At 39.3% G+C, this 72,089-nt stretch overlaps 1 protein-coding gene across 1 annotated transcript; it reads right to left on the minus strand.

The window, feature by feature from the left end:
- Positions 1-32,688: 32,688 nt before the first annotated feature.
- On the minus strand, positions 32,689-34,438 carry LOC127650941 (uncharacterized). Its single transcript, XM_052136606.1, has 5 exons — positions 33,904-34,438; positions 33,718-33,779; positions 33,541-33,632; positions 33,319-33,437; positions 32,689-33,214 (listed from the first exon to the last, which is right to left on the minus strand). Exons 1-5 carry the CDS (start codon positions 34,054-34,056, stop codon positions 32,903-32,905), a joined length of 738 nt encoding a protein of 245 aa, XP_051992566.1. The 5' UTR covers positions 34,057-34,438; the 3' UTR covers positions 32,689-32,902.
- Positions 34,439-72,089: the final 37,651 nt, after the last annotated feature.

Here is a 72,089-nt window from a genome sequence, read left to right on the forward strand (position 1 = left end):
TATGTAATCTTATTTGACCGCCCCTTTATTCCAACTTAGTTCTTGGCAGTTCACTTGATAGAGTGTTGGACTCTGGACTCAGTTTGTCACCAGCCTAGCGCAAGCTGACACGTGAGACAAGTGTGACACAGAAGCCACACAAAATGAATTGCTTGCATTTCATTTTGCTCTTTTTGCTTTTTTTTACATTATCAAATAGCTTCATGCATTAGTTTAGGGTAAGAATGTCTTGTTCACCTCTCATTTGATTTTAGATCACTATTAGTTACGTTTAGTTTAACATTTTTGGTTTGGCAGGTACGATTTACTCATAAAAACCTCTAATATTCACCTTAAAAGCCTCATTTGATTACGACGCCATTTCAGTCCCTTTTGGCGCCCCCCGCTGGACATTTAACTGGGAAACAGCATCTAAACGTGTAATAAGGCACATCATTTAATTGCAGAAATTTTACTATGGTCATATTCATGAGACCAGACTGTTTTTGTTTAATTTTAATACCCCACACGGCACCACCAGTTAGGTTGAAGTACCCCTTCATCGACACAAACCCAAAGATGTGAATTAAAGGCAAAGTATAATTTAATGTTATCATTAATATTTGTAATATCCAACAACAAAAAGCAATTCAGGCCACATGACCCGTGAAACTCTAAACAGACTAATGATGTTTATTATAAAGGAGACACGTTGTGGTAATTTTGTTTATACTATATATATATATATATATATATAGTATAAACAAAATTACCACAACAATATATATATATATATATAACTACAGTTAACCAAAATGACCACAACGATGAAAAACTAAATTGATTTTTAAATGTACAAAGTTTAAAAGTATACGAATACCCTCTGTAAAGAATCACGTACTATGTGACCTAATACAGGAAACAGGTGAAAAGTTTCAATTAAAATTTGTATTTGTATGTATTATAGAAAAAAATTATTCTCTAGGCTAAAATGTCTTTGAACAGAGGATAGCCATTGGTGGTCCTATGTGCCCTTGTGTTGTGGTCAGTCTAAACTTATTAGACTCAACATCAAAACCCATCACAGGTGACTCGAAAAAGTGATTTTAATTACAGTTGTGAGTCATAGCTATAATTCTCCATCCACAGAGCCACATACAGCCTCCTGCTCTCTCGCAGTTCATGCATTGTCAGGCAAGAACAATGTCCATCATTAGGTGATTGAGACAAAGAGCAACAGGAGTGCTCCAGTAGATCCATTACTGCACAGTCAGACGTCATCAGGTTTTGTCCAGACCCTGAATGCACATGTTTGTGTCATTCAGCTCCACCCCCTAGGCAGTTTGATTGGTCTGACTGGCTCGGCCCCTTGGTGGTCCCTTATTCTGTGGGCTGCTGGAATTGTGTGAGTTTGTGAGAAAGAAAACGAAAGTCAGAACTGAGAAGAAAGGCAAAGATGAATAGATTCGTTTTTGCATGCAAAGCCCCAGAATAAATCCATAAGCAGGACAAATCTTAATTATTCAAGGCAATCGAAAGCAAAGCTTAACTTTTCTCAAGACCAGCTTTACTTTTAGCTAACTTCTCATTTTAATAATGAATGCAGGACTGGTAATATGTTGTATCTTTCTGCCATGATACAGTGATTGTATATACTACAAATATGAATAGAAAAAACTCTGAATATATGTTTAGCAACACGGAAGCGATAGTTGTAAATCCAGAATATATCACTATAACTCTGAATACATTTACATTTATGCGTTTGGCAGACGCTTTTATCCAAAGCGACTTACAGTGCCCTTATTACAGGGACAATCCTCCCGGAGAAACCTGGAGTTAAGTGCCTTGCTCAAGGACACAATGGTGGTGGCTGTGGGGTTCAAACCAGCAACCTTCTGATTAACAGCCTTGTGCTTTAGCCACTACGCCACCACCATATATATAGCCATACGTCAGAATATATATAATTATAAATCTGCATATTTAGTCATAAATCCAAATATATGGTTGTAAATCGTGAAAGCATATTTTAAAATCCGAAAATATGGTTGAAAACAAAGTTGTAAATCCTGAATATACAGTTGTGAATCTGTAAATATAGTTATAAATCCTAAATATATTGTTTTAAGTCTGAATATGCAGTTATAAATTCTTAGTGTATATTTGTAAATCCAAATATATATTTATATATCTGAATATATAGTTATAAATCCTGAATATTTAATTATAACTCTGTTTTATAATTATATATAATTATAAAAATGTAGTTATATACCTGAATATATTATTGTAAATGCTGAATATATACAGACAATGTAATTCTATATGAACTTTTCATTTGTGACCTAGAAATAATGCAGAATTTTACACATTTATTTACACATAGCTTTTATTTTTTTTATTTTTTTCAGAACGTAGTAAAAGTAAAAACAAAATAAAAAATAATCACAGATATTCAATGTGGTCTAAGACTTTGTAACAGCATATGCATCAGCTAATAAAAAACATATGGGTTGACAACTAGTTTTACTATCATGGTATGCAAAATATAATTTGAACACCCTACTACTTTTTTATGAATATTTGTTGTAAACATATATCATTTAAACTTAATAGTTCTGCTTTTATTTGAAGTTGTCTAACACTTATATGCATATATATATGCACTAAACTGTGAATAAATAATATCAGGTGGCTGGCTGATAAACAGAAGCGAGTGCACTGTTTATGCGGGGATTCATCAAAGGCAGTAGTTTCATTAAGAAAAGTGCTCAAGCTCTTTAACAGGCTTTAATGTAATCTCGCAGAGACCAGACTCAGCTCCTCCGTGTGATCGTCCCATTAATCTTGTTACAGGTCCTCACTCCCTGCTATCTTTAAATATGCATTAAAAAGAATGGAGTCACTGCGCATATTTGGTATATTGGCTCATCATTAAAAAGCCATGTTAGCCCTTTAAAGTGAGGAGAGGTGATTTCATGCTCCAGTGGATTTGTGTGACCAGGTGTCGTGCCCACCCTGGGAATTGGCGTCCTTGGCAGTGCCGCCTGTGTGTAAGCGCAATGAGAGCTCTGCCAGAAAGTAATGGAGCCGATAGAGGGATGGTTGGTGAACAAAAGAAAAAGGCCAAAGTTCGAAATTTGGATGTAGATTCAGATCAAAGTTACTGTGCTAGGTTGATTCAATGAGAAATTCTGTCTGTCTGTCTGTCTCTTTGGCTGACTGTTGTTCTATCTATTGTTCTATCTATCCTTACCAAGTGTCCTATCTACCTGTCTGTCCGTCTGTCTGTCTGTCTGTCTGTCTGTCCGTCCGTCCGTCCGTCTATATATCTATAAGTCTGTAGTCCTATCTATTGTTTTATCTATTGTTCTATCCATCCTTACCAAGTACCCTATCTACCTGTCCATCCGTCCGTCCGTCCGTCTGTCTGTCTATTTATCTATCTTTAACCCTGTGGTGTACTTTTTGAAGTAAGTGAATTTACATATATTTTCTCCCAGTAGAGCAGTCAGTATGTTCCCTACATTCTGCCTTACCAAGATGCTACAGATCCTTATTTCACACGTCCTTTGTAAATTATTACCAGGAATACACTGTGCTTGGACTGACCCAGAAACAAGAGAGAGATTCTCCCATAGCCCACAAGTGTATCAGTTCCTCTGAGCAATCCTACCATTGTACGGATTGTACAGGCCAAGTGTTTGAAACGCTCAATCAACTATGCATGACTTGCCCTAAATAGGTTTCTTCACTGGAAATTTGGAATAGCTGTTAGTTGCTCGAATAGTATAGAACCGCTGTGGTCCCTTGAGAATGGAGCTATACTTTAACAGCCTGTGTAGAAATAACATCACATTGCCATCCATGTTAATAAAAGCAAGAAGGTCAGATGTGGGGAAAGAAGGTTGCTTATACTAATTTGGTATTCATGTAATGTGAAATATGTGTTGTTTATTATGCTGTTCTTTTGTTGAATGGATGAAATTAATTTGAAAGCAGACACAGATATTTGCTCTGCTTTTGAAGTCCACATTTGGAATTACATACATATATTGGCATATTTATTTGTTATTCAAACTTACAGCTATTTTTCAGCATATATGGAATGGAATCAAATAACTGAAGGATACAGGTTTTGTTTGAGGCTCTTATAGATGCAAGTATACTAGATATTCAAAAGTAAAATATATAGTCCTCCTTTGACTTTGTCTGAAGTATTTAATACTTGTTACTTTTGGGCAAACAGAAATTCTGATTATGAAGTCTATTCATATTTCCACTAATATCTTTGGTCATTTCTATTAAACCGATCAATGAATGACAATTATATTAACTATTTTATGTCTTGTCTGTGACTTATTGTGTTTATTGTGTTGCTATTTAAGATTTTAGTTTTTTGACTAAAAACAAACTAACAAACTTGAGCGGGAGGTCGCATCATATGTGGTCCGGGCATCATTTGCATAGGTCCATCCATTGGCGGCCGCATACCTGGACTGGGTCCTCCTGGGATCATGCTGTGAGGTGGTAGACCCATCATGGGCATCATCGGAGGGCCACCCATTGGTGGAGCTGATAACATGCTAGGTCTCAAAGGTCCAGTAATATTTGGAGGTTGCAGAGATGCTCCAGGTTAAGGGGCTCCAGGGAACAGGGTGGGGAGAATTGTATCCTGCAGGAAGGTGGTGGTTGTTTTGTCAGTGAGACTCTGACTGCTCTTCCATCCATTTCTAATAATAATCTTTACATTTTCATTATGTTTACACCCGCTTCAGTGCATCTTTCTGACCGATGGAGAGTCAGGTATGTGTCACAACAGTCACAATAAATTTCAGCATCTTCACAGAAGAGAGAATTTTTTATTTTTTTGGTAAAAACATTATTTTATTGTGCCTACACAGAAAAAGACAATTCAGCTTCACCTTTAAAACTATCTTTTATGTCTGTGTGTTTTCAAGTTGCCAGTCCTGTTTTGTGTTCTAGATTTGTTTTAAATACATTTTTAAACTCCCCCTGAAAATCAATCATCTGAACATATTGCGTGTTGAGTTCATTTATTTTTAGTCATCTGAATGTCATTGATGAATTGCCGTTGTGAAATTACAATGGGTGTCATTTTAAATGCTGTGGGTCAGACCTTGAATTCCCAGGATTTTAAACATCTTTTTCCCTCTCAAAGTCTGAGCGATTATTATCAACATCTTTACCTCTAACTGACTGCAATTTTCCTAGGAGGGCGGAAAAGCACCCACCATTCCACATTAAACACATAAATGCACAAGCTCTCATTACACAACAGCACGTGTGAAAATGCTGTGAGGCACTGTCATTATGACATTATAGATGGATTAGTCATTATAATTGAGTGGCATTACTGTATGACATCATTAGACTAAAATAATTGAACAAGAAATCTCTGGCACATTTTATGAGGTGTAGACAAGCTTCCCTGATTTAAAATGGTTTATGTTGCTCTTCATTTGAGCTTTATCAGGAATTAATTGCTCATTTATGCAGAAAACAAAGTTAAGCAGAATAGATTTGTGCTTGGGCATCTTTTTGAAAGCCTGTCTTTGGCTCCTCATGAAAATCGCTCATGTATGCTCATATTTTTCTATTTGTTTTCTTCTCTCAACCTCAGGATTCATGTTCCAAGGTTACCAGAGCCAGCCAGATCCAGCTCTGTTCCAGCTTGGTGTCCACAGCTACATGTAACAAAGTGATAATGACTAACTGCAGCCAGTGCCAGCCAGACATCACTTCAGTATATTAAGATGGACTACATAGGATGAACTGATGACAACTCCAACCGTAATACATGAAACTCTTCATATGACACTGTCTGAACCTTGGACCTAGGATGGACCTCACCGAACCTCACCGCAACGACCTGCCGGTTGAACTGCGATATACCTCATTGATCTCTGCCTGCATGACCTTGGTCAAATGATGGACTACACTCTTATAATGGAATGCATAGACTATCAATTAATTGACAACACTTCATAAACATTAGTCATTAATCTTACAGTTTGTACAAAATCTTTGTTTAAACACTGACCCTTGCACTATACACATTGTAAGAACATAAAAAGATTCAACAACTAAGACATAAACTGAACTAATCAAAAGTAACAGTCAGTATCTGGTGTCGCCACCAGCTGCATTAAGTACTGCAGTGAATCTCCTCTTCGTGGACTGCACCAGATTTGCCAGTTCTTGCTGTGAGATGTTATTCAACTCTTCCACCAAAGCACTATTAATTTCCCGGACATTTCTGGGGGGAATGGCCCTAGCCCTCACCCTCTGATCCAACATATACTAGAGATGCTGAATGGGATTGAGATCCGGGCTCTTCGCTGGACATTGCATAACACTGACATTCCTGTCTTGCAGGAAATCATGCACAGAACGAGCAATATGACTGGTGACATTGTCATGCTGGAGGGTAATATCTGGATGACATGTCTTCCCTGTAATGCACAGCGTTGAGATTGCCTGCAATGACAATAAGCTCAATCCGATGATGCTGTGACACACCGCCCCAGACCATGACGTTGATGTCTGGTAAGGACCTGCCTTACAACAGGCCTACAAGCCCTCAGTCCAGCCTCGCTCAGCCTTTTGTGGACAGTCTGAGCACTGATGAACGGATTGTGTGTTCCTGGTGTAACTCGGGCAGTTGTTGTTGCCATCCTGTACCTGTCCTGCAAGTGTGATATTCGGATGTACCAATCCTGAACAGGTGTTGTTACACGTGGTCTGCCACTACGAGAATGATCAGCTGTCCTTATTGTCTCCCTGTAGTGCTGTCTTAGGAGACCCACAGTACACAGTATTGCAATTAATTGCCCTGGCCACATCTGCAGTCCTCGTGCCTCCATGCAGCATGCCTAAGGCACATTCACGCAGTTGAGCAGGGACCCTGGACATCTTTATTTTGGTGTTTTTCAGACTCAGTAGAAGTCTGAAAACCAGAGGCACTGTTGTTGGCGCTGCACCCATAGTGGCGCTTCATGGAAATAAAAGGCATGCTGTTGTATCACGTGACGTGGTTCGGCAAAAGTTTGTAAGAGGACAGTCCGCTGGTCTGAATGCCGTTTTCCAGCTGGATGGTGAAGGAATGCAAGTGTTCATCTTATCAGGCATGCATTTGGATACGTTTTAAACTTTGGTTTAGTTTAGACCTGATCTGACTCCAATTATTAATAGATCTGACAATTATTAATAGATCTTGTCGACCTCAAATTTAGATGAAGGTTCCAATCAAAATCTGATCATCATCATAATTTAGTATTTGATTATTTGGTTCCCATTATTCATTCGTTAGGTGTCAATATCCCAAGTCTACGCTGGCCAGTAACATAGATCTCATGAAGGAGGTTGCCAGTTCTACTAATTCCATTTAATCGGGCTAGCTCACAATCAAATGATAGTTTGGTTTAGTCAAATACATACAACTTGCTCAGTATTGTGATAGTCATTGACTTGACGGTGCCAGAGGATTTGCTCTCATTCATGGCTTATTGTAATAATCTATCCTGGTCATAAACTCGCTCAATAGGAATCAAAGTTTAACTTTCTAAAAGCTGTTCAGTGCTCTCTGCATTCAACTGTCTGTGAGTGTGTGTGTGTGTGTGTGTGTGTGTGTGTTTAATGTAATGGTGTGGCATAAAAGAAAACAAATGGGGGCCAAAGACAAACACACACACACACAGTTATACACACCAAGGGTCTGTATTCAATTGAAAGATGGACAACTGTATTTAATGGATAGTAAGAGAAAACATTCTGCACAGTTTGTGTCCTGATGTTGCATCTAAAATACATGTTTCAGGCTTTTAATAGACCCATAATCCCCCTCTGGTCACTACCCATCCCACCTCTGGACTTTCTGTCTCATTGTTGAGAGCTATATATATATATCTATGTCATATACTTTTTTTTAAATATATATTTAAAGTGTAAACTAATATTTCTGTGTATTTTCACATATGCAGCCTGCTCTGTCATTAAAATGCTCTCATTATTTTGCATTACAAGCTATTATGATGTCATCTTTCCATAATTTCCTGAGACCCATTGAAAATTGTTTTACAATTTCCCTTTTTTAAATGCCAATATAGTGTTTGGTGTATAAAATAGCAAAACAAATGAGATTTTATTCATATTGTATTTGATGTGCTGAATTGAACTGATACAAATCAATACATATTTACAGACCAAGAAGAGGAAGGCCAAACTCTCAAACATATATCTCTGAAACGCAAAGAGAGTTCTCTGATAATACCCCAAGATTTACAACTGTAGCATATTTGGGCTAAAAAAAACTTAAATTACAACTGTCCTATATAAAAATGAATTGCTGGGCCCCTGGAGGAAAGTGACCTTTAAAGCCTAATGTATCAAATATGATGCATAAAAAAGTGCTTTTTTTAATTTATTTTTACTATTTCTTTTTATATATTTTTTTCTTATGGTATGAAAAATTTAATGTTTAAAAAAAAAAAAATATATATATATATTTTTGATATGTCAGGCTTTATAAGGTTAAGTTGTTTTGAATCTGGAAAATTCCTTTAATGCGCAATACATTTTAACATTAGACTTGCTGTGTAGCCGTACCATTCATAAAGATATTTCCACAGTCATCATGCCTCATTTTGCTGCAAATATGTCATGATTTCAACCATTCCCCTCTTTTTGTGAGCAAAACATTAGATCTGCAAAGTGTTTACAGGAGGGTGAAAAAATTATTTGGCACAGGGTCCCATTATTAAATGCTTCTCTGCCTGTGATATGTGTAACGTTTTAAGTAGCTTTCTAAAAATCACATCCAAAACTGCACAACATTGTTGGTCTTTGACCGGCTGTACAGAAAACTCCAAATGAAATGGTGAACGTGTGTGTAGACATTGATCTAAATTTACATCTGTCAAAAGTATACAGTAAGTACTAATCACTATGGATGATTTGTGTGGGGGTGCAATAAAACCTGCTAACTATAAATTACAAAATTTCCGTTACATGATCACAACCCTACAAACGTATAATTACAACAAGGACAGTGCCTTTGATCAACAAGCTGTAATGATTTTCAAGCCACTTTTGCAATGTGTGTTGAAGTAACAGATTCTGTAATTTTGTGAAACTTACCTGGCGTAGATACTATTATATAGCCTATCACTATCAGCACAAACAAAGTCTACAAAACTGCTTGTTATGATTAACAGCTGCTCCTACTGTCTCGACATCAGAGAGTGGTTTGCAATATACACACACTCATATTGCCACTTTCTTTACTCTTTCTCAGTACCGGTAACACAAATGGATAATATGCATTTTCTTCAAACATCCCTCAGTCTTAAACAGAAACACAACTTGTTGTTATTTATGAGAGTAATAACTGAATGCAATGTTTACAGTATTTGTTTCAGGATTTCATTCCGCATGGATGAATTACTGAGCAATATAGTCAGTGAGACAGATAAAAGAAAGACATGATTTTACTTTTGTTTTTATTTTACTTTAACATAAGTACATAAAGACCCCATGAAATGGCTTGATAAGCGCAGTTTTGTTTGCAGTGGCAATTCATTTCCTATTGAAACTGCTAGTTGTGAAGGGACACATAGAATGGCTTGTCCTTTTCAATAAATAACATTAATAACAGCAGAAAAGAAAAGTTGTTTCAAAAATAGGGAAAGATAGCACAGTATAATGAAAAATTCTGAACACAAACATTCCACCTCTCTATACCAATTCCCAGCAGTGGAGGGTCAAAGGTCATGTTCTTTGAGGCTCTATGATGGATGCCTCTAGACTTGCGAGTGGAAAGACAGACAACTCCACATGGAATCTTATCTCTTTATTTCATGACACGGTCGATCTGTTGGACACAGTCGCTCAGCCCATGCATCAGCATGTTTGTCTCTGTAGAAACAAATTCTGGGATGGTATTCCGTCGCCTAAACGGCACTCAAATGTTGCAAGAACCAGAGAGCTCAAGAGAGTCCAATCAAATCAGTGTCACCTTGGACAATCGCTGGATATGATATGCCTAGATTAGGCTTCAGGGGAAACAAAACAAGAGGGAATAAATAAGACAAGGAAGTTGGAGGGAGACGGAGAGATCAGGCTTCAAAGAAGGCAGGAAATCATGTTGGGTTTGATAGAGCGAGCTGGAGACGGGCATTATTATCGTATCTCCCCTTTGAGAGGATGTCACCATGTTTTTTTCTGTCCAGCATATTAGGATATTAATCATCTTGCATCAGTGATGTAGACAAAAAGTACACCTGTTCTGTACGTTTTATTATTGCTAAGGAAAACTAAAGGAAAAGTTTTAAGAAAACTCAAGTATAAAATTAAAGCTGCAAACACATACACCTTATCCACTTGTTGTTGTTAACGAAAACTAAAGCAAAAAGAAAACATTGACAAAAAAAAAAAAAAAAAAAAGAATTACAAAACGTACATAACCTTACCAGTATTACTGTTGCTTATGAACACCAGTGACGTGCGGTCTGGGTAGGCAAACTAGGCACTGCCTACCCTGCCAAAATTCAAAAATAAAATGTTTATTAAATAATAAACTTGTATTTGTATTTTTACTTTTTATTCTTGTGATTTTTATATATGCAATACGTGTGTTATTCCAATTGTTTAGACGTTATGATGACAAATGTAGCAGTTACGCATAATCAACTAAAAACATATGGTAGAATAAGCAGTGCTTTTACGGTCCATTCATTGCAGATGACAAGCGGAAAACCCATGTTGCGCATGCGCACTTCGATCCTGTATTCTTTAACGTATGCGTCAAAAAGCACAAATCTGCTGTGCCTTTTGACGTCAATATGTTATGCCCGTAATCATCTCCGTTACGTATCAGACATGGACCAATTCAAATCGAGATATTCCTGGACATTTGCGTAGCTAACGTCATTACACCACAGCTAGCGTACATGCCTAATCCCCGCCAAAATCAAAATCAAAATAACAGCACCGGCCGTAATCACGGAATTAAGACATTTTTCCAAACTCGATTTTAATTCAAAATATGAGTTAATTGCAAGAGGGAGGTCTACGGCAGCCTTAGATGGACTAGTACAGCAAATGGGCCCAAAAATTATCCGATCATTTCAAACTGATTGCCTGTAAAGACGAGTTTTACAAAGCTGTGATCGACGTCTTCCACGAGGAAAGAGCGGCGGATGGATTTTATGTACAAGTAATCTACCGATTGGTGAGTCAAAAACTATTTTGGGCTTAATATTGAATTGATAAATGTGGTTGAATTAATGCAAGCCATTTGCCTTCATATTCTATTGAGCAGTGTGTGATTTTACTTTTGCTGACTGACAAACATAATTGGCCGCTGTGATATTTCTATATAGCATTGCTTGTTCCACCACCACGCAATGACTGTTTTTAAGGTGACAATCTGTTACACATTTGAAGATTTACTGTATCTTGAAGATTGTTGTATTGTATCTTCTGTTATAAAGATGAAGATTGCACATAAAAAAAATAAGCACATAATGTTGTAAAAAATAAACAACTTATGTTCTGTTATATGTTCTGTGTTTTGACAACTGAATTTTGTATAATAATATCAAATGAAGATATATTAACAAAATCGTGTATATTATATATAAAACATATATAAAATACATATACATTTCTTGATATGTACACGATATACATCCTGATTTGTACATTTCTTGATATGCCGCACTTGTGCGTAATGTTCACTGTTATTACGTATTATTAGCTTAAACAATAAATCAGGTAATCTGGCTTTCATAACTCAGTGCCTAGCCTCTTTAAGACATCACCGCACGTCACTGATGAACACTAAAGCTAAAGAAAAACATTGTTACCTGAAAAAATAAAAGATAAAAAAAATAAAATAAATACACCTTATTCACACCAGTATTAATGTCCTATTAAGCTTAGTTATGAAACTCTACATGGTGAAGGCCGAAAGGTTCAGTTCCTGACAAATCAGGCAATTACACCCTTCTGTATAAAATAGTACTCACCTCAACGGCTTCGATTATAAGCAAGCTATAGCTAACACAGTCATAGTATAAATACAGACAATGTATTATGCAAATAAAAGTGATTACTTCAACTACAGTCTTGCATAAACTATATCCACACTTTGTTTTAGCCCTGTTCCAGCACTGGAGAGTCAAATATAATATACTGTCTCAAAGTTTGTAGTAAAACAATCACAACTGTGTCATTTTAATTATGCTCCTTCATCTGTCAGCATGATGCCGGTGGATCAGGTTCAGACTCTTTGTATGTTACGCCATTGTTTTGGATGCTCATTCGCTCGCGTTACTATGGAGTTTGTGCACGAGCAACAGGTAGCTGGATGCAGTTCACTTAACGGCCACAGGGGCCGGCTGCATAAACATAGCCATTAACTTAAGACTGCATCTAACAATTAGTTTGACTAGCTAAAGACGCCATAGAAAGCCTGTTGCATAAAACAAGCTCACAGTTGTCTTTCGTAAGGCAGTCTAATTTGCATTGCATTGTGGGAAAAATAAGACCGACAAAAATGGCCGACAGTGGACGCTCAATACATTTTTTATTCGCTGAGAATATTTGCTTATTAGAGGACTACAATGCTTCAAAATGTATTTTAATGAACACATTTAGTGATTTAACCCAAATAATTAAAAACACAAAATTTTGTTACCATTTTTGAGGTCAAAGTCTTCAACCAAGTCTCAACTCAAGCCCCTTTCAGCCCCCGCTGGCTCAGCTGACAGTTATTTTCAATGGCAAAATGGAATGTAAACAAAAGTTAGCCTGAGGTGTGCTGTCTTACATTTTGGTCTTTAATTAGACTGAAGTTTTTATGCAACTGACTGAAAAAATTAAGACCAACATTTTAGACGACTAACTAGTAGACTAGTCTAAAACAGTTTTATGCAACCTGCCCCTGGTGTCATTAATAGATTAGATTAGATTCAACTTTATTGTCATTGTGCAGAGTACAAGTACAAAGACAACGAAATGCAATAACAAAGGATATCTGAATCTTACATACTGCACCTTTAACTAATCTAAAAAAAATAAATGCTACAAAAATGTATCTTATCCGGAACAGTGCTATTGTTGTTAATAAATACTTTAATAAAAACTGTAAGTAATATATGTGTAGTCAAGAGGACTTTCTCGTATTAGAAACATGAAAATAAAAGTTGTGCAAAAGATCTCCAGGTTTTGTTCTTTAGGAAAATATAAAATTTTACACAAAATGCTCATAAATTACATTAAATATGTGTTCACAAGAGCCATATGCTAAAATTGAGAATTTCTTTTGGATTGTTTTTGATGGGATTACATATTTGGAGTTTGACCATGTTTTCTGCATACATGTGAGGACTGGGTATTTACATTTGGTATTAATCGTATCTTATTAGATGCTTTGTGGCCCAGAGTGTTTTCCAGTTTGCTGAATGAGTGTAATACAGTTATATGTGAAAATGTGTAATTCTATTATTTTACAGTTTCTCTCAGTTGCTTTGGTACATTTCTCAAATCACTCTTAACATTTGCAAACCATTAAGTCGATTTCTCAAAACAATTAGTACAATAAGCAACACACAATGGATTACCTGCAAAAGCCTGTAACTTACTTAGTTTCTTTGGTCCATTCCTCAAAAGTAAATCTTTATGTCAATGAACATATCAGTGCCATCAGAATGTCAACTCCTTGTGTCATTGTTCACAAACAAGACGCTTAGTTGTTTCAAAATGCTTACTCGTGTTGTCAATATAAAAATGTACTCTGTTGGTATTTTCTGATGTACACTATGGCTACATTTTTGATGACAATGATTGAAAATGCACAAGGCCGCACCTTTTCTGTATGGCATTTAGACATTTCAACAGTACAAAGTCACACATTCCTTTATGTGAGATTAGGATTGCAAGAGATTGGACAGGATTCACATTTCTGCTTTATTTTTGGTCTGTCAACAAATGACAGTGTCATTGCGATTCAAAAAGAAAAATCACAAAATATTAGCACAAAGGAAAAACATACTATGTAAACCTAGAAAAGATTACCATAGGAAACGCTTCTTAGATAGTTCTTTACAATCAGAATGGTATGGGGTCCTGACGTTCCAGTCTGTCGGGCCAAAGATTCTCATCTACATCACAGCGGATATCTTCTCTTGCGATGCAGTGAGGATAGAATCTTTTTGCATGGCTTATCAAGCCTCTGCAGGCGTCGGCTGTGATGTCCTCACATGCTGCATTCATGGCAGCTATAGCAGAGTATGTGGCGGCGATCGTAGACCTTCCACCTCCATGCTGAAAAGAACTCCTCAATTGGGTTAAGGTATGGGGAATAGGGTGGGAGGAATTCCATAATCATCCTGTGGTGGGACACAAACCATTGCCTGACGGTGTTTGAGCGATGGAAACTCACATTATACCAAAGTACCACATACTTTGGTAACTCATCATGAACCTGACCTGTCTCATCAGCAGGTATGAGATCCTTGTATAGGATGTCTAATAAGTTGAGGAGACGCTGTGTGTTGTACGGCCCTATAAGGGGGATATGCATTACCACACCATTCTCTGACAAAGCAGCACACATAGGGATGTTTCCTCCCTGTTGGCCTGGCACATTCACAGTAGCTCTGTGTCAAATAACATTTCAACCACGCCTTCTGGTTTTGGTCAGGTTGAAGTCAGCTTCATACAGGTGAAGTTGTGAGGTGGTTCACTTGATTCCAGTATATGTTATATCCCAGAAGATGCTAAAATAGATTTATGTGTTATATGCATTTTCATTTTGGACAACATAAAGTTACATCAGATATACACATAGTGCATGTTCTTTTCTACAGCCAAAGCAAATGTATACAGCTCATTCTTACTGTAAAGTAATTACTGTAAACACATATTTTAACTGTACATACTGGCACAGTAGCTCCTTCACTCTGTCACCATTCCTTTCAAATGGTACATGGTACATCTGTTTCATGCTCATATGGTTTCTTTTCAGCACCCTGTTGATGGTTGAGATGCTAACAGATTGGATGTGTACAAAGACATTGTTGTCTTCTATAAAAGCACTCTGAATATCCCTTAGTCTAATGGCATTATTTTCTCTGACCATGGTGCAAATAGCCTCCCGCTGTTGAGGTGTGAAAAGGGGCCCTCTCCCACCCCTGTGAGGTAGTCTTGCAGTCCTATTTGGGAAAATACAGTGATGCCAAACACAAGATTGAGGAAGATTTCAGCGTAAAAAAGTATGTAGTGTTACAGTACAGTGCACATTCTTGGATTACAAACCTGTTCTGTCTGCGAAACGTTAGAATGATTGAGGACACAGTTGTTCTCCCAACATTCAGCTGCACCCGTCGACTAGCCTCAGCCATTTTAAGGCTATGATTGAGAACATGGTCCACAAGAGTGGCCCTTATTTAATCGGAAACACACCTGTCTCCTCTGCCTCTTCTACCTCTTCCTCTGTTTTGCCTCCCTACCCTTCCACCATGCATCCTTAGTCCTCTTCTTCCCGGCTGTTGACCCTGTTCGTTTCCTTGTTGCCCTTCCATTGCCAGAAATTGTAACACTGTGTTGTGCTCTGTCTATATATGCTTGCCAATTGAAGGTTCATGAGATACACCTCTGAGCTATTTTAGAGAACTGGTTAATCATTGGTAGATCTAATGCTTCACACTTCCCCTTCATTAGTGAAAGTCAAGATTCACAAGAGAGAAATTCATCAATTCTGGATACATTTACAAAAACAAAGTCTAATAGAAATGTATAGAAAATATGCTTGACAGATTATGAAAACAGGTTCAACTATTTTGCCTTTAATGACTTTACTGAATTTACTAATGCCTAAATGTTTTGGGGGGTAAGTCTATTCAACAGTATACCAGTATAATATATTTTGATCAGCATGACATAAGCAATTGATGTAGTAATGTAGGAAACAGCAGACAATTGTACATAACCAGTGGCATGAATGTACCAAAGCATTGGCAGTTTGTTCAAAAGAATGAGAAATTGCTTTTATGGTGTGCACAAGTGATTAGATGATGTCAGGGCTGGACTGGGAAGATAAATTGGCCCGGGATTTTACATAGCAACTGACCCTAAACTTGTTGGGGGGTTCGCTGTCCTTTTCTGCATATCACGGCGGCGTTTTGTTGCCCGTTATGCATAACACGGCGGCTCGTGTTAGCTTATCGCGGTTCATTCGGCACATTTCACGCTCGGTTCTCCCGATGGCCTGTCCAAAGGGATCGGCCCAAAATGCCTTCTGCCCACCAGGAAAATGCCCGATATGCCAGATTACCAGTCCAGCCCTGGATGATGTGGATGTTGAACAAGTCGATTTGTGATTTTAAGTTGTGATCTTAGAAATGTACCAAAGCAACTGAGAAAAACTGTAAACTGCAATGCATGTCCTTAAAGCCTGGTAAATGCATAAAATACTGTGAGTGTGTAAGCATGTATTAAGATGATTTACTGGATGCTGAAGCATATGGGTAGGCTAATGCATTGTTTGTAGATTCTTTTGAAATTAGCCTCTACCGTATTTTGTTGAACCACGTTTAATTTCAGTATTTTCTTTTTTTTCCTTTTTTATAATAATAAAACAGAATAAAACCTCAAGATATATGTTTGTATCCTGTGTAGTTTCTTTGCAACCAACTGGCTTCATATAGAAAACTAAATATAAAAAAAAACTAAAATTAAACTGAAACTAACACTTCAAAAACTAAAACTTCAGTAAATTATGGAAAAACAACTAATAAAAACTAAACTGACAAGACAAACTGAACAAATTGAAAAACAAAAAACATAAACTATAATACCCTAATATTCACTGTCTCTGAAAAACACAATCTTGGGGCGGCAGTGGCTCAGGTGGTAGAGCAGGTCAGCTGCCAATCGCAGGGTTGGTGGTTTGATTCACGGCCCACACGACTCCACATGCCGAAGTGTCCTTGGGCAAGACACTGAACCCCAAGTTGCTCCCAATGGCAGGCTAGTGCCTTGCATGGCAGCTCTGCCACCATTGGTGTGTGAATGTGTGTGTGTGTGTGTGTGAATGTGTGTGTGACTGGGTGAATGAGTCACAGTGTAAAGCGCTTTGAATACTGTTAAGGTTAAAAAGGTGCATTATAAGTGCGGTCTGCCATTTACAATCTTAAGAAAACAACTCAAGGTGAAACAGTAACAGAGGACATTTCACTTTAAGAAATCCATCACTATTTTTCATCCACAAACCTAAATTACCACACAGATGTATTTTAATTTCATTCAGGCATTAAGAAAATGACTCTGGGAGGCAGCTGGATTTCTGGAGGGTCTCTAATGACTGAATAGCATCTGTCAGAGTCTTAGAAGAAAGTCTCGGTGTACAGGAAAGTCCCCATAGAAGCGGCTAATGTAGTCTGTGTTATTAGCTCTGTTCGGAGTAATACCCCTAATGGGTAATTATGTTCAACAGATGTGTAGGTCCCTGCTTTGTTTATTTAAGAAGCTGTCATGAAGCCATTCTAAGAGAGGAGCCAATTATTGCAGTTGAGGGCAAGGGAAAGAGATCTGTCATCATGTGAAACAAGAATAAATTTAAAACAAAAGTGAAGTCTGAACAAGTATGCTTGTGGCAGGGTGGAGGGCGGGGCCGGGTCGTGATCCTACACACCCAGTCCCGTAGTAGGCTAATCAAGCCTTCGAAAGGGACAAAGGTCAACTGCAGAGGATTGTGCGGGAGAGAGAGATCGTTTACGGAAATGTCCGTCATGTGTGTGTGTTGGTGTCCTTGTTTTAATTTGTTAATTAAAATTTTATTTACATTGTCAAGTCAGTTCTCGCCTCCTCATTTCCATTGATCCCTTTACAATGCTTAAACATCTTAAATTTAGCACTTGGTGTGGCATTTGTAGTGCATTCTAATCAGTCACATGTGAGGTTCCATTCTGTTAGGATGTTGCCTTTAGAAGGTTGCGTACCCTACAAAAACACAGCTTAAACTGAAGTTACATGCTGGTCTCCCCAGCCTGGTGTGTTTTGATGGTTTCAGAGAGCTTTTGGTCACTTGTAAGCAGGCCAAGCTGGAAGACCAACTGAAGACAAGCTTGGCCAGGCATGGAGACATAATAGACCAGCTTAGGCTGGTTTAAGATTTTTCTCAGCAGTATATTTATGAAGTAGACTGCAAATCAGCTCTGATGGGTTTACCAGACAGGAAGAGCGCTGTGTGAGTATAGTGTGTTGAGAAGGGTCTGCTGCGTTAATCTTCATAACCCAGCAAGACAGGAGCTGACCAAGCATGCACCTATTTCTTGAGTTATTTCCACCATTTTACAGACTGCTGGGACTTAACTGATAGTCTGTCACTGAAGCCTAGTACCTGCTATGGTTCTTGGTGGCTTGTCCTTCTGGAGGAGTGGAGCTGATCCAAATGAATCTGGAGACCAACTTACTGCAAGTTCCCAGTTTGTGCCACTATTGGACAGTGTGGGACATTGACATTGAGACACCTGTCTGCTGATTAACTCTTTCTTGTCACCAAGAGCATTGGACCAGTAGATGGGAAAGAAGAGTCACAATTGAAGCTAGGGGATGTTTTGATTTTTTTTATGCTTTCTTAAATGATAAATGTCTGTTTGAATTGGAAGATAAGGGAATGGCTGTTACTTGATTTTAGAGATAAAGTTACACAAAGTATCAATTCTGAGGGTAGAGTTACACAACAAGATGGAACTAATAACTAGACCCTCCTTACTTATTGTATTGCATATTGTGTATTCTATATTGTATTCTACATTGTGTGTATTGTATATAATTATTGTGTAAGTATGTGTACATTTGATATGTAAATTGTGTTGTGTAAGTATGTTGTTTATTGTAATTGGTATATGTCTCGTCACTGTCATGACTGCTATGTTGCTCAGAACTGCACACAAGAATTTCACCTACTGTTGCACTTGTGTACATGGTAGTGTGACAATAAAGTGATTTGATTTTATTTGATTAATATAAGTGTTTCCACACAATCTCAGGCTCATTCTGATCACACAACAGCCACCCACACAAATTCCAGCCACATGCATTCATTACTGACATTGAATACCAACAGATGCTGACAATGAATGAAGAACTGGGCAAAATGATTCAGGCCAGAGGCTCCTCTCCTATGCCAACACCATTTTCAGGCAATGCAGATGATCAGCTGATCAGGAGAGAGCTTATATACCTCTCACATAGAGTTTAAAATCCACAGAGGCCAGATTGGTGACTCCGCCTCTGAGATCAGCTTCAATAGCCTATGCAAACAAATTAAAGAGGGCTTACGTGAGCATTTGAGTGAGAGTGAAATCATCAGAGGTGTTATAAAAATCATAAACCTGGCCATTTTAAAGAAAGGCTTATGGAGAAAGAGGACTTAACAGTCAAAGAGTTAAAAGGGTTGTTTCAGTCTCACTTATGTGACAAGAGTAGCACAGAAATGTTTCAAGATCTAATGTGTGCATGCCAAGGAGAACATGAGAACCCACAACAGTTCTTATATCATGCCATAGGCCTTAAACAAAAGTTATTGTTTGCCTTCAAACAAATGACTGCTGAAATAAGATATGATACAAAAAACATACAAAAAGTGTTTCTCCATACTGTGTGCCAGGGTCTGGGGCCTAAATTCAATGAGATCTGCCATGAGTTTAAGCGATTTGTCACAGCTGGATATGTAACAGATGACATGCTTCTCAGACATTTTGTAAAGGTAACAAGTGAAGATGAACAGAGACTCCACCAAAAACCATACTTGCTCACAGTACTCAAGTTGAGTTCAGAAACCAGAAACAGCATCTGAACCAGCAGATAAAGAGATTTGCAAAACTCATTAATCAAGTAGACGTTCTGAAAAGTGTTTTGTTAATTCATTGCAGCAATTTCTCTCTGAAATTGTTGGACCTAGCACAGGCCTTGAGGTATTTGCTATAAATTCCATTCAATGGGTGGGTCAAAGCTACAGTGTGCTTACCTGAAAGTGACTCCATCTAAGTCCACTTCTTAGTGAGCCAGCTGCCATTAGAGAGACCTCTATTGGGATTCAGTGTAATTGCGGAGCTTTTTAATGGCCCAAAATGCAATTCAAATACCAAACTGTATAGTCTCATTAGAGGCACTGAAACCAGCCAAGATTATTAAAAACATTAGATGTCTGTTGGTTTCATTCTGGCTGACCAAGATAACACAAACACAGTGCTTGTAAGAATTAGACCACAACTGTTACAATTCTCCCTGTTCAGGAAGCCAATGTAAGATGTAAGGTACTTCATAACTTCAACACATCCAACCGGACAGTCCTTTTTGAGCCTAATGGTGATAGTCCATCTCTAGGGCAGCTTGACCTCGGTGAAGGGCTTGTTGAGATTTACAGTGGAGGACGACCATACATCAGAGTTCCAGTAGGCAACCACACAAAGCATGACATGATCCCGAAGAGAACAGCTATTCTGGGTATTACATCCATAGCAGAGATAATACAAACTGATCAGTGCATGTCAGATAGCTCAAAAGGAAAAGATGTGTCTCAACCTGTATTGCAAGATACAGACCCTCTCTGGCACCCTCTCATTGACCAGAGTTATCTCAAGGCAAGATGTTGTGCAACAAATGCTCTATGAAGTGTCAGGAGTGTTCTCCTATTACAAAAACGACATTTGGTGCATTCCCTGTTTACAAATGACACTGAGCTTAAAGGATGGAATTCCAGTGCAAAAGGCCTTCAACTCAACACCAAAGCCACTGCTAAAAGAGGTTAGAGAGTATGAGCAGGATCTGCTTGCCAATGGCTGGATTGTAAAATAAAAGTCACCCTATGCAGCACCTGTAAAATGTGTCCACAAGAAAGATGGTGCATTAAGATTATGCAGATTATGCATTATTGACTACCGACAGCTCAACAGTTTTCATGACCGCAATAAATTGCTACGAATTCAGGACCTGATGAACACCCTGAATAGTTACCACTGGTTCTCCACCCTGCATATCACAGAAGCAGCCAGTGACACATGTGCGAGCACCCGTGAGAGAAATCATATCAAGTGCATCCCTTGAGCTGATATGCATCGACTACCTGCATCTGGAGACCAGTCAAGGAGAATTTGAGTATATTCTCATGGTAATTGGCCATCTCACAAGAATAAATCTGGAAAGACCGCAGCTCAGAGAATCTTCAATGATTTCATGTTTCAGTTTCATAGCCAAGTTACATCATGACCAGGATCATGCATTTGAAAACTCTGTTTCGAACATTTCAGAAATTCTTAGGAGTACATCACTCCAGGACTACACCATACCACCTCCAGAGCAATCCTGTTGTGAACATTGGCTGACAAATACAAACAGCGCTGGAAGGAGCATCTGCCAAAGGTCACCCATGCTTATAACTGCACCAAACATAAGACAACAGGGTACTCTCCATTCTACCTCATTTATGGCCGCCACCCCTGACTACCTATTGATTTGTTGTTTGGGCTTTTACAGGAAGACAGGGTCAAGACGCTGTATGGATATGCAGAGCGTTGGGCAGATCCGAAGCCTATAGGATTTCAGCACAGAACAGTAAAGAGATGAGTCTTCGCAACAAACAGTACAATGACTAAAAAGGAAGCAGTGTTATCTTAAGGAAAGGGGATTGCATTCTGGTGAGATACTTGGGCCAAAGAGGTGGTCCAGGGAAGATTAGATCATATTGGGAATGTACCATCTACAGTATGTTGTGAAAGAGCAGGTGGAGGACAACTCTGTGTATAAAGTTCATCCCAAAAATGATGATCACTTGATGAGAACTCTGCACCGTAATCATCTTCTGCATGTAAATGACATGCCAAAACCAGATAGTTTAGACCCCAAAAAACAAAAAGCACAACAAAGAGAAATATTTGAGACAACAAAGAAACAGAACAGAGAAGAGGAAAAGGAGTGAATCATGCACTGAGAGTGAGGAGTCAGATTCAGAGGAAGACAGAGTTGTATATCATTGGCAAATATCAGAGATCCAAAGCAAACAGAATTCATAAGGGTAGACCCTGAAAATGTCCTGCCTCAGGGTGGACTGAAAAAAAAATGTACACAGATGAAAAAGATCCACTGGTGTCTGACATAAACAGAACACTTGAGAAACAACTTACCTGTTGATACTTACATGCAACAAGACGAAACTCCAACTCAAAATGTTGAGCCAGAATGTGAAATCACACCAGAGGAACAGCCTACTGGGGTCCAAGAAAGAGTGTCACAGCTGCAGGAACCTTATGAGAAAATCAGACTGTCATGCAGAGACAGAAAACCTGCACAAAGAATGACTTATCCAACCCTTGGCCAAACTACATTCCAAACACTACCCTCACTAAACACAGTAGAAGCAAATTCATTAACTCACTAACTTTGATGAACACTGCACAACACGCATCATGGTTAGGCTATGTCGATTACCCATATCACATAGTGTCAGTCACTTCTATGGTGCCTACATATTAATATCAGTCAGAGAATAGACATAGACATAAATATGAGTTTTCAAAGAGTTGAGTTTTATTAAGTGGAGAGTTACATTATATGGTGGGGAGAGTGTGACACCCCAATTATAGGTTCATCACAATTGGTGTAATACCTCTTAAGTAATTTACATAAATACAAATGTTGTCAGAGATTTAATTAATTGCTACAATTAATAACAAGTGTGTTTTCATAAGAGGGTGTGTTTGCCAGACAGGTAGAGGGCTCTGTGTGAGTATGGTGTGTTGCGAAGGGTCTGCTGCGTAGCTCTTCATAACCCAGCAAGACAGGAACTGACCATACATGCACATTTGTCTTGTGTCTTTATTTCCACCATTTTACAGACTGCTGTGACTTAACTGATATTCTGACACTAACGCCTTTTACCTGCTACATTGACTTGTCCAACAGGCATGCGAACAGACGTGGTGCAGTTGGATAACAACTCCACGAACATGACCATATCCCCTCGACACCTGTCACCTCATTTAAAGAAATAATACATCTCTCACTCTTTTCTAAAAATACCCCAGTGAGAGAAATGTGTGAGGCTGAGAAATCTATAATTAATGTGGTCATATTTAGCAGCTTTTGGAAATATGATGTTCTCCCCACTCTTTTTATTTCTCTCTCTCATCTTTCCCTTTGTTGATTTTCTCTTTCTCATATTCTCGATTTCTTTCAGGTGGTTTTATGGCGAGGAACCCGATAATCCCAGTGTGAATTATGATAGGCGTGAATATAACCAACGCATCATATATTTATCTGTGGTTCAATCATCTGCTTGACAGCTAATGGGGGTAATTAGCAGCTGAAGGGGTTTCCTTCCTTGGGGCATTTTGGGCCCTGGAATGAGGAAAGAGAGAGAGAGACTGAGAAAGAATGAGACCACCTATAGTGCTGAGGAATACAACTAAATGATTAGATAGTAGGTGGACTTGCATCAACACAGTTTTTGTGTTCACAGACTGTCACAAGACTCTGCAGTCTAACAAATTTGGTAGTTTAATGGGTAGTCTGTTAGATGTGGAGTAGTCTCATGGAGAAAGTCTTTAAAAGTGACCACTCACAAAATAATTTTTTATGTGATGGTTAGTGGTGACTAAAGCCAATTTTATATAATTGAATAAGTCAAACTTTTTTCTCCTTAATAAACTAAAGCATCCTAGGTGAATAAAGTCTGTGTTTGTACTACATGTCCTACATTTTTAAATTAGTAAGTTGAAGAAACTAAAAGTTGCGGTCACATTTACCTATGCATGGCAAAATTTCAGGGGGGAAGGAAGCGTTGGAGTATGTGAAACCAGCAAAAAACGAATTGACAAGCAGTCTCTTTAATGCTGCACTTTATACTCAGGAGAGTAAAGTAAATGATAAAATTACATCCTTGTCCATTGTGAAGATTCAGGGTAGCTGTGTATGAAGCTACTCCCACACAGATGTCATAGCCAAACCAAGCAACTTCCTAATGGTCAAAGTGGCAAATTCACCAGTCAAAGTTCACCAAACTTGAACTCCACACAAAATCCACAAGGGGGGAATTCTACACATCTGGAAGTCCATATAGTGTGAAATTCACAATTGCATGGATTTACTTTGAGATTAATGTATTTAACCAGAGGAATTTTGTAAAGGTATGTGACCGCACCTCAAAGAACATCATGCCTAAACCACCAATCATCAATGCTCTTCGACTAGTAGAGTTCTCCAAATGTAAAGTAGGTAAAGTATTTCAGGAATGTGTACAAACTGGAGAAATATCACCAAATGAACACATTAGCAGAACAAAAATGTCAGCACATTTCATAAATGTGTAGGTGAACAAATACAAGACAGCTTCCCCAGTAAGTATTAATTAGGCTTAATTAGCCTTTGGGGTCAGAATTTCCATCCGTTGATTATAATGTTGATTATAGCGTTGACACAGCTTTGAGAAGTTGAATATATTGTTCCACTTTAGGATATCCCGTTTACTTTCTACTAAATGCCTCAAACAAAATGTAATAAAACAACACATATGTGTGCGAATAAAAGACACCAACAATAGTTGCAATTCATCTTTAGTGAATTCCCCGGTGAATACAGCATTTGCAAACCTCCGGTGTTGCAAAACTCCGTTCTTAAAGAGGTCGAGTACAATTTATGACTACAGTTAAATTATATGAAATGGATCCATTTGGCTACAAAAAGATAGCCTCCAATACAAAAAAAATCTAGACTAGACGCAGACTTGCAGAAAATTTGCCGCTCGTTATTTTCACATGCAAATGATCTTGTGATTAGCCGCAAATGTTTGCCAGAAGTTTGCAGCTCTTCACAGGTACTGTTGAACCTCCAGCAACAATGGACAATTCGCAACAAGTTTTCTGCAAAGCTCATTTGTATGTGAAAATTCTTTGGTGAATTTGAGGCAAGTTTGCGGCAAATTTGCAGTGAACTCTCAATTTTTGTAAGCGCTGATGTGATAAAAACGACCTGGTCCTAGAATAACTATACATATATTTTAGCATTTTTTTGTTGTTGTTTTTTTACGTAGCTTTAAACATATCGTGGCACTTTCCAGGTGAAAACTAGAGGCACTACAAAAACTTTCATTCACTTTCACACAAATCAAGGGTAAAATGGAAGATTTTCAGTTTATAAATACTTACCTTTCACCCTGTTTCCCAATCATATCTTACGACATCAAAACACTTTTACTATACCGCATGACTTGTGAGGCAAATTTTTAATGTTTGCATTACATAACCAACTACATTTACATGCTTGTTCAAACCCAGCTCAACTGATAGAGCATTGCACTTGTGATTCAAAGGACGAGGTACGCGCTCTGAAGAGCATGTGAGTAGAGATGTAAGCCAAATGTGTCATGGAAGGTTAGGTTTAGGTTTAAAGTTTAAGATAGGGAGGCAGGTTTTGCTGATTTGAAACATGATAGAGCATTAACTTTAAAAGCTGCAGTGGACATTTCACCTCAGAACTGTTGTGATATATGTAAGGAACCATGTTATATCATTTTGCAAATATACTGCCACAGTCATGTAATTTTTTTGAGATCAGATTGGATAAAATACTCAGTCAACGCTGTCAATCAAAAAGATTGGGTCATTCAATCTGACATAATTTTGCACAGTGGATCATAGCTTTTACCATAGATCTCACTGGGATCATACCGTACAATCTGTCATGCAACAATCGTAAAGGACCATAAAAATCATACAGTGAGTACCCAGTATAAGGCTGCACCGATGGGATTCTGCAACTACTGTATAAAGCCATAGATTTGCAAACTAAATATTTATAATTTACTGAGTGGTAAACAAACTCAGTGTTAGCTCTAGTGCATTTGAGAACTGTAAACTTCTCCACTGCCAAATCTCTCTCAGGGAGATTCCAAGCTCCTTTTACAACGAAGAGAGTTTATATCTGGGGCCCTGTGCTTCCAAACATCATTAATGCAATTCAGACAGGTTCTGCAGCAAATTTACCATCTGTGGTCATTAAAATACACTTGACCTTAATCTGAAACTTCTACTCTCATTCTCTCTCTTCCTCTCTTGCACTGTAACCTTTTCAACTGTGTATATATTTCACAGCAGAGATTTTTGGCATAAACACTGAATTCCACCTCGTGTAAAAGGTTTTAATGAGAACATTTGTTGGGGTTAATCTAATAGGCTACTTTAAATGGGGTGTCAAAGAGCAAACACATGCATTCACACATCCTGGGGTACTTTTTCCAGGGTGTCTGGATCTAATGTGCACATGTGGTATTGAATTCAGAGGTGCTTGTTTCATTACTCACCCAACCTAGGTCATCTTAAAACACAAACACATACGCACAACTAAACCTTGAGCTGTATCTATTTATTCCAGGACTACAAAGACTTGTTGACAAGTCTTCTTATGGCAGTAATGAGTGTAAATGGTGCGTATTGTGATTGACTGTGGGAGGGAGGTGGATATTCCTGGAGAAGTTCAACAGACGTGGGATGATGTGACCTGGCAGTGGGAAGCATTACTGCAGGAGGTGAAATCTCTGTTTGGCAGATATGTCCTCAGGCATATGGCAATTAATAACTGACCTTTAAAGTATAAGCATGGTTCAGCTGTTTGTCAGAAGACAAGCACAAGTTAAAAACCATCATATCAAAATTTACGTCATTGTGCGTCACAATAATATCTAAAATTTTACAGGGAACTATCCAGATGTGATCGCAACCAGCCAAGAAAACAAACAGAAACAGTTCGTCTCAATTAGAAATGAAAGTCACACACTAAAGGGGTCATATAATACATATTTGTACACATTTGTATTTTTTTATCAGGATCTATTTTTATTCAAAGGTACGTTAAAAATGCAATTCACACAAAACAGTTACTTGCATACTCCCCTACTATGGTGAGCATGATTTGAGCATGATGATGTTGATTACAACAAAAACATATTTAGACTTGTCCCTCTTAAAAAAAAAAAAAAAACAGTGGAACAAATGGGGCCAATCCGTAGACACTCGCTGTATCAAAAGTATAGTCACAAGATGTAAACAATACAGGTATGTGTGTACACGTAGCATGATTTTATTGATAAAATTACATACATATCTTGTCTGTGTAAAGTTATATACAAATTTCACAACTTCATTGCCATGCCGACGTAACGCCATAAACCCTGTAATCATGCAAATATTAAGATTTAAACCATTTAACAGCTCCAATAATACTTTTATTCTACATTTTAAACCTGTTTAAGATTTTAATAAATTATAAGCTTCACATTTCAAACTTTAAACCCTCCAAAAAATTGTCCACATTCACTTCCTCACTGTAGACTTCATTTTAAAGAAAAGGAGCAGGAATTTGACTTAAAAGTAAAACATGTCTAAGTGGTTTAACCGTCCAGAGACAGAAAATAAAGACATGATTAACCTCTTACTAAAAGCTTAACTATTTAAAAAAAAATTTTTTGGCATATGTAATTTGGAATAATCTTTCATTGTTATTTCTTTAAAATAGTATGTGTTAATAAATGCTGCAATTAACATTAACCAAGACTAATAAATGCTGTAAAAATATTGTTCATTGTTAGTTCATGTTAACTAATGTAGTTAAATACAATCTCATTGTGAGGTGTTACCCACTTTGTATTTATATCTTTATTTTTTTTCATGACTGTGTACATTTTTCAAAAATATATAAAATATTTTGAAATGTTTTAATGAACAGGCACATTTTGTTCAGGTCAAATGGAATAACCATAATAAAAATCTTATTTCCCCTTCTGTCACTCAATCGATGTTGTGTCGAATGAAGTGACACAAGGGGTATTCTTGGGACGCCAAACGTACCTTTGAACCTGAGAAAAGGCCAATGTCAAGTTGGCAGACAGAATTTGCATGCCCTGCCCAGACATACAGGTATAAAGGGAAGTGGGGCAGCGAGTGCCAGTCAGAATTTGTCTTCGGAGCCGAACGGTTGTGTAACAGAAAGCTGAGTTCACCACTGTTCCACTCACATCTACTGGCGATAAGCACTGCTGTTGGATCTACGGCGCGTTTCCAGCTGGCATTCTCTCTCTCTGCAAAAGCTCTAGATGTTCTGGGCAGTTCTTTGTCTGCTTTGGCGGATGGCGGAAAAGGAACACAGTCTCCAAACAGAGGTTAGCTCACAGGGTCGTTGATGCTCAGCCAGGCTGTGGCACTGGCCCATGGCACCTCCTTAGCAGACATATGCAGAGCAGCGGGCTAGGCAACACCCAATACATTTGCCAGATTTTACAATCTCAGGGTTGAGTCAGTCTCGTCCCGTGTTTTGTCAGGTCTGAGCCGATAGAACTCGTAACTCGGCACAACCGACCGGGTGTTCCGCTTGCACACAGCGCCCTTCACCAAGTTGATCCAGTGCACCTTCTATCCCAGGTTAGCCACTAAGCGTCGCTCCCTGGATATTATCCTCCCTAGCCTTCTGGCTGGCGAATTCAGCAGAGCAATTCGCGGCCAGACCCACTACGAGTCTCAGGTGCTCTGTACTGCGGTCGAGCTCCACAGGCTTAGTTCCCTTTCCAGGCAAACTCCCTGTGATGTAATTCCTGCGGTACGGTCCCCCTGTCGGCAGACCAGAGTTTCCTTTGGGCAGCCCCGCTGCCCTGGTTGCCGTGCTTGTAGAGTCCCTCCTCATTAGGCTGGACCTACCACCGCGCCATCTCCCACGTACGGCTTCAAAACCCTCGTGGTGTATTTGCCACATGTTACCTCCCCCTTGACTGGGCAGGATGTGGCCTCCGCAGGGTCTTTTCCCCCTGAAAGAATAGGACCTGGAAAGACCGCATTCCCCGACGCATTTCATAGCGTTAAGATCCTATGTGAGAGACATAGTGAGAGAAAAGGCGCGGCTGCCGGGCTTGCTCCCATGCTAGTCATGTAGCGCCTGTTCCCCCCTCAGGGGTTGGGGAGGGGGACGTGCAGCTGACACAGTTGCCTCTAGCACACAGTAGCCTGCTTGCACCTGTCAGTTCACGTAACACGGTCAGTGCATGCCGTTTTTATATGGGACCCTTTGTGTCACTTCATTCGACACAACGTCGAGTGAGTGACAGAAGGGGAACATAATGGTTACTGTTTTAACCTCCGTTCCCCGAGGGAAGGTACGAGACGTTGTGTCCCTCCTGCCACAGCACTAGACTTACCACTGTAAATGGCCGTACCTTATTTTCAGCTCCTCAGTGCAAAGTCCTGACTGGCACTCGCTGCCCCGCTTCCCTTTATACCCGTATGTCCGGGGCGGGGCATGCAAATTCTGTCTGCCAACTTGATATTGGCCTTTTCTCAGGTTCAGAGGTACGTTTGGTGTCCTAGGAAGACCCCTTGTGTCACTTCATTCGACACAACGTCTCTTTCCTTCCCTCGGGTAACGGAGGTTACAACAGTAACCATGACGTTATTTGAATTATAATGCTTTAATTTAATGATTAAGTACACTCATGCATAATTAAGGTCCAAGAAAAGTATTTAAATACCTTAAATGACTTTGATCATAGAAAATGTGGCTCATTTGGTAGAGCGGGTCGGCTGCCAATCGCAGGATTGGCGGTTTGATTCCAGGCCCACACGACTCCACATGCCAAAGTGTCCTTGGGCAAGACACTGAACCCCAAGTTGCTCCCAATGGCAGGATAGCACCTAGCAGAGCTGCCATTGGTGTATGTGTGTGTGTGTTTGTGTGAATGGGACACAGTGTAAAGCGCTTTGGTAACCTCTAAGGTTCTAAGGTGCTATATAAGTGCAGACCATTTAATGTGTTTTTTTTTTTTATGAATAAAACCAGCATGGACACAAAGATTACATTGACACAAATGTCAACTAGTTTTTAAAAATATTTCTAATTTTTAACATCTTGGAAAAGCTTACTTGTCAATGCCACATACTGTAAATACATATATTTTCTGTAGATACATGCTGAATGTGTATTATGATATATAATATCTGTGATATGACCCTTTTAAAATTTTTAAATTGCTTTAAATGTTTATTCATTTGAACCCAAAGAAATCAGCTCTTGGTTAAAAGCAACATAGACAGCAAGTCTACAATGTAAAACAAATGTTTTCTAAACTAAAGATTGCCAAGGACACTATCTGTTATCTCAGCAAGAAATGCACTTAGATACATGCAACAATAGCACATCAGCGGAGGGAAATGTAACCCGGAGTGACCCTCATGATTTTAAAGTTCCTTCAGTGATCTTTCACACTGGTATTTTGAGCACCGGTACCTTGTGGTTTCCCGCAGATGTATTAAGAAAAGAATCGCTCTTCTATAATGCATTGTGAGTATTGACTTCTCCTTGGTGTGCTATTTCCTGTTCGTGACAGGTAGCAGAGTTGTATTCCCTCCAGTCCCTAATGCACCTGTCAATCAGAGAACAAATTCAATTTAGTCTTGTTTGTGTGGACATCAAGAGGGCATAGCCATGTCAAAAAAGATGGTATTTAGCACCATTTCTTGGATAATAATGCATTTTAAAGAGCTTATTGTGAGTAAGAGGTTTGTGATTGGTCAGACAGATTATCCACTTTATATATCTGATGTCCGCTAAGGCTCTTTTCTTGTTTTAAATAGCTTTATTAACATCATTGTAAATTATATATATTTTGATTTTGAGGGATGGAGTTTGGAGACAAAAATCATTTAAAGATTTCCAGTAAGCAATCTTCTAAACAAGTAAGAAATCAGAAATTGAAGATGGCAAAATCAAAAAGTAGTTATCTCAATGTCTAGCTGCCTACTTGAAATTTCAATGTGGGAATAGGATGGATAGACTGACAAGACGGAAATTTCATGTTCCTATTTTGCCTTGCTATCCTTGATGTTTACAAATTTTGCATGCCAGCTAAGAAGGTTGTAGCTCTACCACACCTGGAGTTCGCTAGTTTGAATCCCAGGGTGTGCTGAGTGACTCCAGCCAGGCTTCCTAAGCAACCAAATTGGCCCAGTTGCTAGGGAGGGTAGAGTCACATGGGGTAACCTTCATATGGTCGCTATAATGAGGTGCGTTCTCAGTGGGGCGTGTGGTGAGTTGACCATGGATGCCGCGGTGGATGCCGTGAAGTCTCCACATACACTTTGTCTCCGTGGCAACGCGCTCAACAAGCCACTTGACAAGATGTGTGAATTGACGTCTCAGACGCGGAGGCAGCTGGGATTCATCCTCTGCCACCCAGATTGAGGCGAATCACTACAAGATCACAATACAGTGTGAAAACATTAAATGTGATTTAAATCTTTAGACTCTTGAAAATATTTCTTTGAATTAAACTTTTTTTTTTTTTTCAGAGAAAACAGGATAAAATAAAACTTTTAAAAAAAGTAAGTATGACCTTCTTGTGGATCTCAATAATTGTCTTCATTAAATCAGTTTCAGTGTGAAAAGTAAATACCCGTAAACTCACAAAACATCAATATGTAACACAATATAGCATCAAAACAAAATGACATGAAAAATCTTAGTATAGTATGATCTTTCACACTGGTATTTTGAGCACCGGTACCTTGAGCCACGTGTGGTTTTCCACAGATACATTCTATAATGCATGGAGAGTATTGACTTCTCCTTGGTTTGCAATTTCCTGTTCATGACTGAGTTCCACCCCCTAAAGTCTCTAATGCACCGAACCTGTCAATCAGGGAACAAATGAAATTTCGTCTCATTGGTTTGGACATCAAGAGGGCATAGTCATATAAAAAAAGAAGGTATTAAGGTCCATCACTTGGATAATAATGAATTTGAAAAAGCTTATTGTGAGTAAGAAGTTAGTGATCGGTCAGACAGATTATCTACTTTATATATCTGATGTCCTAAGCAGGGCTCCAGACTAAAAAAAAAATACTTAGGAGACATTGGCTGCTAAACTGAAATATCAAGGAGACAAATGGCTGTTTTAGTCGCCAAATCACAGAATTGCTTGATTTAGATTGCTGTTAAGAAACAAGACACAAAGCCGAAGAATAACCTCAGGTTATTCCTTGAAATACTAGAAGTGTACTATAAATTGCACTGCGTGAAAAGAGCTGTAATCGGGCATGTAAAACTCCTGAGTACTCCTGTGTACTCCACAAATAAACGGATGTGTACGGGAGTTTGCTGTCCTGTCACACAATCCCGAATACTCCTGGATATGTACCAAGTTTGGGGCACAGCAGGGAGCCACTAGGGCCATCAGTTACCATGGTGAATCCCCCGGTCAGGGTCAATGCCAGGGAATATTAGCATTTCACACCTTTGGGACACAAGGCAGTGGCCTCCTTCAATTGGTCAGAGATCTTACATAGGATTGGGTGCTGAATGCTTTCCCCCTCCTCTAAAACCCCACACTATTGGTCCAGTTTAAGGCCTCATTTGGGTTTATTGTTACTCATTATTAATATTTATTATAATTGGTGTTCATGGTTATAATGTAAAGACAATCAGATAAACAAAGTTGAGTTTGTTATTTTTATTATTTGTAAATGACACTGGGCACATGACATATATATATATATATATATACACACAATCAAAATTCTATAAATAAAAAATATGTTAGCATAGAATACACTTTACTATTAGTCATACAATATATAACCCCATCTAATATGTAAGGCCTGTGTATAATATTTAGAAAACAATATAATATATAAATAGTACAATATATAAATATAGAGATACCAATGTGGAATTGTATAAAATATATAAATGCAGTATATATAGAAAACTAAATAGAATTATATATAATACAATCTATAAATAATACTATATAAAATAAATACTATATAAAAAACAACAACAGAATATTCAAATTATACTATAGAATAATATTTAGATGCGTAATGCTAAAATAATTCACAGGCCAGCTTCTGTGGTCTCCACCGTGACTCGATCTGCACCAACTCGTGGATGATGAGTTCCTAAGTACTTCTGGTCTGCTTCCAGTCTTTTTTTGTAGCACCCCACACAGTGCAGACAAAGCTTTACTACGGGTTGGAGGCCGAACAACCCACACCGTCTTTCCATCCAAGGTGGCATCCTCCTCTTCAGACATTTGGTCAACTGTTGCAGTCTTCCAGATAGCTGCCTCTTCCTCTGTCTGGAGAACACCAGTCCTGCTGCTCAGCAGCTGCAAAATGGGAGGGAAAAGAAATTAAACCACTGAAAATATCAAATGGGTTGGGATGGGAGCCTTTTAGTCTTTTACTGAGATTTATATTTATTTGTACTTACTCTTCTTTTTCTTTGTCTCGTGCGAGCAATGATCCTGCTGTCCTCCATCTTCTCTTTGTTCTCATCTTGGGCCATCCTGTAACCCCTTCGAACAGTTTCAAAATATGTCTTGCAGGATGCTAGAGAGAGGGAGATAGTGAGCAGGGAGAATGTGTTTATTTATAACTAACTAGGCTATACAGTTAAATAGTTGTAGTCTTGGTATATTCTCTTGTGACTTACCTTTAACAACAGCAGGATCTACGTCCGGTACAGCCATGGAGACGCCATTAAAGAGATAGGTTGTGACCTCGAGGTTGTGGGGGGAGGATAGACTGTGGAGCAGTAATTAAAGAAGGTAGATTAAAAATATAATTTAGAAGAAAGGACTGTTATGAAACAATAGTTTTAAAGATATACCTTGTCTGTGGGTCATATTTGTGTGTGTTGTTTTCCCCATTGTGCAATCTGCGTACAGCTTCCTGTAAAAATCCAACATAGTATGAGAGCTCAATTCAAATACATTAATAAATAAAGCACACAAAGTTAAGCGGACACCGCAAAATGTTTGTGACTTAAAAAACTAAAATAAATAAAATAACTTACCGCAACAGATTTATTCCCAGCTCTCTTTAATTTCTTCGAAGCAGGCTCCTCTCTTGCCTCTTTGAGCTCATCGATGTCCGCCTCCATCTTAACCAATCTCTTGTCCATCGTCTCCAGCTTTTCAAATATCCGCTTCAAACTTGCATTCACCATATTCACCAGTCGGTTTTCGCTCGGACTCGGAGTTTGAAAAGCCACGTTGTCCCGGCGTAAAGGAGTAACATCTCTACTCTGCTCTGCTCTCCGTAAAACTCCAGCGTTCTTTTGCAAGCCATCTTCGCGTTGTAAATAGGATACGGCGTACCTTTACTAACCTGTATATTTTAAATATCTTTTGTTTTATACATCCTGGTAACACCCATCCACAAACAAAATGTGCCGCCTCTAAAGTTTTCAGGTAATGCTATTGGTTACTTTCACTGACACAAAACATAAACTGATTCCGTTGGTTGGAACTGGATGACGTCATTGTATTTCATCCAATTGCACGCTTGGAAAGTAGAAATACGGAAATCAAGCACTGTAGCGAAATAAACACAGCAACCTCAGTCACTCCTATTTATTTTTCATTGTCAATCTGTATTGTGTTGATGCCTTGCCTGTTTTTGTTGTTGTTGTCTCCACGAGAGTTTGTAATAAACATTTAAAAAAAAAAAAAAAAAAAACCTCAGTCACTCCACAGTTTATCAGAAACATCAAACTACCGGATCGTAAATGCATATGGTAACCAAGCAACGTTAGCAGACTTGGGACCAGCTGACCACCTACCTCTTAACAAATCATGAATGCATACATGATAAATATATCCAAAGTAACATTACAAGTAATTATTTTTCACTAAAAATCTACTCAAGTAAAAGTACAAATATGTTGCATTCAAACTAAGTTACTTGTGGGATACCATAAACGTTTGACCAAAGTTACTGGAGAACATTCTTTATTTGTTACATTTTGTGAGAAATATTGTGTAAAATGGCTCGTTTTTCTGTTATAGAGAACTTTGATTATGAAGATCTCAAGCTTCCCTGGGTGCCAGTGACTCTTCAGATACTGCCAGATACTGTTGCCATCAACTGTGTTTTGTATGCAGCAAGGGGACAAACAGACTGATATACAAGACCAAGAACTGTACGAGGACTGCACTTTGCAAGGTAAGATTGTGCACCTGTCAATAGTCTCAAAGCCTGTAATTTATAACCTACCATAATTCTTTGGAGACTGTTACTGTGCTAAAGCACCCAGAGAAGTCTGTGCTACTTCTTTTGTATTTACAATAGTTTGAATGTATGATTACTCCTGTCCTCCTTAGTGATGATTTTGTTTGTGTGGTTTTCAGAGGTGTCAAAAGTATTCACATTCTTTACTCAAGTAAAAGTATAGATACTAGGGTTTAGAAAAGACTTCTGTAGAAGTTGAAGTATCAACTCAAGCTTTTTTCTAAGTACTGGTTTCAAAAACTACTTAAAGTATAAAAGTAAAATCAATGTAAGGAAAAAAAATCCATTAAGGACAAAAGCTTAGACCATGCCACAGGGGCATATAGTGCACTACCCCACCTCCTAGAAAAAACATTTTTCTAAAGGCCATAATGACTATAAAGTTATATTAAAATGTTTATGTTTAACATTTGGGACTACCTGTTATATATGCCCATAGAAAATAAATTTCAGTTTTATTTAAATTTTAGTACAATGCAAATACATTAAAGAACGTGTACTGAGCATTACCATGTGTTTCATGAAGCGGAAGATAGAATCACCTATCACAGATAATCAGTTTAGCGATGTGTGTTCAGGAGGCGGGACTCAGATCTATTATCCGTGTGTATTATTGGTCATTTTTTTGGACGATGACAAGCCAGAATGACAAAAAGCCGAAATGAAAAAGAAGTAACAAGGCTATTTTTAAAATGTAAGAGTAGAAAGTACAGATAATTGCGTGAAAATGTAAGTAGAAGTAAAAAGTCAGCTGAAAAATAATTACTCCAATAAAGTGTAGATACCCAAAATTTCTACTTAAGTAAGGTAACAAAGTATTTGTACTTAGTTACTTGACACTTCTGGTGGTTTTAAAATGGGTGTTGTGTTTGGGTTACAGATGACAATGATGATGAAGACTTCGAGCTTTTCCTGAGTGCCAGTGACAGTGAGTCTTCAGATGAAGATGGCTACTATGACCAGGCAGACAGTTTCATGGAAGAGGATCAGCTTGAAGAGACTGACATTTTTGGGGAGGAAAATATGGATGCAGATGGGTTCAGGGTCACAGAAGACAGCCCTGAACATTTGATGTTGAAACTGCTTGCATTTATGCTTTTGGCATGGCAGGCTGTTTTCAAAATATCAGACCGTGCAATTTTTGCACTCTTGCAGTGCATAAGACAATTAATTTGGCTCATGGGACATATTCTGTGTGTGAACACACTCTGTGGGCTGGCTGGAAAGATCCCTAAGACTTTATATTCACTCAGGAAATGGACTAACATCTGCAGAGACAGCTTTAGCCAGTTTGTACCACAACTGTGCAGTTAAGTCACACTAGGGAGAGAGTGTCTGTGGTCATTCCAATGTGTACAGTGGTAGAGATTTTAAAAAGTTGTATCTCTGAAGTGACCATTTGTGTGTGAAACATTTTTGTTGTTTACATTGTTTTACATTGTTTATTTTGTAGGTTTTGTATTGTTTGAGTGCATTTTACACTAAATAAATTTGCATAATCCTAATGAGTATTTCTCCTTTGTTATGAAGAGCAGTGGACACCCAGATACAAACTTATTTTCAGATACTACAGTCTTTTGTTGTAGATTGACACAATGTAAAGCACTTATCAGCCAAATCACCTTTCCTGAATAGTAAGGAGGGGGGCAGGGGAATAGGGGCAATCTTGAGCTGCCAGTCCCAAAACAAATTAGCATTTACAAAGCCAAGCCATCAACTAACAGCAGGGGGTCAGACAAGTTCCTGTTTTCGGGCATTTGCAGGCATTTACAGGTACACATAACAAAGTTCCAAAGATCCATGCTAAAGAGCACATTTAGCGGGCGTATTCATTGCCCGAATTCTCCCGTTTACACCTCTTTTGACGCAGTGTTGACAATAACTAATAATGTCACATCATTTTTGCAAAAATGAAATTTCGTGCTTCATTACACGTTTGGCTGCAGTTTTCCAGTGAAATGTCCAGTGGGGAGCGCCAAAAGCGAGTGAAAGAGTCCTAATTAGACAAGGTTTGAAAGTTGAATATTAGATGGAGGTTTTATTGAGTAAAATGTACTTCCCTTACCTAAAACATAAACCTTCACCTAACCATCAGTGAATAAAAATCAAATGAAATGAGAGTTACAGAAAACAATCATCCTTACCCTAAACCAACGCCTTAACCTAACAGAATGAGAAATGAAAAGCACACATTATAAAGCAAGCACATCATTTCGTTTCACTTTAATCTTACATGCCAACTTGCGTGTGTCATGTTCACTGTTGTCTTTTGTTTTTGTGCTTTTATGTTGAAGTTTAGTTTAGTTCCTGTTTGGTTTTTGTAGTCCTTTGTAGTTTCTTTTTATGATTGGTTTTCCCCTGATTGTTCCTCCTTCCCTGATTGTTTCCCCAGGTGTCCCTCATTCCCTTGTTTGTTCCTTTCTGTATTTAAACCCTGGTTGTTTGTTCAGTCTCTGTCGGTCGTTGTTTGTGAAGGTTGATGAATGTTCATGTTCCCTCTTTTCTGATGTTTGTTGATGCCCAGATCCTGTTGTTTTGCCTGCCCTGCCCACCTGCCTGCCTGCCCACCTGCCCGTCTGCCCGCCCGCCTGCCTGCCTGCCTGTCTGTCTTGTTGTATTCATCCAGTTTCCGTGTTCCTTCGATGTTCTCCTGTTTTAGTTTTGTTTTACCCATTGTGGTTATTTCCTTTGTTGCTATCGGTTTACCCTCACCGTTGTTTAATAAAAAGAACCGCACTTAGATCCTCACTCCTCGTCTGCCTCCTTCTGCCGAATGTAACAGCGTGCATGACTGGTTTCGAACCAAGATCTTCCGAATTCTAAGTCTAAAACTCTATAAGATGAGCTACTGTGGAAGCAAATCACATTGGAATAATTGTGTAAATGTAGGTGAGTCTGTAATACAAGCTTTAAAATGTATAGTTTTTCAAATGATGCATTGTAGTAAAAGTGTTTCTATATCATAGCAGTGTGTGAGTAACAGTGCGAAAAATACGTGTTTATGAAGTCAATCAGCCATTTGATTTGTGAAAGTGAATAGCACCTCTAGTGTTTAATTCACCAGGAAACTGCAGTGAATGTAAAAGTCCATTTGCAAAAGTTAGCCTATACAGTATTATTGTTCATTCTGAGACTAGGTTGAATAATGCCTTACCACTCACAGACCCTCAGATATACCAGAACCATTACCACATCTCATTGAATTTAACAAAGACTCAAATAACATTTAAGTCCTGCTCAAAATGAGCTAGAGTTGAAATCAACTTTAATTATAATAAAAACTAAACAAAATAGTTTTCTTCATTGTAGTCTGTTCACCAAATACACTGCTTCTCAAGCCGTTTGCCACAACACACATTCACCGTGTGATAGAGACAGAAAAGGGAGAAGGACACAAGAAAGCTCTCAGTGAAGCACAGAGGCTGACAAAAGAGGACCGGCACTATCCAAACGCAGCGAGACAAGTGCAAAAATCCCATTCAGACTCATTAGGCTGTGACATGTCACGGTGCTAAGGCTGTTAACGTTCCTAGCCAGGCATATGAATTTTTCAGCTTGTGGCAGTTTCATTCATAGTGACTTTGTGGCAGTGACGTGTTCCTCCGAGACACCTGTGATTGAGGTAAGCCAGGGGTCGCCGCCCGGAAAATACACCGTTCTGTATTCTGCACTTGCATAATGTGTTTTACTTTTCAATAAAGAGCTATAAATATTTCATAAAATCAGTAGATAAGACTGGGCTTGTTTTTATCTGTTGTTTTCCAACGAAAGTGTTGATTCTTTTACGGTTTCTTTGACTTTTGGTGGTTGTTACTGTATGTGACCACCTAGAATCCCTGACAACAACCTAGCAATCGAATAGCAACATGCTAGAAACCACCCAAAACACCTTAGCGACTTCATTACAATGTTGTGGCAACCACAACAACCATTTAACATGAGGCATTGCATTGTGCCATTATTTTGTGCCCAGACTCCTTCATAAAGACCAAATCTGCATACTATTTCTCCAGCCAATCAGGGTGTCCACTGAGTGGTGGCCTGGGTGGGGCCATATGAAGAGAATGGGAGGTAATGGAGGGTGAAACTCTGCTCTAAATGAAGCCTTGCTTTCTGCTGCCAAAGACGTAAGAGAGATGAAGCTTTCAGGTTTCAGCACTAATATAATGGGCCCCTTTACAGAGAAATTACATTGAGAAATGGTAATATAGTCTTTATAAATGGAAAAGGACCCTGAGGGAGGTGCCCAGCAGTAGAAGGACGAGAGATGTGCATTTACCTTGAACTGAAACACATTAAAGCTGATGAAATGGCACTCTGCATCACTCTCCCATTCAAACTAATATCAGTTGAACAATCTACCAACAGTCCTGTCAATGTTTAGAGCAGATTTACACAAGTGTTTTGGGGAATTTTGAGTATATAGTAAAATAAGTTAATTCGAAATGTAGCTATTTATCTTTTTGACACCGTTAAATTGTTATCTTACATATTGGCATTTCATATGTCACACTGATCTCTAGATATTTGTTTAAACCACTTAGTGTTTAAAAACACTAGTCATGTATTTATTATTATTATTAGTAGTATTACTAATACTACTACTATTTAAGTGGTTATTTGTTCCAAATCAAAAATCTAAGTTTTTTAGATTTAGAAAGAAAGAAAAAAAAACTTGGTCAACCACTTATTTTTTGTTCGAAATTTACCATCAACCTTTGTATGTACCATGTATTGTACATTAGGCATTATTTATTAGGAAGACACTTTTATCCAAAGTGATTTAAAAATGAGGACATGCACATATAACACATGCTGATGGACCATATATCAGAAGCTATGATTCAGAGAGACAGAGAGAGAGAGAGAGAGAGAGAGAGATTTAACAACAGCTTTATTAAAGCAACTCAAATGGCACAGCATTCTTCAATCAATTACTATTGTTGCCTAGAGATTTAAAAAGTTTAAGACACAAAACAAAAAAAAAAGAAAATTACATAACAATTTTATAAAACTCAGATAAGTTCTTTTACAAAAATGTTGAACACAGACGATCATTAAAGCACCATTCAACTATAAAAATGTTGATTGCACTCATTAATTTATAGAAATTGAAATCATTAACAATTCTTGCTTTCATCATATTCTCAAATATTACAATAAGATCTTCATTTGGTATCTGCTCCATTTTACATTTCCTTGTTGGATATATTGCAAGTTTTCCTTGACCCATAATAAAATTAAGGAGTTGACACTTAAACTTGTGTTTCTGACTATAACTATAACCCAACGTAAAACTTGCTTTATATTAACAGCCCCTAAAGTATCAAATAAATCATCCAAAAGATGGAACAGAGGAGAAAGTCTTTTACAAAGCATAAAACAATGAAAAACTGTTTCTCTTTCATTACAGAAAGGACATCCAGCACTAACATAAGAATTCACTGCAACGGCTCCATGAAGGATTTGTCACTGATGATCACAAGCTTTTTTGTTAAGGTCAGGGCTGGACTGGACTGGTAATCTGGCATATCGGGATTTTCCCGGTGGGCCGACACACCTTGGGGCCGATCAGGGGCGGACTAGCCATCGGGAGAACCGAGCGGGCCGGTGGGTCGGCCATGAAACGAAAAATGGTGACCGCAAAATGGGACGGCTAAGGCTGAGAGGCCGATTTCTCTTCCCAGTCCATCACTGGTTAAGGGTGGTTTGTAAAGTACTCCCCAAACCATTTTTTCCATTTCTGCAATTTCTAATTTTTCTCTCCAAACTGTATCTGTTCTATCTTTTAATGTATGCTTATTAATTACCTTCACTAAAACTAGGACTATTGTGAGAAGTATAACATTAAAATCTGGAAAAGGATCTTTATCATTGGGAATAACAGAACCTGTTCTGTATTCCTTAAGTAACTCTATTTCTTCATAGAGTTACTCTTCACAGAATTCAGAGAATCTCTTCACAAGACACACTGACCTTACACCCAAAAACAAATAGCAAATTATTCTTTATTTTATAGATTGGAACCAGCTTCACACACAATATGTCGCAGAGACTTTTTTGAACAAAATGAATTAGTGAGTCCTGGAGTGTCATCCCCAGTCACATCTAGACGTGCTCCAAATACAATAGGCTCTTCAAGTAACCAATGAAGTAAGAAAGCTCGTTCTAACCACTGATGCTTAAAGAGATTACATAATTTAAACAAAATGATCAGGTTTTGTTTCATCAGCATATGCAGAAAGAAACACATCATCATTACATTGAGGTAGAGCCATTTAAAACCTTTTAACTCATTGCGTAACCTATGAAGCATTGGTTCAATGGCCAGTGCGTATAGTATTCCAGACAGAGCACATCCCTGCCTAATTCCTCTCTGAAGTTTAAAAGGAGCACACAAATGAACATTAACTTTAAGTATACTTTCAATGTCACAATAGATAGCTTTAATCATGGCTATGAACCCTGGGCTGAACCCAGACGCTTCCATAGCACCCCACAAATATAAAGGTTCAAGGTAGGGAGATTCATTGATTTAAGCATTGAGTTTTGTTGATTTAAAACTCGACAGAGCATTAAAAGCGACACAGAGCGGAAATTTCACCTCGAAACTGCCTCTAAATGCAACTAAGATTATGAAAATGTGAATAAAGTGATGAATCGCATATCACAAGACCAGGAACATTTGATAAGTACGTAAAACGCATGCTTCTCAGTCTATAAGCAGTTGTGCTGAGCCCAATATATCTCTCTCACTGTTTATCATCCTAAATAGGTGAAAATCAGATATGACTGATTCACTTCTTGTACACTGAGAGAGGAATTTGTGTAGGCAAGGTCTTTGTGCACACACTGGTCGACTGAAACCACTCAGAACAACAGACAGCAGCCGACAAACCAAATCAAGAACTTAAGGACAAGTGACGAAGAGAAGACAGGCAGCATACTGTAGATAGTAGGTTACAAAAGACAGCTGCATTTCATTCTGCATGGCCAGTTGTGAGAAGAGCTGTGCTCTTACTTATCTAAGAGGTTAGACTTCAAATGTTTAGCCTGCACACAACAACATGAGCAAAATCAAAATTAAAACACATAGACTTAGAGGGTACACAGACTTAACTAGGAGCCAGAACATCATTTGGACCTGATGGTGAGCCTTTTTGACATGAGACTTGAGACAACAACTCTGAAAACCTCAGTAACCAACTAGCAATTATCTAGAACACCTTATCAATGCCCTATGAACCACTCAGATCACCAGAGGAAAACGTTAAGATGTTTTTGCAGTAAATCTTTCATTTTAAACAAATAAAGTGATCAATCAGTTTAAAGGCATCCGTAAAATAACACTCATTGCTCAGCTTGTATGTGTAGATGCACATTTGTGTGTAGGTATGTCATCCTAATGTCATTGCTTTGGAAATTATACAGTACTATAGTGTTTTCGAAAGGCTCAATCAGTGTGTTTCAACTTAAAAAGCAATGGTTCAAATGGCATCAAATAAAACTACTAGTCGATAAAACTGGTCAGAATTGTTGGAGATGTTTCAACCATTAAATCCTTTTACTAACGTTTTCTGACAGATGATGAGCCTTAAACCTGAACAAGCATGAAAGTCACCTCATCTGTGGGCTTGACCATGTTATTTTACTGATTTGAGTTCTACAGTAGCTGTGATTAGTTCATCCATCAGATTGCCATGCATGTCAATAAACTCAAAACAGACCATTTACGTTCTTGTCCAGTGACCTGAGAAAACTGTATGATCCCTTTTCATTTGTAGCTTTTGGTGTGGACAAAGTCTAGTCAAGTCTTTCACAGACAAAAAGAAAAAAGAAAAACTCAGGGCTCAAATGTGTAATTAGCCCGTCATTATTATCAATCACAGTGCTGCGACAGGCTCATTTTTTTATCATCAATTACCTCGAAAGCATTTGGACAGTGATCAGACCTTGCCTGTCTTTCTTTCCCTGAGACACCGTCAACAGCGTTAATGGAATTTTAAATTTCCTCTGCGGGAATCCACTTAAAGTGCAAGTCCCAATTAAGGAGAATGTAATATGGCTAATCTCACAGGAGGGTACGATCAATAACCCAAACGAAATATGGGCTCTGCCATGGCTAAGAGGGAGCTGCTCAATGGATGGAAACCACCCCTCGAGCCCAACAGGTTTATTTTGATGTCCTGATGCAGTTCTGTGAAGAACAGGGTATGAAGAAAGTTGTAGACTACCAGAAACAATGCTGCAGTGTTGCAAAACAGGACAGCCATGCCCCGCCCCCAGTTCCTTTCTTCCCGGAGAAGCATAATTAGCTCACAAAGTCGTGGCAGGCACCTTTCACTGCACAGACCCGATTTATGGGCTCCTCCGCTCTCACTATCCTCGACAGTGGGGCTGCCATGGGGTACTCGGCGATTCCCCAGCTGGATAAGGCATAAAGGTGCACTTAAATGCCGCCACCTGACGGAACCATCCGAGACTCCCGTCCAGGACCTGTAGACAGGCCGCCTCCTCCACTTAAAAAGATTAGGCATTTTGTATAGTTCAATCAAGGTGATTTTAAATATATATGTAAATACAAATAATCAATACATCACACGCAATTAGTCATAAATAGCCTATAAGTGAAGTACATACGATCATTACAGAACCAACACCAAAGTGTATTTACACTTAACTGAAGACTTCATAAAGGTTTCAGAAAGCATCATGCAATTTTTAGTATTGATGAGTGGGTCATAAATATTCAATGAGTTAAAAGAAACCCTAACTCTTTTAGCTTAAGGATCACATTGCAATTGACTTGCCCCTTTCAGAGCACAACATCATATATGCTTTGTCTAAGTCCATCAGGGCTTCGGTCTCGATCAGTATTGTATCAGTAAGGACATCTGGGGGACTCACAAGAGATTTTGTTCTGTAAATCTTTTTGTTATAAATGTCCCCAAATGAGCTTTCCTCAGCCATGAGTAGAAACCACAGATGGAATTATAACTAATTTCTCCACTGACTCTCCTCTTCATTTTTAAAAAAAACTTCGTTGACTTTCATGTTTGAAGAATCTTCTCTCCATAGAGTGCAATCAATACTACCAGACAACAACATGAATTATTGATACACATATCCATCTGTCCTCTGTCTGCACTGCAGCTGAGAGCTACGGCCTCATTATGAGGAGACTAGCATCTTTATACACTGAGCGCGGCCGTTTTCCGATAGATTAAGCTCCATTAAAACAGTTTTAGAGTGACATGCTCTTCAAGATGCGATTGTGCTGTCAAGGATGTGGGCAATCCAATTTAAGGATGCTTGTAGATGGATGAGAGGCTAGAACCAACAACCAGAAACATGGCAAAGTGTAGTTTAGCGGCAGAACAAGGTCAATCTTTCAGTCATATATAACGCCCAACAAGATCACTGTAAGGCAGTCTGTTAGAGTGTGTGTGTTGAAAGCATTTACTGTCATCTAAAATAGTCTGGTTGAGATGTACGACATCACTAACTTTTGTCCTCAATAGCAGTTCATCCGCAGACATTTAAAAAACTACACCAAAGGAAGTCAAACCAAAGGTTGTAGACTCTTGTAAGTAATTGTTCAGGGGGGATGTCAGTTAATGAAAATTTGCAAGGCTCCTTCTTGGTAAATCATAAGTATTCGGACAGCAATTAATTAATATAGGACGAAGTAGTTTTGTCATCCAACAAACCAGGAAATGTAAAAAGAGTGTAGCTCTAGTGGGAAGACTAGTAGCTGTACATCGTCGCACCATTAGCTAGGTAACTCCAAGCCAATCACATGTAAACCATTGCAATCTATCACATTACTGTTTCAGTGTGCTAACACGGCAACCTCCACCACCCCACCGCCACAGGTTGAGTCCCATCCTGCACCTGGGTAGGCACCTCCTTCGGATCTGATGGTTCCAACTACAACTTCTTCGGACTGCCAAACGGGGCTTAGGCCAAAGAGCGATATTACATTCCTGTTTTTATATTCATCAAAGAAATGTAATCTAAAACTTTACTCAAATCTGCAAGTCTTCCTGGCAGAAGTTTGTGTCTTATTTGTTCAGTTACATGAGCAGTGTACCAATTTTCAGGGTCCCCACACAGTGTACTCACAGAGCACAGGATATCTGTTGAAGTTCACTTCACTTGAGTGAATTTGTTAATTTGGAATGACCTGCAACGTCAAATACAGATAATTCACGAAAATTTGAATAAGATGACAAATTTGTGTATATCATGTAAATGTAAAATAAATGATCATACTTATATATAGAAATATATATATAATGTATATAATATATCTGTAAAACAGTTAAACGATGGGCAAGGAGGAGGCAAGAACCGGCTTGACAATATAAATCATAGTTTAATGGAAAACTTAAAAGACAACACAAACACACATGACGGACATGTCCGCTAACGATCTCTCTCTCCCGCACGGCCCTCTGCAGTCAGCCTTTAAACCTCACGGAGGCATAATTAGCCTAATACGGGACCGGGTGTGTAGGATCACGACCCGGCCCCGCCCTCCGCCCTGCCACATTCCTCCCTCGTTCTCTCAGGCTGGGGAGCCCCCGGCCGACGTACATCCCCCTCTTTCCCTGGGGGAGGGCGCGCCTTCCGCGCTGACTGCCGGCAGGTCATCCCCATCTACCTGGACGAGGGAGGGGACAAGGGGAGGGAAACAGAAATGATTAAAATGGGAGGGCACTCCTGTAACAGTGTAGTACCCCCCAAAAACTGTAAAATTTAAAAGAGGATAAAGGCCAACGCAGAGCGACAGTGAGAGAAAGAGGAGAGAGAGATGGAAAAAAAAAACTTACTCGCCAGTTCTCCGATACGCCGCAGCTTGTTCCTCGGCCACTCCTCCACCCTTTATCGGACGACAGCCGCGCCTCTCCGGGCGGATCCAAGGCAGTCCTCCAGCCCCTGGCGGACGGAACACCCCGCCGCGTTCTCGGGGACTAGAAGGGGTCTCCCCCGCCCCTGGCAGCGGTTCTCTCGCTCCAGGCGGTCGGCTAGGAGCCCCTCCTACCCTCGCGGTCGGCGGCCATCGTCCTCGCTCAGGTGGCTGGGCTCCTCGTTCCCCGGCAGATGGCCGCGACTGCTCCGTTGGGGTGGACGGTAGTGGCGAGAACTCTACAACGGCGTATCCCTCCTCCTTCCCGGGCCTCGGCACCAATGTAAAACAGTTAAACGATGGGCAAGGAGGAGGCGAGAACCGGCTTGACAATATAAATCATAGTTTAATGGAAAACTTAAAAGACAACACAAACACACATGACGGACATGTCCGCTAACGATCTCTCTCTCCCGCACGGCCCTCTGCAGTCAGCCTTTAAACCTCACGGAGGCATAATTAGCCTAATACGGGACCGGGTGTGTAGGATCACGACCCGGCCCCGCCCTCCGCCCTGCCACAATATCCATGTATATTCATATGAAATACTGAATTATGAATAATATTTACATTCATATAATTTGTCCTCCTAACCCACAAATTTGATGATAACTTATTGTTTATTTAGTACGGCTGATTTGAAGGTCCCCAAAATCAATTTCCACTTTGTGGAAGTGACACTGGTCACCAGAAGGAAAAAAAGAGTATCAGTTTGGAGCCATCCAAATATATAATGTTAAAAATGTCTCTAATATAAGCCTGCATGAGACAGTTCAGAAATGTGTATTACCAAGCAAGTCTTCTGGTTACTGCACAAAGTGGTCAAAAAATATTTTTCCTAGATCAATTTCCACCATGTAAACTTGCATGTCGATTTGGATGGGAATGGAAAATACAGAAGGTAAAAACACAGACATTTCCGTTTTGGAGGGCAATGAAATCACATACCTCCTCTAAATGCTAATATTACCTCACACCAACATTTATAACAATTACTGTCACGATAGGACTTTAGCAGACACTAGACAAAGCAAATAGAATTGTTTTTTTTGTTTTTTTATAATAATTTAGCTTTTAATATGCCTGCTGGGCAACTGTCCAGCAAAAAAAACTGTTTGGTCATAAGTATAATACTGTAAGGCAATAAGTAGTACTGTTATGCTGAGGAGCCAAATGACCTTTTGCACAAGACAAACTTCAACTGTTTTCAAACTGAAAAATACCACCAACAACCAAAAAGTAAAAGTAAAAAAAAAGTAATTGTAAGTCATTGTAAGCCCCGAAAGTCATTGTATAATTTGCATACCATACGCACACATACACATAAGAATGCACTCAGTCTGTATCTGTGAGAGATCATTCCCTAATTGTACTCTATCTGAAGCTCTCACCACATTGCTGGTCATTAGTAATTGTATTAATCAACACAATGTAATCAACTTTCTACAAATGATCGTTGCATCTCGTAAAGAGCTTTTCTCATGTTTTATTGAACACCCAATTAGACAGGGAATTCAGAGGTTAATTAGCATGCCATAGCTCATGTTGTAGTTGTGGGCCAACACTAAGTGTCAAACAGAGATGTGAGAGCATTTACCAGGGGATGCTTCTCACCAGAGTATGATATGCATTGGAAATATCCAGCATCAGGGTAAAGATCTGTCCTATCACAAAAACACATTTTACACAACACAATGGCTTGTAACCTCGGATGTAACCTCCGTTCCCTGATGGAGGGAACGAGACATTGTGTCCTCCCGGCCACGTCGCTGAACCGAGCCACTGTTGCGGCCGAACCTCATTGTCGGCTCCTCAGAAAAATCCTGAATGAAACAGACGCATTTCCCTCCCTTTATACCCGTATGTCCGGGGGCGGGACATGCAAAAATTCTGTCTGCCAATTTGTCATTGGCCTTTTCTCATAGATTAGAGATGCAAAAGGCTCTCTAGAGAGACCCCTAGTGTCGCTTCTTCGACACAGGTCTCGTTCCCTCCATCAGGGAACGGAGGTTACATACGTAACCTAGACGTTTTTGTGTTTAAAAAGTAAAAAAGAATGGATGCAAATATTTACATTTATGCATTTGGCAGACGCTTTTATCCAAAGCGACTTACAGTGCAATTATTACAGGGACAATCCCCCCAGAACAACCTGGAGTTAAGTGCCTTGCTCAAGAACACAATGGTGGCAGCCGTGGGGTTAGAACCTGTGACCTTCCGATTAATAGCCCTGTGCTTTAGCCACTACGCCACCACCACGTGTGGCGTAGTGGCTAAAGCACAAATGTACATATATTGTTTGATATCTTATAGATCCCTACATTTCATTTGATATTTATGAATTTGTTGCATTTTGAAACTCTTTGTTTGACAGTTTAACATCGTGACCTCTTGCTGTAAAGGTAAAGTTACATGTGCTTCCAAGTATAGCATGCATTTTAAAAACTTCTAATGAAATTATTTAAAAACATAAGTAATGTTTACCCTGAGTATACACATTTATGTTAGATTTTACTTTCTGGAGTGTCTATTTGCACCTCGGTGTAAATAGCATCTGTCACACAGTGCAGCAATTTGCACCCAAATAGTCTAGTGGAACCACAGAAATGAAACATTAGGCATAGCTGTAGTGGTGAGGGGATAAAGACAGTGTGTAAATGTGTACTGTCATCCTAGCGACTGCGGTGCAAATCCACATTTAGTCCCACTCTTTTTCCCATCTGATTTCCTGTTCCCACTCTTAATATTTCCTTTAATACTACTTATAACAGATAAACATTTATATAAATGTTGATTTAATCGCAGTGATTTGGTTATGGTGAATGTCAGAGAGTGCACACTATAGATAATAAATATATATATATTTATTATCAGTCAAAAGTTTTGAAACACTTGACTGAAATGTTTCTCATGATCTTAAAAATCTGATGATCTGAAGGCGTATGCTTATATGTAATAAAAAAAAAAAAACATTTTTGATAAGTTCATTGATGACTTGGACAATGTAATATAGAAAAGCAGCCAATAAGTGCCCAACATAGATGGGAACTCCTTCAATACTGTTTAAAAAGCATCTCAGGGTGATACCGCAAGAAGTTGGTGGAGAAAATGTTACGAGTTCATGTCTGCAAATTCTAGGCAAAGGGTGACTACTTTGAAAATGCTAAAATATAACACAGTTTTATTTATTTTGATTTTGTTTAGTCACAACATAATTCCCATAGTTTCATTTATGTTATTCCATAGTTTTGATGACTTCACTATTATTCAAAAATTTGGAAAATAATTATAACAAAGAATGAGTAAGTGTTTCCCATAAAGAGGACTTCTTTATATAGGACACGATGTATCTCAAGGGTCAGTGCTAGTTTTCATTCTTGGTGTGAACTGGCCTTTATTGACCTAAAAAAAAATAAATAAATAAAATAAAAAAAAACATTTCAATATTTCTTCTGGTATTTTCTCTCTGTTCATCTCATTTTCATTAACAGCAATATGTGTAGCCTGTATTTTTCTTGTAAAATATTTTCTGAAGAACTGTAATGTTTTATACATTTTTACACATTTTTCATGTCCAATGTCATAAATGAGTGCAGATGTCAATTGATGTGATCTCATATATGACCGTATGTCATGCAAGTGACTGGGGATTAGAAAAGTAATGTGATCATATGATAGTGTCTGTTTTCATATCCATCCGAACATGACTTATTATTTAAGGCTCATATTAAGGGGTGGGAAACGTTCACTGTTTGTCCCATAAGATAAATCATTGAAAGTTGTATAGCATAAAAAAACAAACCTCCCAAACAAACCAAATAAATATATTAATGAAAAAGAATGAACAAATGAAAGAGTGAACAAACCGAAAATGAGCAAAAACAAACAAAGCAAACAAACAAACAAACACAAGAAATAAAAGATATATAGTATATAAAACAAATAAACAAAAAAATAAAATGAAAGAAAACAAATGAAAAAAAAAATGAATAAAAATAAACAAAAAATCTAATTAGGATAAGAAAGAATAACCAAATGAAAAGAAAACAAAATAAAGCAAAATTATTATAGAATAAACAAACAAACAAAACCAAGTAAACAAACAAACCAAAGAATAAATAAATAACAATGATCCAAAAAAACAAGCAAACATGTGAAGGAAAGAACAAATTATGAACAAACGAAAGAAAATGAACAGAAGTTAAATAATATATAGAAGCAAACAAAGAAATGAAAGATTAAATAAATGAAAGAAAACAAACAAACAAAAGAAAACAAAACAATACATGAAAATGAACAAAGAATCAAAAATAGAAAGGCAATAATTAACAAATGAAAGAAGATGGACTGATGGACAGACAGATAGATAGCTTTAATTCATATTTATTTTCTGGATTGTCATCTATAATTCCCAGATGTACGTGCCTGATCACGGATGGGTTCAGATATTCTCTAAATTGTCTCTGTCCCCAGACACTGACGAGAGAAAGCGATGCCCCTCAGGACTGCACCTTCAAAATGTAGGTGCCGAAAAGCAAAGCATTAGCCATTAGTTTCACTCACTTCACCACTATTCGCACAGCTCTTGATAAATGAGGGCTGTGCAGAGAAAACTAGAAATAAATACTTCAGAAAGTATTGCTTTACAAAGCTCAATGGGCTGACTTCTAAAATGAGCGTTATTTATGAGCAAATGGCCCGCAGGATGACAAAGCATATTATTTTTAGCATATTTCATGCAATGGGATAGCAGTCGAAATGGTCAGTGCGAGAGATGGCCATATCGCAGAGGACGGGTGCACAAAATTGGTCAGTGAGCAGCACAGGTGGAGAAAAAATGAAAATCAATAACCAATCTACGAGGGGAAAAAAAGCAGGACAGAGTGTAACGTTTGGCGAGGTTATCGTAGCAGCTCCTGTAAATGAAGAGTCCTGCAGAGTGAACGGCGGCTCATGAGATCGGTTTCACGGGGTTAGAGAGGTCATGGAATGGCTGAGACTATCTGTATGCATCAATGTCATTCAAGACACACACAACCGTAACCAGACAGCAAAAACATGTGTTAATGTGGTGACTGACTGCAAAGTGTTACCACCTCACTGCATTTCTTGAACGCTTGGACTTCATTTGCGATATTGCAGATCATTTTGTCACTGTACGTGTGTGTAACATTTCATATTTTGATATGGAAATGCATTTAACTTAAGATGTCATTTTAACAGGACTGAAAAGATGGATACAAACGTATGTCTTTAAAGAGATCACCCCTAAATTCCTATTGGATGAGCCATGATCGTTATAAAATTGCAAAAATATGCACACGTCACCACACATCATTTGAATCACATCATAATGCAGCAAGTTGCTATAGTAAATGTTAACACACTACAAAGGGGGCGTTCACAATGAAAGTGTTTTTGCATCTGTTCACACAATATTTCAATTGTTTTCCTATGTAATCATGGTCTAGACATACATATTTGGTCGTAGTGTTACACCTCGCTGTTTTTTTTTTTTTCAGAATCCTATACAATCTACGCAAACACATGCACGGATTCTATAATACACTGCATACCATAATATGCACACCTCATCAAGATCTGACAGTTATGATGTCATGTTAATGAGTTTCACTTCTCTGTTTAATCTAAATTGAATATCAGTCATGAACTCGATCGAGAGTTACTGAGGAGGCTGAGCACAGAGCAATCAAATAACATCTCAACTAAAGGAGATATTAGGCAGAATGACAGCCTCAGTCACCATTCACTTTCATTGTATGGAAAAAAAGATGCAGTTAAAGTGAATGGTGACTGAGGTTAGCATTCTGCTTAACATCTTTTGTGTTACACAGAAGAAAATCATCTGGATTTGGAACAACATAATGACATATTTTTCTCTTTTTAGGTTAACTACGTACAGCATTTCAAGCCTTAATGCCTGAATCTAGAAACATAAGAATAACGTCTTGCTTTATCATTCTCTTTAAGTGTTTTATCTCAGCTCAACTGAATCTCAAAAGATGTGACCTCGTCTGTCTCCTGAAGGTCTTTAAATTGAATTCAGACTTTGCTTTCAACCTTTCGATATTTATTTTCATGCCATCCACTGGGTTTTGAAGATGAAGACCTCACATGATGAAGAGCAGAGGCAGAATAAACAGAAGCTTTAAAACCCCCAGAGCGGGCAGAGATAGAGAGGAGTGGGGAGGTGTGAACTGTTTTGATGTTCGGGAATCACATGTGGGCCCCCACTGGCCCCTGGGAGAGAAGAATGTGTAAAAGTCCAATTTGGCACAAGACATGCTTCGGGGAATATGGCAAAGCTTATGGGAGAGACACTTTAGAACACTTTAAATCACGAGTTGCTAAGAAACAAGATGGGAAAACAAATAATACATTTTTGCTTCTTGACTCCTACTGAGATATGACTTTAATTAAAGGAAACTTTTCTTGAGTTGCTATAAAGTGCACAATATCAATAAGTAAACATTTGACGGTTTGGGAAATTAAATTGGGCAAAATAGGATGGCACTCATTCTTCATATTTCTACTACACAATCAGAACATTCACTCACCAAGCACTTTACAAGGAACGCTATTGTCCTAATAAAGTGCCCAATGTGGCCTCCTGCTGTTGTAGCCCATCCGCCTCAATGTTCAACATGTTGTGCAATCTGAGATGCTGTTCTGCTCACTATAATTGCACAGATGAGTTGTCTGAGTTACCGTCGCCTTTTGGTCAGCTCAAACCAGTCTGGCCATTCTCCGTTGACCTCTCTCATCAACAAGGCATTTCCATCCACAGATCTGCCACTCATTGGATGGAATCCCAAGAGATCAGCAGTGACAGAAATACTCAGCCCATCTGGCACCAACAATCATGCCACGTTCGAAATTGAGAAACTAAGATCCCATTTTTTTCCCATTCTGATGGTCGATATGAACATTAACTGAAACTCCTGACACGTATCTGCATGACTGTTGCCACACGATTGGCTGATTAGATAATTGTGTGAACAAGTAGGTGTACAGGTGTTCGGTGAGTGTATGTTCTGAACTGTGGAGAGGTTAGTGACTGAATTTGCCTAAGGGGTAGTAACATGCTAGTGCATTGAAAAAAATACTACTTTATTTGATACATCCATCCATCCATCCATCCATCGTCAACCGCTTATCCTGTGTACAGGGTCGCGGGGGGCTGGAGCCTATCCCAGCTAACATTGGGCGAAAGGCGGGGGACACCCTGGACAGGTCGCCAGTCCATCGCAGAAAACAAGAGTTTTTGGAGAAACGCTGCCCCGGGGCGGCCGTTCCAGTAGACCTTCTCAAGCTTGTGCGAACAGTAGGCCATCAGCCCCCACATCATCATCACCACCACCACCATCATCCAAGCTCGCTGCCTCCGCCTCCCCCGCCAGCTCGCATTCTCGTCGACGCAGACTCTGGCCTTCAGCGGCTCTACGGGGGCTACCAGACCGACTGGGTGTGTGGAGGCGAGTGGAACGCAATGCTCGGCTATCTGGCGGCGCTGTCCCAGGCCTGTTTATATCAGGGCGGGCTGGAGCTGGTGGTTGTTTTTAACGGCACGCTTGGGAAGGATCGGTGGCCGGAGTGGGCGCGCCGGGCACAGGGGCAGCGGCAGACAGCACAGCTCATTGTCAACCACGTCGGGAGCAAGGCTACGCCCCCTCCGCGAGCCTGGTTCCTGCCCCCGGCCGGATTATTTGATACAGTCAATTCTTATTGCTGCAACTTCTATCTGACAAATGTCAATGTCCACATCTGTTCTTTAGCATTTTATTTGACAATAATAGTCAAAAAAACATTGTGACATTTTCGTTAACAATACATCAGCGATATTCTAATGGCAAGAATCGTCATTTTCTGTGACATTTTTCACATTAATAAAACGAGATTTATCACCAAACAGAGCAAGTTTGTGAGTACACAAGACAACAACACAATTCTTTCTTTGAGCAAAATCCAAATTAAGAGTGCGCTATGAATGAAAGTCCATAACATTTGGAAGAACGTCTGTACAAATCATCCGTGCAGCTAGACTGCAAGTGTTTTGGTGTGAAGAAATTGGTTTCAAATGTCCAACATGACCAAAAAGAACAATTGACATGTTCCTTCTGAATGTTCACATACCCTGAATTCAACTTCATTCAGCTGAAATACTGACAACTACCATCCCTCATCAGAAATGTCTGCATGAATTCAGATGTGTGCACATTTGCCTCTAGAACTGCTGACAGTGCCTTGGATGGGCAGTCTCAGAGACAATGGTTCTGGTTCTGATCCTTTTCATATTACCAATGGTGAACACAACTCTGAGGTTGCATTGTAGCGAATCAGCTCTATATTCTTCCACCATTAGGAAGCGAATCAGCTCTATGAAATATTAATAATCAATCATAACTTGTTATAATTGATTATGAATATTTGGATCAGTTAATCGGGTTAACTTGATGTAGCTACATTAACATTACAACCAAATACTCGGTTCATCCCGTGAACACTCAATTTTGGTTATTAATTAATTAATTAATAGAAATGTACATTTCCGGGGCAAGGGAAATGTCTTTCTTACTAAGTATTAAGAGCAAGTAGTCAAAATCTATGATTAGTGACTTTAGATATGAGCTTGAGACACAGACAACTTTACATGTGACATGAACAAGACTTTATTAACTAGACTAAACATTTAAACTACTCTAACATACATATACATACATTCATACAGTTTACCAAGGGAAAGAGGGCTGAAGCAGAATACAGGAAGGCAAGAAGTTATAGCATTGTTTGAAGTTCAGCAGATCAACAGCCTGAGCAAACCATCATATTAGTTCTGACACGCCCTTTTTAGAAAGGGGTTAAGGATACTTAATGTATCAAATAATGAGACTAAGTTTGATACTTGCATGTCCCATTTGAATTAAACTGTCCTGATGCAATTTGTTGAGGCTCCAGTTGATCTTTGATGATGTTGTCTTGATGAGAGAGAGAACCAGTGAGAGTCAGAGGATCTTGGTGAATGGGCAGTCGAGGCCGTAGCCTGGCACACGCTTGGGAGTCCTTGGGGCCTCCTAGTTTGGCATGATTCAGCGAGAGAGTGAGAGAGCACAAGGCTCAGAGAACCAGAAAGGCAGGAAGCCGGAGGAGCATAACAGAGCGAAGAGATAAGAGAGAGGAAAAGAGGATGAGAGGAAGTGGGCGCAGCAATTTTATACCCTCGGGAAACAGGTCCCACCTCTCATTGGCTCGACCAATGAGAAGGGTTTGGGTTCCAGGCGGGAATTTGGTTTATTGCTCTTTGTTGTAAAATTGCCCATTGCATGTGCAAGAAAGAAAATAGGAACTATACTTTTAATACTAATATGTTGTTGTTATCGACATATCATGTACACAGTCATTTCGATCTTCAAAATACCAAGTTATAGAGACCAAATATGCCACACATATGATTTTGGTTAACCATAGTATGCAAAGTCTGAAACATTAACCCATTAGTTTGCAAGAAAACATAGATCAAGCACATTTAAGGGAAAATGTGAGATGGCACATTAGATACATGTAAATATTATCACATAGATATATAGAATATATATATAGGATTAACAGGGTTCATTTCTCTTTCTCAGTAAGAGAATGAAGGGAGGGTCAGCACTTCTCTGAACATTCCTTTGGAGGTCGTAAAGGCCTCCATTACTCTGGGCAGGAGAATGATTCCTTTGTTCCGTCACAGCTCATTTGCATGTTTCTGGCTGGGTTTATGACGGTAAGAGATTTTGGGCTGAATGACTCAAAAGATGGCAAAACATAACGTAATATCATTCTACGAAGATCTTATATTCGAATTTAGCTCGGACAAATCGTAAGGTTTAATTTGATACCAAGAAAGGTATATTTAGTACACTTAATAAGGGAATATACACTGAGGCTATTAAATATGAGGCCTCAGAGTTTAAAACACACAACGAAACAGTTCTAACGAGTTTGATATACCTCAGAAATACACAACATACAGGGATTACACGTATTTCATTAGCAATATGCAGTTCTGTGTTTAACTGAAAAACACACACACACACACATTTTTACGTTCAAAGTTTCCCCCTTCCTGTCCACACGATAAGCACGTGGTGAGCATGCGGATGTCACATGCGGTTCTCTGTCAATAGTTCATTGTCTCTTTGTCAGTACATTTATTGTGCTTGTGGAGGCTGGTTGGCGCTATTTCAGTAATTAGGGGGGTTTTTAACAGTAAGTTCTTGTTTGTTCGGGAATCTGTTAAGGCCACTGATCCTCCGCCATACCTTACAGTCCCCCTTTTTCGCCAGGTGGTGTCCCTGTTGGAGACATCATCGGACGACAATCATCACAATGGCGGATGGCAGGTGAATCATGAGGGTTTTGTAGCAGGTGGTTGTTCCACGGTGGGTGATGTAGACAGTAGCCAAATCCAGGTCTCTGCAGCAGGTGCAGAGGCAGCAGGTGCCTTGACAGTGTGTCACCTGTCATTATGAAGTCAGTTCGTTTGAGGCAGGTGCTTGTTTGTGGCTGCAGGGAGTGGTTATGGGCATTGTGTAGTGTGGAGAGAGTTTCAGACTGACCTAGTACTGGTAGCAAAAGGGCAGCAGGTGGCCGTTCGCCCTCGGTTCGGCACCCAGTCACCAGGTGTCTGAAGTCTGCAGTGTTACTCTGCTCTGGCAGCAGTGCTGACTTGAGCTTGCCTGAGTGGTGTTGGGCAAGAGTCAGAGGTTTGTTCTTCCCAGTACTCCTCAGGGGAGTTCTGTTCCAGGAGCTCCTTTGCTAGTGCTAGCATCTCTTGTAACTCAGTAACAGGCGTTTCTAGCTGTCTTTGTGCAGCCTCTGTTTGGCACCTGTTTGAAAGGTGTACAGGAGGATGTTGTTGTAGACTGCTGTGGGACGTCCTGTGGTGTTTGCTGGGTGAGGCCTTGTGTTTGTTAAAGGCCTTCTGTGTCAGGTCACGCAGTTGTTGGATAGGCATTGTGTGGGGGCAGGCCATAATGCCTAAATGGTGACTTACCATAGGATGGAGGTTTCGGAGGAAAAGGCTCTTGAAGCTGGTGTCCTCCTCCATCCCAGGTTTGTTGCGAGCTCCGAGTAAGCTCGTCTGAGTCTGTGGTAGTAAACATAGGGAGATTCATGCCGACCCTGTTTGGTGTCTAGGGCAGCGATCAGTCCGTTGTTAGACTCTGAGAATTCCCTTATGATGGCTTGTTTCAGCTGCTGGTAGTTAGACTGGATGTTTTCTGGCTGTCGAGCCAGAAAGCGTCGCAACTCTGGGCTGGATGTGATCCAGATCAGATGAAGTCTATCTTGATGGTTCACACTCATCAAAGACTGCAGGTGAAAGTCAATGTCTCGCAGGTAAGCGTGGACGTCGTGGTCTCCTGCAAGCTCTGGTGTAAATGCAGGGATATGTCTGGCCATTCGGTTGAGGTCTTTGAGTGTCGCTACACGTGTCGTTTCAAGATTCGTCTGAATCAATCCTTTTCCTTCCGCGGCTGCAGAAGCTTTAAGGAAACTGTCCGATGACGTGTTAAGCATAGGGGTTTGTCTCCCCTTTGTAAATCTGTGCTTGGCTGGGGAGGTTTCTCTGCTGATTGCAAGTGGGGGAGTGAGATGTCTCTCCTGCTGTGGTTCCTTTTGCAGCAGGTAAGAGTGTCTCAGTTCTCGTTGGACCATGTCAAGTTCATCTTTGGTGTTTTCCAGCTGCTGAGTCAGCACTTTAACTTCAGCTCTGGACACATTCAGTTGACCTTCACAGGCCATGGTTCTGGCATCATTGTCCAAGAGTTCAGAATTTGCTGTTTTTAACAGTGAATCTTTGTGAAAAAGTACCTTTTCCAGGTGCTCTCTAGCTGTCTTTTCCAACTGCTCTTGTTGTTTAGCAGCTGTCAGAGCCGTTTGAAGTCTGTGGATTACCTCCTGTGACTCCCTTCTGCCAGGGTCCTTGTGTCTGTCCTGAGCCTCCATCTCTAGCTGGTCTATGCGGTTTTTAGCATGTGTCAGCTCCGTTTGGGACTCAGTGATCTGGCGTTTGAGGTTGTTTACCTCCTGTTTCAAACCTGTGAGGTTGTGGGCCAGGACGATAACCTCAGTCAGATATTTGTGCTCATACCTCTGGTTTGAGTCGTCTGTCATTAGTTCTTTTCCCTCGTTTTCCAGTTGCTTTTTGTTCTGTTGCTGAAGGTTGTCAGCAGCCATGGATAAAAGGGTGTTCCTCAAAACACCTAGCCAGTCCTTTTGGCCTGCCATCTGGGCAGTTAGGCTGAGCATCTGCAACATTTTGGCACACTTCTGGTGAGAGTAAGGGCAAGAGACTAATGCAAGATCAAACAGAATTTGGAGCTAAAGGCAAAGTGAGACAGCAAGGTGTATAATGTACAGCTAGGTTTTGCTAGGTGTGGTTAACAATTGAAATGTGTTCCTGATTATTACTATCTTAGCTGCAAATAGCAGGATGCTCAGATTTGTGTGGATCTGAGTGGCTTTGCTAAAAGAGCGTAAGCCTAGATTTAATAAATGACTTAAGATGTTTCTTTGGGTCAAATTATTTATCAGCACTTACTGATAGCATACAACAGGCTTGATCTTTGAACACATGAAGAGGAGAAAGAAAGAGGAAGAAAAGAGCTTTCCTATTAGATTGTGTCTATTAGTGGTGCTCAAAATTATGCCATAGAAATCGTCTAGATTACTAGTGTAGCTGGCTCATAAAATTTAAGCAACTTGTTGCAAATAAACACAAAATCGAGAAGAAAAGTATGTCTAGTTACTTTTGCAGTTTTATGGGGAAATAAAACCACACTAGACCAAGAGGGTTAAATGGGAAAATTAATAGCTGACTTCTATTATTAGTAAAAATAATAAAAGGACTTGAAGAAGTGATTAAAATAGCAGAATAACCTTGTATTGGGAATAATCAATAGCACTTATGATCAACAATTAGATTTGCTTTGGACATCATTCTATAGTTGGTCACAGCTGTTGCGTGTTCAAGACCACACAATGTGTTTGTCCCTCTATAAAGTTTAGTCAACGTGCCATTGAAAGTTCCCAATAACTATAAAAATTATTCTCTATCTAAACAGTTTACATGTAATTAAGTTTTTAGATTTAATTAACAAAGTAACTGCAAATTTAGCTGAACAGCGTTCAGTAAGGGATGCACCTGAAAGGTGCAGGTGAAGTTAGATGAGAAGAATTAAAGTTAAGGAAAGAGAAAGTGAAAATTCAGAAACCAGAAATGGGGTTAAAGGAAAATGGTTTAGATCACTTCACTCTGCATGCACACAAGCTGTAGATAAAGGCTTCATGTAAATTATGCTAGCAGCTAACTGTTGAAGCTATTAGTTAGCTTAGCCTAAGCTAAGGGGCTGCTAAGTTGGGTTAGCTTAGCCATCTAGGCTGGTTTGTTTACAAAATGGCGTCGGAAGGAAACACGTGCTATCTGGAGTGAGCACTTCCTGTGACAAGTCGTTGTCATGGGAACCAATGCACTTCAGAGTTTCAGTGAGTGAAACACAGGTTTGATCACCAGGAAGCTAAGCCTTTTAGATGCACAGATAAAGTTTAGATGAAGGACATCAATCTAACTATAATTTGTAAGGCCTTTATACTGTGAAAAGGGAGCATCGCCCAAATCTACATTTATATAACACTGTACTGAGATTTCTTCATCAGAAACAGGTTAAGCAATCAATTCTGGTACAGTTTACATGCCGCTGAGCTGAGATTCCTTCATCAAAACAGACTTACACTTTAATACTGAAATTAGGGTTTCTCCGCTAAAATCATATTACTCGTACACTGATACCTTTTGAAAATATGCTTAAATGTGTTAAGACTCTTTCAATTACAGTAGAGATGTCAATTCAAGCCATCACCTTATCCGCATCCAAACAAGCCAGCAACTAGTGAAGCAAATGCCGTTTCGCATGTCATGTCCTATTCTGACGGGAATTATTCAATGCACACTTTTAAGTTGACAGTGGTTCAAGCTCATAACCTTTGTTTAATCATGCCCGCATCATTCTCCACCATTATGTAGCGAATCAGCTCTATATTCTTCCACCATTAGGAAGCGAATCAGCTCTATGAAATATTAATAATCAATCATAACTTGTTATAATCGATTATGAATATTTGGATCAGTTAATCGGGTTAACTTGATGTAGCTACATTAACATTACAACCAAATACTCGGTTCATCCCGTGAACACTCAATTTTGGTTATTAATTAATTAATTAATAGAAATGTACATTTCGGGGCAAGGGAAATGTCTTTCTTACTAAGTATTAAGAGCAAGTAGTCAAAATCTATGATTAGTGACTTTAGATATGAGCTTGAGACACAGACAACTTTACATGTGACATGAACAAGACTTTATTAACTAGACTAAACATTTAAACTACTCTAACATACATATACATACATTCATACAGTTTACCAAGGGAAAGAGGGCTGAAGCAGAATACAGGAAGGCAAGAAGTTATAGCATTGTTTGAAGTTCAGCAGATCAACAGCCTGAGCAAACCATCATATTAGTTCTGACACGCCCTTTTTAGAAAGGGGTGAGGATACTTAATGTATCAAATAATGAGACTAAGTTTGATACTTGCATGTCCCATTTGAATTAAACTGTCCTGATGCAATTTGTTGAGGCTCCAGTTGATCTTTGATGATGTTGTCTTGATGAGAGAGAACCAGTGAGAGTCAGAGGATCTTGGTGAATGGGCAGTCAAGGCCGTAGGGAGCCTGGCGCACGCTTGGGAGTCCTTGGGGCCTTCTAGTGTGGCATCATTCAGCGAGAGAGTGAAGAGATAAGAGCTCAGAGAGCAAGAGAGGCAGGAAGCAAGGGAGGCTAAGAGTGAGCGAGGAAGAGAGAGGATAAGAGAATGAGAGGAAGTGGGCGCAGCAATTTTATACCCTCGGGAAACAGGTCCCACCTCTCATTGGCTCGATCAATGAGAAGGGTTTGGGTTCCAGGCGGGAATTTGGTTTATTGCTCTTTGTTGTAAAATTGCCCATTGCATGTGCAAGAAAGAAAATAGGAAATATACTTTTAATACTAATATGTTGTTGTTATCGACATATCATGTACACAGTCATTTCGATCTTCAAAATACCAAGTTATAGAGACCAAATATGCCACACATATGATTTTGGTTAACCATAGTATGCAAAGTCTGAAACATTAACCCATTAGTTTGCAAGAAAACATAGATCAAGCACATTTAAGGGAAAATGTGAGATGGCACATTAGATACATGTCAATATTTATCACATGGATATATAGAATATATATATAGGATTAACAGGGTTCATTTCTCTTTCTCAGTAAGAGAATGAAGGGAGGGTCAGCACTTCTCTGAACATTCCTTTGGAGGTCGTAAAGGCCTCCATTACTCTGGGCAGGAGAATGATTCCTTTGTTCCGTCATGGCTCATTTGCATGTTTCTGGCTGGGTTTATGACGGTAAGAGATTTTGGGCTGAATGACTCAAAAGATGGCAAAACATAACGTAATATCATTCTACTGAAGATCTTATATTCGAATTTAGCTAGGCCAAATCGTAAGGTTTAATTTGATACCAAGAAAAGTATATTTAGTACACTTAATAAGGGAATATACACTGAGGCTATTAAATATGAGGCCTCAGAGTTTAAAACACACAACGAAACAGTTCTAACGAGTTTGATATACCTCAGAAATACACAACATACAGGGATTACACATATTTCATTAGCAATATGCAGTTCTGTGTTTAACTGAAAACACACACACACACACATTTTTACGTTCAAAGTTTCCCCTTCCTGTCCACACGATAAGCACGTGGTGAGCATGCGGATGTCACATGCGGTTCTCTGTCAATAGTTCATTGTCTCTTTGTCAATACATTTATTGTGCTTGTGGAGGCTGGTTGGCGCTATTTCAGTAATTAGGGGGTTTTTAACAGTAAGTTCTTGTTTGTTCGGGAATCTGTTAAGGCCACTGATCCTCCGCCATACCTTACAGTCCCCTTTTTCGCCAGGTGGTGTCCCTGTTGGAGACATCATCGGACGACAATCATCACAATGGCGGATGGCAGGTGAATCATGAGGGTTTTGTAGCAGGTGGTTGTTCCACGGTGGGTGATGTAGACAGTAGCCACATCCAGGTCTCTGCAGCAGGTGCAGAGGCAGCAGGTGCCTTGACAGTGTGTCACCTGTCATTATGAAGTCAGTTCGTTTGAGGCAGGTGCTTGTTTGTGGCTGCAGGGAGTGGTTATGGGCATTGTGTAGTGTGGAGAGAGTTTCAGACTGACCTAGTACTGGTAGCAAAAGGGCAGCAGGTGGCCGTTCAGCCCTTGGTTCGGCACCCAGTCACCAGGTGTCTGAAGTCTGCAGTGTTACTCTGCTCTGGCAGCAGTGCTGACTTGAGCTTGCCTGAGTGGTGTTGGGCAAGAGTCAGAGGTTTGTTCTTCCCAGTACTCCTCAGGGGAGTTCTGTTCCAGGAGCTCTTTTGCTAGTGCTAGCAGCTCTTGTAACTCAGTAACAGGCGTTTCTAGCTGTCTTTGTGCAGCCTCTGTTTGGCACCTGTTTGAAAGGTGTACAGGAGGATGTTGTTGTAGACTGCTGTGGGACGTCCTGTGGTGTTTGCTGGGTGAGGCCTTGTGTTTGTTATAGGCCTTCTGTGTCAGGTCACGCAGTTGTTGGATAGGCATTGTGTGGGGGCAGGCCATAATGCCTAAATGGTGACTTACCATAGGATGGAGGTTTCGGAGGAAAAGGCTCTTGAAGCTGGTGTCCTCCTCCATCCCAGGTTTGTTGCTGAGCTCGAAGTAAGCTCGTCTGAGTCTGTGGTAGTAAACATAGGGAGTTTCATGCCGACCCTGTTTGGTGTCTAGGGCAGCGATCAGTCCATTGTTAGACTCTGAGAATTCCCTTATGATGGCTTGTTTCAGCTGCTGGTAGTTAGACTGGATGTTTTCTGGCTGTCGAGCCAGAAAGCGTCGCAACTCTGGGCTGGACGTGATCCAGATCAGATGGAGTCTATCTTGATGGTTCACACTCATCAAAGACTGCAGGTGAAAGTCAATGTCTCGCAGGTAAGCGTGGACGTCGTGGTCTCCTGCAAGCTCTGGTGTAAATGCAGGGATATGTCTGGCCATTCGGTTGAGGTCTTTGAGTGTCGCTACACGTGTCGTTTCAAGATTCGTCTGAATCAATCCTTTTCCTTCCGCGGCTGCAGAAGCTTTAAGGAAACTGTCCGATGACGTGTTAAGCAGAGGGGTTTGTCTCCCCTTTGTAAATCTGTGCTTGGCTGGGGAGGTTTCTCTGCTGATTGCAAGTGGGGAGTGAGATGTCTCTCCTGCTGTGGTTCCTTTTGCAGCAGGTAAGAGTGTCTCAGTTCTCGTTGGACCATGTCAAGTTCATCTTTGGTGTTGTCCAGCTGCTGAGTCAGCACTTTAACTTCAGCTCTGGACACATTCAGTTGACCTTCACAGGCCATGATTCTGGCATCTTTGTCCAAGAGTTCAGAATTTGCTGTTTTTAACAGTGAATCTTTGTGAAAAAGTACCTTTTCCAGGTGCTCTCTAGCTGTCTTTTCCAACTGCTCTTGTTGTTTAGCAGCTGTCAGAGCCGTTTGAAGTCTGTGGATTACCTCCTGTGACTCCCTTCTGCCAGGGTCCTTGTGTCTGTCCTGAGCCTCCATCTCTAGCTGGTCTATGCGGTTTTTAGCATGTGTCAGCTCCGTTTGGGACTCAGTGATCTGGCGTTTGAGGTTGTTTACCTCCTGTTTCAAACCTGTGAGGTTGTGGGCCAGGACGATAACCTCAGTCAGATATTTGTGCTCATACCTCTGGTTTGAGTCGTCTGTCATTAGTTCTTTTCCCTCGTTTTCCAGTTGCTTTTTGTTCTGTTGCTGAAGGTTGTCAGCAGCCATGGATAAAAGGGTGTTCCTCAAAACACCTAGCCAGTCCTTTTGGCCTGCCATCTGGGCAGTTAGGCTGAGCATCTGCAACATTTTGGCACACTTCTGGTGAGAGTAAGGGCAAGAGACTAATGCAAGATCAAACAGAATTTGGAGCTAAAGGCAAAGTGAGACAGCAAGGTGTATAATGTACAGCTAGGTTTTGCTAGGTGTGGTTAACAATTGAAATGTGTTCCTGATTATTACTATCTTAGCTGCAAATAGCAGGATGCTCAGATTTGTGTGGATCTGAGTGGCTTTGCTAAAAGAGCGTAAGCCTAGATTTAATAAATGACTTAAGATGTTTCTTTGGGTCAAATTATTTATCAGCACTTACTGATAGCATACAACAGGCTTGATCTTTGAACACATGAAGAGGAGAAAGAAAGAGGAAGAAAAGAGCTTTCCTATTAGATTGTGTCTATTAGTGGTGCTCAAAATTATGCCATAGAAATCGTCTAGATTACTAGTGTAGCTGGCTCATAAAATTTAAGCAACTTGTTGCAAATAAACACAAAATCGAGAAGAAAAGTATGTCTAGTTACTTTTGCAGTTTTATGGGGAAATAAAACCACACTAGACCAAGAGGGTTAAATGGGAAAATTAATAGCTGACTTCTATTATTAGTAAAAATAATAAAAGGACTTGAAGAAGTGATTAAAATAGCAGAATAACCTTGTATTGGGAATAATCAATAGCACTTATGATCAACAATTAGATTTGCTTTGGACATCATTCTATAGTTGGTCACAGCTGTTACGTGTTCAAGACCACACAATGTGTTTGTCCCTCTATAAAGTTTAGTCAACGTGCCATTGAAAGTTCCCAATAACTATAAAAATTATTCTCTATCTAAACAGTTTACATGTAATTAAGTTTTTAGATTTAATTAACAAAGTAACTACAAATTTAGCTGAACAGCGTTCAGTAAGGGATGCACCTGAAAGGTGCAGGTGAAGTTAGATGAGAAGAATTAAAGTTAAGGAAAGAGAAAGTGAGAATTCAGAAACCAGAAATGGGGTTAAAGGAAAATGGTTTAGATCACTTCACTCTGCATGCACACAAGCTGTAGATAAAGGCTTCATGTAAATTATGCTAGCAGCTAACTGTTGAAGCTATTAGTTAGCTTAGCCTAAGCTAAGGGGCTGCTAAGTTGGGTTAGCTTAGCCATCTAGGCTGGTTTGTTTACAAAATGGCGTCGGAAGGAAACACGTGCTATCTGGAGTGAGCACTTCCTGTGACAAGTCGTTGTCATGGGAACCAATGCACTTCAGAGTTTCAGTGAGTGAAACACAGGTTTGATCACCAGGAAGCTAAGCCTTTTAGATGCACAGATAAAGTTTAGATGAAGGACATCAATCTAACTATAATTTGTAAGGCCTTTATACTGTGAAAAGGGGAGCATCGCCCAAATCTACATTTATATAACACTGTACTGAGATTTCTTCATCAGAAACAGGTTAAGCAATCAATTCTGGTACAGTTTACATGCCGCTGAGCTGAGATTCCTTCGTCAAAACAGACTTACACTTTAATACTGAAATTAGGGTTTCTTCGCTAAAATCATATTACTCTGTAGACATTACTAGGTACACTGATACCTTTTGAAAATATGCTTAAATGTGTTAAGACTATTTCAATTACAGTAGAGATGTTAATTCAAGCCATCACTTTAGCCGCATCCAAACAAGCCAGCAACTAGTGAAGCAAATGCCGTTTCGCATGTCATGTCCTATTCGGACCGGAATTATTCAATGCACACTTTTAAGTTGACAGTGGTTAAAGCTCATAACCTTTGTTTAATCATGCCCGCATCATTCTCCACCATTATGTAGCGTAATCAGCTCTATATTCTTCCACCATTAGGAAGCTGAATCAGTTCTATGAAATATTAATAATCAATCATAACTTGTTATAATTGATTATGAATATTTGGATCAGTTAATCGGGTTAACTTGATGTAGCTACATTAACATTACAACCAAATACTCGGTTCATCCCGTGAACACTCAATTTTGGTTATTAATTAATTAATTAATAGAAATGTACATTTCGGGGCAAGGGAAATGTCTTTCTTACTAAGTATTAAGAGCAAGTAGTCAAAATCTATGATTAGTGACTTTAGATATGAGCTTGAGACACAGACAACTTTACATGTGACATGAACAAGACTTTATTAACTAGACTAAACATTTAAACTACTCTAACATACATATACATACATTCATACAGTTTACCAAGGGAAAGAGGGCTGAAGCAGAATACAGGAAGGCAAGAAGTTATAGCATTGTTTGAAGTTCAGCAGATCAACAGCCTGAGCAAACCATCATATTAGTTCTGACACGCCTTTTTAGAAAGGGGTTAAGGATACTTAATGTATCAAATAATGAGACTAAGTTTGATACTTGCATGTCCCATTTGAATTAAACTGTCCTGATGCAATTTGTTGAGGCTCCAGTTGATCTTTGATGATGTTGTCTTGATGAGAGAGAGAACCAGTGAGAGTCAGAGGATCTTGGTGAATGGGCAGTCGAGGCCGTGAGCCTGGCACACGCTTGGGAGTCCTTGGGGCCTCCTAGTTTGGCATGATTCAGCGAGAGAGTGAGAGAGCACAAGGCTCAGAGAACCAGAAAGGCAGGAAGCCGGAGGAGCATAACAGAGCTGAAGAGATAAGAGAGAGGAAAAGAGGATGAGAGGAAGTGGGCGCAGCAATTTTATACCCTCGGAAACAGGTCCCACCTCTCATTGGCTCGACCAATGAGAAGGGTTTGGGTTCCAGGCGGGAATTTGGTTTATTGCTCTTTGTTGTAAAATTGCCCATTGCATGTGCAAGAAAGAAAATAGGAACTATACTTTTAATACTAATATGTTGTTGTTATCGACATATCATGTACACAGTCATTTCGATCTTCAAAATACCAAGTTATAGAGACCAAATATGCCACACATATGATTTTGGTTAACCATAGTATGCAAAGTCTGAAACATTAACCCATTAGTTTGCAAGAAAACATAGATCAAGCACATTTAAGGGAAAATGTGAGATGGCACATTAGATACATGTAAATATTTATCACATAGATATATAGAATATATATATAGGATTAACAGGGTTCATTTCTCTTTCTCAGTAAGAGAATGAAGGGAGGGTCAGCACTTCTCTGAACATTCCTTTGGAGGTCGTAAAGGCCTCCATTACTCTGGGCAGGAGAATGATTCCTTTGTTCCGTCACGGCTCATTTGCATGTTTCTGGCTGGGTTTATGACGGTAAGAGATTTTGGGCTGAATGACTCAAAAGATGGCAAAACATAACGTAATATCATTCTACGAAGATCTTATATTCGAATTTAGCTCGGACAAATCGTAAGGTTTAATTTGATACCAAGAAAGGTATATTTAGTACACTTAATAAGGGAATATACACTGAGGCTATTAAATATGAGGCCTCAGAGTTTAAAACACACAACTGAAACAGTTCTAACGAGTTTGATATACCTCAGAAATACACAACATACAGGGATTACACGTATTTCATTAGCAATATGCAGTTCTGTGTTTAACTGAAAAACACACACACACACACATTTTTACGTTCAAAGTTTCCCCCTTCCTGTCCACACGATAAGCACGTGGTGAGCATGCGGATGTCACATGCGGTTCTCTGTCAATAGTTCATTGTCTCTTTGTCAGTACATTTATTGTGCTTGTGGAGGCTGGTTGGCGCTATTTCAGTAATTAGGGGGGTTTTTAACAGTAAGTTCTTGTTTGTTCGGGAATCTGTTAAGGCCACTGATCCTCCGCCATACCTTACAGCATTTTGGCTCTAAAATTTCATTTTTACTCCACTGGTTTACGGTTGGGGTTTGTGGGTTGTGATAGTAAAATATGCATTCCTGTTCTCTGTATTACATCATTAAAAAAATCACTTTACAACACTTTTGGTGGTCAGCAACACATCCATTTCCAGGATATCGGTATGCACAGACCGATTTCAGCAACAGAACGTTTGACATAATTTTGATGAATTCACAGTGCTATGAGTCTGGAGTGTCTTGCTCAAGGGTTCATTGGTGAATGCTCAAGGACCACTACTTGGGTAGGGGGTTTAGAACATGAAAACTTTTGGTGACCATCCAAGATCTTCACCACTAGGCTACACCACCCTTCCAAAAAAGAGTCCAGTGATATGGAAAGGAACAACTAGAGTAGAGCTCAGTTAGGCCATTAAAATGGCTCCTGGTGATATGCTCGCTAAGGATTATGGGAATGCAGACACAAGCTTTTCACTGCAACCTTGAACAGGGTGAGCCATAGAGGAGGGTTGTAGACCACATTACACCCCTTTGGCTGAACTGTGTAAATGCACAACTCTCTGCAGAGGAAAAAAGACAGAGAAAGGAATAAAGAGTGAGATGGCCAGTAGCAAAACAGGAAATGAGACACAGAAGAAATACGGTTAAAAATGATGGTGCAAAAAAGCCCAAAAGTCATCCAGGGAAAAATTGCATGTAATTCATGGTCAGGGGAAACAAGGCTGAATTTTCTGTCTCATGTTATTTAAATATTTCCATAAAGATAAAAAAAATGCCTGGGCTATATCTGGGCAGTTCTCCTAAAATTGAACAGACAGCAGACAGCAAGGAAATGAAGATGGACCGTTTACAACATTTACCTGGAATTGGCACATCTGTCTTAATTTCATGTCATCCACTCTTATTTCGCTTGATGTCCATTTAGAATTCTACATTAGAGAAAATAACTCTTACCAAAACAAAATGATGGTACATAAGAAACTACCATGGTACATAAGCACTAAGGTACTCAATGAGTATATATATATATATATATATATATATATATATATATATATATATATATATATATATATATATATATAGGCCATGGCATTTATAATATTTGGAGGATGTACTGACATGTAATATTACAGCCTTTCTGCATTGACCAGTTTGAGTTTAATATTAGGACACTGTCAAGATGAGGTCTGATCTGATCCCCGTCTCAGTATCTCAAGCTGCAAGGATTGTATTATATGTGATTTTATTTTCCTGACTGCTCCCAGAACAGTTCACAGTGATCTTGTGAGTCCAGTTTAAAATAAGTATGTACAATATCACAGTTTCTCCCCTGATACCAGATCAGTTTTGGGTCTTACCAACTGAAGGATGAACCACTTCAGCATGAAGAACAGAATTTCCAGCCCATTTCCCACCTTTGATTGTCCCGTTATGTTCCGGCCCATAATAGCGTGTTGTGCATCATAAATCTCTTCTTGTCCTCCCTCCCTTCTGAGATCCATCACAGTTGCCTATAGCTTATATATATATATATATATATATATATATATATATATATATATATATAGGCAACAGGCAACTGTATATATATATATATATATATATATATATATATATATATATATATATATATATATATATATATATTGTCTCAGATCTGTTCCATTATATAGGTAGTATAGCAATAAATGACAAAATCTCAAATACACAATTGTATGGCTTTTAAAAACATTATCTCATTCCAGGCTAGTCTCACAAAGGCAATATTCATCCATGCACCCCCAAAAATGTCTCTCAGTGGTTGTAATAACCTCTCTTTGTGAAGCCTTGATTACGTCCGTATAATATTGAATGTGTTTGAAGGATGTAGAATACAGAAGTATCTACAGCAGAAATTTGGTTTGATACATTCAATTGAAGTACTGTGTGAATAGCATTATTTTTGATTGTTGTGTACTCAGCACACCCAAATTGAACACACTAACATCATGCAACAAAGCAATGTGACAGACGTATGTAAAAGATAACAGGTAGATACATTGGAAGTTACAAATGTTGGGGAATTCTTGTTAAATACAATATCAAATTATTAAAAAAAAGCCAGTCATTTAAGACATCCGAATGTGGATTTATGGAATGTTTCAAATAGAGGTCCAACTGAATTCTTCAACTTTATTCATCTTTCATAATGAGCCCCAAAGATAACCAAGACTTTACAGAATCTTTGAAATGATGTCTGAATATAAATGAAACTTTACGAAATGTTAAGAAATAAGATCGGAATAAAACTAAGGCTTTACATACTGTTTTGAAACGAGGTCCAAATATTCCAGAGGCTTTACAGAATGTTATAAAATGAGGTCCGGACATAACCAAGGCTGTACAGAATGTTTTGAAACGAGGTCTGCAGATAACCAAGGCTTTATGGGATATATTGAAATGAGGTCCAAGATTACTGAAGCTTTCTGAATCTTTTGAAATGAGCACCAAAAATAACAAAGGCTTTAAGGAATATTTTAAAATGACGTTGAAGGTTTTGCTAAATGTTAAGAATTCTGAATTCTGAATGTTTTACGGCATGTTTCGAAACAAGGTCCAAATATAACAGAGGCAAGGGATGTTATAAAACGAGGTCCGAATGTAAAATATAAACTAACTATCCACAGTTTACCAACCACTGGACAGCTCCATGGTGATTTTAATTTGAATCGTTCTGTCCGCCGGGGGTCGTGGGTCTGACTCCGGTCCGCCCGGGGAAGAGCGGCTGTCATTTGCCTTTTTTTATCTCTCCTCTCTCTCTCTCTCACTGCCGCTCCGCGTTGGCCCTTTCCCTCTCTTTTGTATTTTTGGGGGGTACTACACTGTTACAGGTACCCCCCCACCCCCTATTTAATTATTTCTGTTTACCTCCCCTTGTCCCCTCCCTCATCCAGGTACACGGGGATGACCTGCCGGCAGACAGGGTGGAAGGCATGCCCCTCCCCACGGAAAGATGGGGGTACGTCCGGGCTCCCCAGCCTGAGAGAACGAGGGAGGAATGTTGCAGGGCGGAGGGCGGGGCCGGGTCGTGATTCTGCACACCTGGCCCCTAATCAGGCTAATCAAGCCTCCGAGAGGGATAAAGGCCGACTGCGGAAGATGGTGCATTAGAGAGAGTTCGTTTACGGGCATGTCCGTCATGTGTGTGTTTGTATGTCATTAAAATATTATTTATATTGCCAACCCGGTTCTCGCTTCCTCCTTTCCATTGAATTTATAAAAATGTATATGACAGTTATTCATGAATGCCCTATAAGAGACAATTCAATTTCATAATCGCAATTATTTGTTTGACAATGAATCGTCAGCCAAATTCCATTATCGTGACAGCCCTATCACTCTGCATAGCTGATAACAAATTACCTCTAATTTCCTAAACACAAGCCAACCATTTTCAAAATACCATCCTAGGTGTCAAACTGGCTTCACTACTCTATTAGTCCTCATTACCTATAGCCTCTGGAATTCAAGTAACGGTCAAGTTGTATGGCTTTCGGCTGCATAATCTGTAAATCTTTAAAGCATGTATACAACACAGGCTGGTTTGACAGGACACATATCAAACAGCAAGAGACATCAGATCATGTGAAGACATTACATGAAGCCTTGGGGTACATCTGACACTGGCCTCTGACCTCTTTAAAGAGAATCTGAGCATTGGCTTCCAGGCAGAGGGCCCCTGGAGGAGACAAAGTAATTTTTTATGCACTGCTGGAAGATATAGCTGTCACTCTTTCTCTTTCATTGTCTTCTTCAGGCAATACATAAATAAATAAATAAATAAATAAAACACAAAAAGAAAAATGGTATATTACAGCGACAAGAGAAAAAAGGAACAAGAAATAAAAAAAGATGTACCAACTGAATATACTGGTATTGATATCAGCTCCTAATATGTGGGTATTGTGACTATGGCAACCCTATGCATAAACAATGGCATATCATCCATACCATAGATACAACCATCATCCTGGGAGAAGATAACTGGTCTACGTTTGCTACCATTCACTTTCATAATAAATCAAATTCACAATGTCATAAACACCACAAATATTTCTTGTCAAATCACTGATTTCAATAATAGCAAAAACACAAAAATGTGCCAACTAGCTTTTTTTTTTTTTTTGCTCAGGTAACAGCAATCTGATGCACAAACATTCAAGTGAATTTATTTTTCTCCTGAAGATAAAATGTGCAGTTCTTTTAA

Source organism: Xyrauchen texanus, chromosome 10 (assembly GCF_025860055.1).
Source record: "Xyrauchen texanus isolate HMW12.3.18 chromosome 10, RBS_HiC_50CHRs, whole genome shotgun sequence".
Classification (NCBI taxonomy): domain Eukaryota; kingdom Metazoa; phylum Chordata; class Actinopteri; order Cypriniformes; family Catostomidae; genus Xyrauchen; species Xyrauchen texanus.

Bases quoted from the DNA above. Each gene is read 5' to 3' on its own strand.
- LOC127650941 (XM_052136606.1), bottom strand. From the start codon at position 34,056: ATGGTGAATGCAAGTTTGAAGCGGATATTTGAAAAGCTGGAGACGATG. The intron at 33,780-33,903 runs GTAAGTTATTTT...GGATTTTTACAG, and splicing joins CTGGGAATAAATCTGTTGCG to GAAGCTGTACGCAGATTGCA. The intron at 33,215-33,318 runs GTAAGTACAAAT...CCCATTTTGCAG, and splicing joins CGAGACAAAGAAAAAGAAGA to CTGCTGAGCAGCAGGACTGG.